The 72,089-nt window shown below is 35.3% G+C and overlaps 2 protein-coding genes across 6 annotated transcripts in view; one reads left to right on the top strand and one right to left on the bottom strand.

Annotated features, from left to right (window-relative positions):
* Nucleotides 1-546: 546 nt before the first annotated feature.
* On the bottom strand, nt 547-52,860 carry LOC136036067 (pyruvate dehydrogenase protein X component, mitochondrial-like). Of its 2 annotated transcripts, XM_065718022.1 has the most exons (9): nt 52,747-52,860; nt 35,552-35,727; nt 31,573-31,760; nt 29,911-30,059; nt 23,884-24,101; nt 15,097-15,273; nt 12,629-12,813; nt 7,754-7,854; nt 547-799 (listed from the first exon to the last, which is right to left on the bottom strand). In XM_065718022.1, exons 1-9 carry the CDS (start codon nt 52,814-52,816, stop codon nt 627-629), a joined length of 1,437 nt encoding a protein of 478 aa, XP_065574094.1. In that variant the 5' UTR covers nt 52,817-52,860; the 3' UTR covers nt 547-626. The 2 variants fall into 2 exon arrangements, with proteins under 2 accessions (XP_065574094.1, XP_065574095.1); XM_065718023.1 differs by lacking the exon at nt 35,552-35,727 and having other exon boundaries at nt 52,747-52,837.
* Nucleotides 52,861-59,793: 6,933 nt separating this feature from the next.
* The window catches only part of LOC136036068 (MFS-type transporter SLC18B1-like), a 60,467-nt gene continuing 48,171 nt past the window's right edge, over nt 59,794-72,089 (top strand). Inside the window, exons 1-3 of one of the 4 annotated variants that reach the window (XM_065718026.1) lie at nt 59,794-59,896; nt 63,659-64,127; nt 64,999-65,168. In XM_065718026.1, coding sequence (XP_065574098.1) covers nt 63,668-64,127; nt 64,999-65,168 — 630 coding nt within the window. In that variant the 5' untranslated portion in view covers nt 59,794-59,896; nt 63,659-63,667. Of the gene's footprint in view, nt 60,030-63,658; nt 64,128-64,998; nt 65,169-72,089 lie in introns of all 4 variants that reach the window. The other 3 variants (XM_065718024.1, XM_065718027.1, XM_065718028.1) reach the window with 3 other exon arrangements.

Consider the following 72,089-nt stretch of genomic DNA (forward strand, 5'->3'; position numbering starts at 1 on the left):
TTTCTTGGAGTCTATAATCGAGGTGAAATCGGAATCAGGGAAAATTCTGCCAATAACACAAAAATTCAACAAATAATAATTTTACAAGATAATACTTTTTATAAATGAGACAATACAAAAAAGATGGCGACGATATCATCTTGCTGATGGTAACTAAAAACTAATTATGTTCCTGGTTTGATTGGGTATTTAAGTTGGTTAATATTCTTAGGGAGAATATCATTAACATTATGCTGTGGCAGATACAGGTATTTAGGTATTTAAGTTGGTTAATATTCTTAGGGAGAATATCATTACCATTATGCTGTGGCAAATACAAAATTTATGAAATTACTTTAAAGGGTACCAGGTTTTGTGGCACCATCATCTGATTATATGCCGCTAGTCCTGGAAATTATGTTTTTTTTTAATATTACTGAAATCTTCTCTTAAAGTAGGTATTTTTTGGCGTTCTCACAATCGCCGTCATTCGTTCATCTAGAATTCGTTCAAATTCGTAATTTGTACATACATAGAAATAACTCGAAGGCATAAAATAACACCTAGTGCTTCAACAATAGTATTCTTACATTTGCGTCAAATAAACCAAAACATACATCACATATTAATAAGGAGAAAACTATATTCTAAATTGAAACAGCTTGTGATTTGGTCTTAAAACCTCCCAGCAACAGAAATGCAGGTTGAGACAAATAAGTTTTAAATGAATCCAAGAAATTGGCAGCACTATCCTCTGATATGGCTTCAGAATTATATGATAATGTGACGGAAACGACATTTATTGGTTTACCACTTGCATCTAAAATAAGATATTTATTTATTTAATATGCAATACAAATATGAAAACCAGTGGCGTCAATTAGGGTGGTGCTGCATTGGCGGATTCAGGGGAACCCTACTCCCCAAGATTTTTTCTGGTGCCCTCATTGCGTCTGTTTTTCACTCTTTTTTTAAAAATAAACTTGTGAATTTGATCAATTATTGGCACTCTTGTCACTTTGGTCCTCCCCGCCAAGATTTTGCTCTTGATCCGCCTTTGTGGGACCGTACCCCTAGATTTTCCCTATATTTTGAAAAATGCCAATTAAGGGGTATTTTCATTGAAAATTACTTTTTTGAGGTATTTTTATTGAAGAAGCTGTAAAAAACGAAAAAGTTACCTATCTTCCCCCCTGATATTGAAATTAGATTTTCATTCCTACCTCCTAAATTTTCATGAACGGACGCCACTAATGAGAACTCCGTCTAACGGCTTTTCCAAGAAGTAAACAAACTTACCCTATGATATTACAACAATAAACACGATAAAAACAAGATCGCCAATTCGGATTAAATTTGCCAATCAGCACCACAAACAATAAATCTTAATAATTTCATCAAACAATATTTATAATTATCTATAGTTTGTAATTATTATTATATTTCATTATTATTTATTATTACAGTATTTATTAATTGTTATTACTATACTGTTAAATTTATTATTATTATAACCCCCAACCACTCATCATTATTTACCCATTCCTAAATAAAAAGAACAACACATTACTTACTAAAAAAGGATTTCTTTAGTAATACTCTTAAACAATAATATTAATTACATCCTTAGCGACAAAATACTAATTTTAAAAGAGATTTGGACAACAAAACTGGAAATTGAAGAAAAAAGCCTCTGGGGCTAAATACAAGACTATTTGCTTTAAGTCTTTTTTTTCTACTCCACTATTTTCTACAGTTTTGTATAGTGAGCAAAAGATTATTATAATTCTTATTTAAAACCTAGAAACATCCACTCAGAAATTTCAATAAAAATTACGTTTCGACAACTTTGACTAAAACTTTTGTATCTTCATTTTTTTTTATATTGGTGATTATCTTTCTAGGGATCAACCGAAATCACTCATTTAGGCCTCTAAGATTTCATTTTATCTTTTTGTTACATTTTTATATTGTTGCTTTGGTCACATTCAAAACAAATCATTTTGCATCATCACTGATTTCCCATTTTACCTATAAATCGACAATCCAGCTTGATAATAAGATTGTTAACAAAACCCCATTTTCGATATATACACTCTCGATCTTGGGTTTTTACAGCTGCAACTTCCACCAAAAAGACAAGATACTTTACTTGCATCATCGCACTTAGTAGTTTCAGATTCATCAAGTCAATGAGCCGGTGGCGTCAACAGACTTTTTCGATATTGGGTTTTTACAGCTGCAACTTCCGCCAAAAAGACAAGATACTTTACTTGCATCATCGCACTTAGTAGTTTCAGATTCATCAAGTCAATGAGCCGGTGGCGTCAACAGACTTTTTCGATCTTGGGTTTTTACAGCTGCAACTTCCACCAAAAAGACAAGACACTTTACTTGCATCACCGCACTTAGTAGTTTCAGATTCATCAAGTCAATGAGCCGGTGGATTGAACAGACTTTTTCGATCTTGGGTTTTTACAGTTGCAACTTCCACCAAAAAGACAAGATACTTTACTTGCATCATCGCACTTAATAGTTTCAGATTCATCAAGTCAATGAGCCGGTGGCGTCAACAGGCTTTTTCGATCTTGGGTTTTTACAGCTGCAACTTCCACCAAAAAGACAAGATACTTTACTTGCATCATCGCACTTAGTAGTTTCAGATTCATCAAGTCAATGAACCGGTGGCGTCAACAGACTTTTTCGATCTTGGGTTTTTACAGTTGCAACTTCCACCAAAAAGACAAGATACTTTACTTGCATCATCGCACTTAATAGTTTCAGATTCATCAAGTCAATGAACCGGTGGAGTGAACAGACTTTTTCGATCTTGGGTTTTTACAGCTGCAACTTCCGCCAAAAAGACAAGATACTTTACTTGCATCATCGCACTTAGTGGTTTCAGATTCATCAAGTCAATGAGCCGGTGGCGTCAACAGACTTTTTCGATCTTGGGTTTTTACAGCTGCAACTTCCACCAAAAAGACAAGATACTTTACTTGCATCATCGCACTTAGTAGTTTCAGATTCATCAAGTCAATGAGCCGGTGGCGTCAACAGACTTTTTCGATCTTGGGTTTTTACAGCTGCAACTTCCGCCAAAAAGACAAGATACTTTACTTGCATCATCGCACTTAGTGGTTTCAGATTCATCAAGTCAATGAGCCGGTGGCGTCAACAGACTTTTTCGATCTTGGGTTTTTACAGCTGCAACTTCCACCAAAAAGACAAGATACTTTACTTGCATCATCGCACTTAGTAGTTTCAGATTCATCAAGTCAATGAGCCGGTGGCGTCAACAGACTTTTTCGATCTTGGGTTTTTACAGCTGCAACTTCCGCCAAAAAGACAAGATACTTTACTTGCATCATCGCACTTAGTAGTTTCGGATTCATCAAGTCAATGAGCCGGTGGCGTCAACAGACTTTTTCGATCTTGGGTTTTTACAGTTGCAACTTCCACCAAAAAGACAAGATACTTTACTTGCATCATCGCACTTAATAGTTTCAGATTCATCAAGTCAATGAACCGGTGGCGTGAACAGACTTTTTCGATCTTGGGTTTTTACAGTTGCAACTTCCACCAAAAAGACAAGATACTTTACTTGCATCATCGCACTTAGTAGTTTCAGATTCATCAAGTCAAAGAGCCGGTGGCGTCAACAGACTTTTTCGATCTTGGGTTTTTACAGCTGCAACTTCCACCAAAAAGACAAGATACTTTACTTGCATCATCGCACTTAGTAGTTTCAGATTCATCAAGTCAATGAACCGGTGGCGTCAACAGACTTTTTCGATCTTGGGTTTTTACAGTTGCAACTTCCACCAAAAAGACAAGATACTTTACTTGCATCATCGCACTTAATAGTTTCAGATTCATCAAGTCAATGAGCCGGTGGCGTCAACAGACTTTTTCGATCTTGGGTTTTTACAGCTGCAACTTCCGCCAAAAAGACAAGATACTTTACTTGCATCATCGCACTTAGTAGTTTCGGATTCATCAAGTCAATGAGCCGGTGGCGTCAACAGACTTTTTCGATCTTGGGTTTTTACAGCTGCAACTTCCACCAAAAAGACAAGATACTTTACTTGCATCATCGCACTTAGTAGTTTCAGATTCATCAAGTCAATGAGCCGGTGGCGTCAACAGATTTTTTCGATCTTGGGTTTTTACAGCTGCAACTTCCGCCAAAAAGACAAGATACTTTACTTGCATCATCGCACTTAGTGGTTTCAGATTCATCAAGTCAATGAGCCGGTGGCGTCAACAGACTTTTTCGATCTTGGGTTTTTACAGCTGCAACTTCCACCAAAAAGACAAGATACTTTACTTGCATCATCGCACTTAGTAGTTTCAGATTCATCAAGTCAATGAGCCGGTGGCGTCAACAGACTTTTTCGATCTTGGGTTTTTACAGCTGCAACTTCCGCCAAAAAGACAAGATACTTTACTTGCATCATCGCACTTAGTAGTTTCGGATTCATCAAGTCAATGAGCCGGTGGCGTCAACAGACTTTTTCGATCTTGGGTTTTTACAGTTGCAACTTCCACCAAAAAGACAAGATACTTTACTTGCATCATCGCACTTAGTAGTTTCAGATTCATCAAGTCAATGAACCGGTGGCGTCAACAGACTTTTTCGATCTTGGGTTTTTACAGTTGCAACTTCCACCAAAAAGACAAGATACTTTACTTGCATCATCGCACTTAGTAGTTTCAGATTCATCAAGTCAAAGAGCCGGTGGCGTCAACAGACTTTTTCGATCTTGGTTTTTTACAGTTGCAACTTCCACCAAAAAGACAAGATACTTTACTTGCATCATCGCACTTAGTAGTTTCAGATTCATCAAGTCAATGAGCCGGTGGCGTCAACAGACTTTTTCGATCTTGGGTTTTTACAGCTGCAACTTCCACCAAAACGAAAAGATACTTTACTTGTATCATCGGACTTAGTAGTTTCAGATTCATCAAGTCAATGAAACGGTGGCGTCAACAGACTTTTTCTTAGAGAATAATCTAAACTTGCTTAAAAATAGAATGTTTCCATTTTCATCTTTACCACATTGGAACATATCCACGGCGTCGTTTTTGATTTTTTGAGTGTTTTGTGATTTTTTTACTTTAGATTTTTTACGAAACGATTAAAAAACGATTTTCTTACTTTAGAAATAATACATTTTTATTAGGTAAAAAGTTCAAATTAGTGTCATCTCCATCTTTCTAAATAAAATAATTTTCGGCTATCTAAAGTAAAAGTATTATCTTAATGCTTATTCAAGGGATATAAATTATTTAATACTAAGATTTACCAAAAGTTAAAATGTAACGTGAATTTCAAACCAATACTCGGTATAAGGATAAAGTTTCAGCTATCGAACTATAAAAAAAAAATCTCATTCCATTGTCAAACATTAAAACCAGATGATTATAGAAAAATAGAAAAATAGAATAAATAGAAAAAATAGAATAAGAGAACAAATAGAAAAATAACACATCGAAAACTAGCACAGCGGATATATAATTTGATAATAAAAATACTACATTTTTTTCACCACAGAAAACATGTTGGTAAGACAGATAACACTTTAAAAATCTTTATACAATAAATTCTAATAAAATGTTCTTGATTTTTATCCTTTAAACCATGGGTCAGCAACCCGCAGGCCGCATGCGGCCTGGGAGGCATCTTGGTGTGGCCCGCAAGATCCTCGCCGCAAGGCAAATGACGGAATATTACACACCAACCAGTTCATAGCGGAGTGAAAGGAGGTGCCATCTAGCATTCTCGAAAAAACCATAAGCGTCATCTTGCATAGTTAGTTTGATATTCAACCATCCAGGCCAATTATTTTGGTATGCTATGATTTTTGAGTAAACCTACCTCAAAATTTGGGATATACCCCCGATAAAATGTTTTGCCTTTAGATTTTTTTTTTTAATTTAGTAAAGTTTAGTGCTCGTGGTACCAAATAGAAACCAAATTATCTGGTCATGTTATTTGGCCATTTTGTGGCGAAATATTCAGAAGAAAAAAAGTAACACTTGATTTTGTAGATGGGTTTCATATGGTATATAGTGGGACAGGAGAAAATGGTACCAACTGTGACATATCCCAGTATGTACCAAATGACACCCATCTTCAAAATCGAGGGTGATTTTTTCCTTCAAAAGGGTTTAATTACATCCAGATTGTTAAAGCATAGATACAATATCTCAGGAACAGAATAAGGTATTAACTATCAGGGGGTATTGCAGTGTATATTGAACGAAATCAAAATGCACTCTATGCATGCAGGTTGTCAAAAGGGTATATGAACAATATCTGATGAACAGCTGAAAGCAATAAATCGAACCTTTGAGGAGTACTACAACTACTACTTATGCAATTAGTACTACTATACTTGTGACTTTTTTAGACTCTGGCTGCTTTTAACTCTTTGAAGTTTTGACTACTTGCAACTGCAAATACTTGTGACTGTGACGGAATGCGACTACAACCCACTATTTGTAACTACAATAGCCAATGCATATGACTTTAATTTCATCAACTACCTTGCTATAGTAAACAACAAGACAATTCCTCAGAACTAGAGCAAAGTCAAAGAGGCAGGAATAGACTGGCTGGTAGGCTTTTGAGCTCGAAATCTAAACTGTCGCTATGCAAGCCTAAACCCACAAACTTAGGTCAAGTAACGAGATTTAACAGGGTCAACATTGGACAGTTCTTTACAAACATACGACGGTCGTAAGATATCAGGAGAAGACTCATTCCAAAGGATATTTACATTTCAAGTCTTTTTTTAAGTTACAAAAGAGCCACCATCATAGCAAAATGTCAAATCCAAGCATTTTTTTCTCTCTTAGTTTTTATTTCGTTCAGCGAAATTGCACTGCTGCCGAGGGCACCATCTTTACGGAATTTACATAATCGAATTGATCATGTCTGAGAGCCACGTAGCGGAGATTTCAAGTCCCTATCTGCCTAATACGAAATTTCGTACTTTTCTTACGAAGGATGGTCACGTATGTAGGTTTCAGGTCGGAGAAAGGAACTTTACAGCTTTGATCAAATAAAAAATTGTTGTAAAGCTGTGGTTTGGGCCATGCCCCACCTAGGCATTTCTAAAATCATGATTCCCACTCGTGATATTTAAATTTAACTATTCAAACTATTACGTACATTCACCTGAAGGAGGCTTAAAATTCCTTTAACTTGGTATCTTTTTTCGGGTCGTCCTCTAGGCATACTTTATGCTATTGGAAAATGTTTTCTGAATACGACACGTCTTATACAATGTATGCGGTCATTGCAATACTATTATGTATCTTTTTTGCTTTTTAAATGCATATGAATGTGACATCATTCACACGAAAAATATTTTTTCACAATTAATACTGTAATGTACAGTCAGCCGAAGAGTGAACGTCCTACCCATGACCCACCAAAATATTGCAATGCCCTCCCCCCTGGCGGAGCCTGTGCCCCACGTTGCGAATCGCGGTATTAAAATAGTAGCTAAATAGAACTTACATATGATCATTAAAAAAACAAAAACAAAAGCGATATTCGATTACTTAAAACAATGCGTTTTGTTTGGGGGAGGAGAGGGGGGGAATTACAGACATAAAATTTTGCTGTCGAAAAAAAAATTTTTTGTCAGAACGTATTTTAAGGATATTTTAGTACCACTCCCAATGGTTATTACGCTTCATTTACATAAAAATAAAAAATACTCTATAAAAATACAATATACTAAAAAGATTTGCAACTCACCCAATTTCAAACTACCTGATCCTATTGCAAGAATGGCACACTGTGGAGGATTAATAATTGCTGAAAATTCACTAATACCATACATTCCTAAATTTGAAATCCTAAAAACAAAAAAAAAGGAATTTTATTACTTTGCTGTGTCGTTTTCCTTCAGATTTGTCAAATCAGTATATATCCACTTAGCCTCCCTCGCCCCTGGATAATGAAGGATACCCAGAGGTAAGGGAGGCTAGGTGGATGATAACTCTCGATTGAAATACTCATTTTACAGAAAGTGGTGAAAACACGGAAAAAAACGCATTGGAGATTTACCTACATTGCATTCCAAACATTAGCAAATTACCATCAAGCTTGGCTGGATTTTTTTTTTCTGATTCTGCTGGTTAACGCTGCGCAGTCAATTGAGCTAGTAGCTTTTAGTTTCTATTTAATTATTAATATACTATATTAAACAAAATATAGTATTACATTATAATACAATATTATAATGTACAATTAGTTAAACATATAATATGTAATTATATATATAATATATAATTAAAAATCATTTTATAACTATAGAATGACTAATATATATATATAATAAGATTATAGTTAATATAATTCAGTATAATATTATATTCTTTAAATATATCATATTAAAAATATACTGATTATAAAAAATAAACTATTAGGGGTCTGTTGATTTCTGTTTCTATTTTTTTTCCATCAACCACGTTTCTTCTCATTCTAAAATTCCAAACTCTTTGGCTTTGTCAGGCAAGCGGCATCTCTTCACTGGCGTTCTCATTATCACTCGAAGCGAACTCTCTCCCGTCATGGAAGAAATAGTCGTTTTTACGGTCTAGTCTCCTAGCAGAAAAAAAAATGGCAGCCATAGGCGTAACTATTATGCTCCATTGACCACGTGATTTGACTAAAACCGAGATTAGTACTAATTTTAGCCAATTTGATTTTTCTGATTACTTTCTGATTCACTGAAAAGTTTTATTGGCTTAAGATAACACTATCTAAATCTTGGTATTAGTAATATGTCATTGTGAATGGGGCATTAGAAAATCATCAAAGAACTATAGATCTTTAATAGGACCAATTCGACAGAACGGTTTTGATTCTTTCTTTGAACTGCGACTCTTCTAGTAAGCACAAGTGTCCTTTAGAGAAGTAACTATGTTAGTAAATTCAATTTTGAATGACAAGAATTTCATTCATAAGGGCGTTATATGCGCTTGGAAACATTTGGTGGGGAGGTCGGGGGGAGAGATTGGATTTTGGCAATTCTGAGAAGTAGGTTTTCCTTAAGTATAAATAATATTGGAAAGTTCCTCCAGGTAGGTATGAGGTATCGTTCTTAAATAATTAGTTTTAGTGTCTTTTTAGTCTATGTTTTGTTACTGTATTTTTCACTTGTTTTGTGTATGCCACCATGGGTCAATCGGGCTCCGTGTTAATGAATTTATCTATCTATCTATGGCATTTTTTCCAAATTGAGACTGATAGCCTACTAGCCTATATTTTTAACATTAACATTAATAGTTCAATATTAAGTAATAATAGTTTAATATTTCAGAATTACTGAATATTAAAATAGTTGGTACATGTTCGCTAAACAAAACACGCTCAAGAATTACGCTAATTTATCAAATTATAATACAAAAAATAATATATATACATAGATATATATATATATATATATACATATATATATATATATATATATATATATATATATATATATATATATATATATATATATATATATATATATATATATATATATATATATATATATAAAATATAAATAGAGGTTATACCTCAGAAAACCAGTTTCATAGCAACAGAGACAAGTAACAGGTGATAGAATACAAAATAGGGGTGGGGCATGGGGTTTAGGTTAGGTTATGTTATGGGCGCTGTCCCCCCCCCCCTAATGTGTAAATATATAGCCCAAAATATATTAGTCTATAAACTAAAGGTTATATGAGGGTTATGTTTCATTAGGATTAACCTAACTCACTTCTTCGGTGTGTTTCGTTTAATTAACAAGTAGCAAATAGTTTAATAGTTATCAATATTAATAGATTATATGTGAATTAAAACAAGGTAAAATTTAATTCTCACAAATTATGCTTTTCTGAGATGTGGAATGCTTCTGGCCCTAGTTGCGCCAAATAAAACGGTGATTAACGAAAATAGGGTTTGAAAATTAGAGCTCCAGAATGTGGTTTAATCTATTTAATTAATTTTTGTTAATTTGTCTCTTCCACCGAAAACGTTTTTGTTCACAGGCACCGACTCTAAATTCACAAGAAAATCCATTTATTTCAAAGATGTAGAAAAAAACAACAATTGACTTGAAAAAACTTTCAGTTCGATTTCAGTAAAGTGCAACTGGCATTCTAGTCCTCTGAAGTGGGGGGCGGGTCAGATCATTCGTTAATTCATGTTCACCTTAAGCTTGATATTATTTATATATAATTTTTGTTAATTTGTCTCTCCCACTGAAAACGTTTTTGTTCACAGGCACCAACTCTAGATTCACAAGAAAATCCATTTATTTCAAAGATGTAGAAAGAAAAACAATTGACTTGAAAAAACTTTAAATTCGATTTCAGTAAAGTGCAACTGGCATTCTAGTCCTCTGAAGTGGGGGGCGGGTCAGATCATTCGCTAATTCATGTTCACCTTAAGGTTGATTTTATTTACTATTTATTAGAATGTCTGTTCCTTTTAGATTTCATTTTTCTTTTATAATACTTTTCTTTATTTTAAGCTTGAATACTTACATTAGTTAATTTCTGCCCATTGGACGTCATAAATTTGCTCTTTACTTTTTGCTAAACAACTTAATTATTTAACTTAAAATTTGATAAAGATACCCAAGTAAGGACTTCTTTCAACAAAAACAATAAGGTGGTCACGTTGAGCACTCTTTAAACTAGATACTACTTTAAATTAGAGTCAGTATCACTTTTTTCATCAAAGTTAGAGTCGGAGAAAGAAGATTTTTCAAGAGACCCCAGGGTAGGTATTTTTGAAGACCACACTGCCTTTCTATGACAATAAATAACAGTTCAAATAAATCCTTTTAAGATAATAAAAAATAAAGGATGTTTCGATCAAGTATACATATACATATATATATATATATATATATAAATATATATATATATATATATATATATTTATATTTATATATATATATATATATATATATATATATATATATAAAATATATATATACCTTCCTTTGGCCATGCATGGTGAATTTTCGTTCAGTGCACCGCAAGGTCCATGTATCATATTTTTTACAATAATATCATGTAACCCCTTATCGACATTTTCATCAGGTATTTCAGCGTCACCGTCAAAGCAAAAATGACGACAACTAATTTCATGACGTCAGACAACACAGAAACATGACGTCACCTGATCCACAGAAAGACACACAGACAGACAACTTATTTTTATATATATAGATATTTATATATATATATATATTTATATATATATATATATATATATATATATATATATATATATATATATATATATATATATATATATATATATATATATATATATATATATATATATATATATATATATATATATATATATATATATATATATATATATATATATATATATATATATATATATATTTATTGATGAATAAATATATGAATTGATTGAATTGATTCAACCAAAAATGAATTGATTGAAAAAGTATTTCCGAATATTCTAAAAAATTATAAAAATAATAAATGGCTAAGTGAAAGAGCGATTCTCGCACCCAAAAATATAGACGTCCACGAAATCAACAATATTGTTTTGACCAAGATTCGAGACCAGGCAGTCCTTTACAAGTCAGTCGACACAGTTTTGGAACCAAATGAAGCGGTTAATTATCCATCTGAATTTTTAAATTCCATAGATCTTTCAGGGTTTCCACCACACGTGCTACAACTAAAAATAGGCGTACCAATAATACTTTTAAGAAATATAAACCCACCAAAGCTTTGCAATGGCACTCGACTTGCCGTAAAAAAAACAATGGAAAACCTAATAGAGGCCACAATCTTGACAGGGCCTTTTGAGGGTGAGGCTGTTCTTATTCCTCGCATTCCTATGATTCCAACGGATCTGCCTTTTCAATTTAAAAGATTGCAATTCCCAATTCGATTAGCATTTACAATCACCATTAACAAAGCTCAAGGTCAATCATTAGGAAAATGTGGTATAGATCTTAATACTGATTGTTTTTCCCATGGACAATTGTACGTTGCATGTTCGAGGGTCGGTAAACCTGACAATCTATTTATATGCAGCGACAATTGGACAGCGAAGAATGTTGTATATTCGCAAGTTTTACGCAGTTAATTTGTATTTTGGAACCAAATGAAGCGGTTAATTATCCATCTGAATTTTTAAATTCCATAGATCCTTCAGGGTTTCCACCACACGTGCTACAACTAAAAATAGGCGTACCAATAATACTTTTAAGAAATATCAACCCACCAAAGCTACCCCAACAGCTAGTATATATATATATATATATATATATATATATATATATATATATATATATATATATATATATATATATATATATATATATATATATATATATATATATATATGTATATGCATATCACATATCGTCATTAGCAGTATGCTCAAAAGCATCAACAGCATATCTGCTGATGACGGTCACTGTATATGTGATCGAAATATCCAGTATTTTTTTTATTGTTTTTTCACTCTCTAGTAAAAGCATTTATCCCTATTTGAACTTTTATTTAGAGACTCCACAGCATTAGTAAAAATAAATAATATAAATAAAATAAATAAACAAAAATAAATAATACTTACGAAAAGCTACCGCCCTGAAATTCATGTGGTTTTAATTTATTTGCTCTCGCTCGAGTAGCGAGCTCTTTGACTGTTGCTGATATTGCTTGTATTCCAAGTCCGGCAGCACCCTTTACAATAGGGGTTATTAGGCCATTATCAGTTGCAACAGCTATGGAAATATCCACACTAGACTCATGGCGAACCTATAAGAAAAACAAATCAAATCAGGTATATTTTACAAAGCAAATGTTTTCAAAATTGCTTGTTGCCTATTTCCAGGTTGTATGTTTCTAAATATTTCTTTACTGTTAATAATATCCTTGCCTCTTGTAACTAAAAAAAACTGGACACTAAGAATACTGGAATACCCAAGCTGATTCTTTAGATTTAAGAAGTCAGTTTTTATTCTTATTTTCTTTCTTAATTTCAAAATCAGAAAAATTTTGATTAGAAAGTTGTCGATTAGAAACACATTTTTTAGAAAAAAACGAACAAATTTTTGGCTGATGTGCAATTTATTCATATAAAAAATTTTGAAAGAAAATTCAAAATTGAAAATTTTCGGTTAGAAAAATCTTTTACAAAAACTATGAAGCAATTTTTGGCTTCTGTAAATTTTTATTCATGGGAAAAAATGTTTGATTTTTTTGTCGATATTAGAAACAAATTTCTTAGAAGAATCGTGAACAAATTTTTGATTTCTGAGAGTTTTTATTCTTAGTCTGTTTGTTTTTACACATATTACGTATTGTCGTTCACATAGAGTGGGCGTTATGGAGTCCTCCGGGATGCGGCCTTAATCCGATGAAGTTTGGCGTGTCTTATCTCGGGCTTTCATCAGCATTTGACATAGAACTTAAAAGATGAATAAAACTACAAAAATTTTTGTAAATTATTATTCAAGCTAGTTCTAATTGAATTAGTTTAAGTCGGTATGATTTTTGACACTAGTAGTTTTTTAATTTCTATGACTATCTATTTCAAAAGACTAAAGACAGGATGCTCTAGAATTCCCTACATTCTTGTCTATAAAAAATATTCCACAGGGATGTGATCTAAATGTTGATTTGACGAAACTTATTATGGGGATGATTTTTAAGTTCAACCTTAGAATTGAATAAATTAGGCAATCTTGCCCAAGCGACAATTTATAACCTTTCTGGCCGCCATCAGGCTTGTTTGTATTTGAATCTTATATAAGCATGTTAGCTGACTATATAAGTACGCTGACTGGTAAGTCAACACAGCTCCCAGCGAGCAATAAAACTAAGAGAAAATATATTATGATATACAACAGGCACCTGAAACATCTCCAATGTGTCAGGTTTCCTACCGTCCCAAAAGAGCACGAGTTACTTTTTTTCTTCTTTTTTTCATGCCCGAGACCTGAATGCAAGCTAGTGCTTTTCGCTACAAGCGTTGGATACAGTCAGTAGGTTTCATTAACTGGTGACAAATTTTAAACACAGTTAGTTGAGTATACCATATTTTGTCCCACAGATGGGGGATCGAGTAGAAACTTTTCAAAAGTTTTTTTTTGAGGGAGAGAGGGGTGAGGATTGGTTAAGGTGGCTTAGAATTTTGTGTTTGGCGGAAAGGGGTGAAATACTTTTTCTGCAGTTTTCATGAAAACGCATGCGGTACGATTTTTCTTTTTATTTCGTCTAATGAGCTCTTTGGCTAGCAATAAAGTAATTCCAGTGAGTAAGAAGTATAGTAAGCAGAACATAATAAGAAGTAGAGACAGACGTAAAAAAGAATAGCATAGAAAGTATGGTAGAAGTACATTAAGTATAGAAAGTAGAAAGGTTATAGTAAGAAGTAGAATATATTTAGGCATAGTGGGTATATTTTTTTTACCTATACAAACTTTGCTTCAGGTCTTGTATTTTATTACTTGTAAACAAAACATTTTTTCTTTTAAAAAGGACAAAAAAGAATCAGATGAATAATAAGTATAGTAAGAAGCATAGTATATCAAGAATAGTAAGTAAGAAGAGTATCACAAGAAGAGTAGAGCATGTAAAAAATGTATGTTTTTTTCTCTCTTCTTTCTGCCAGTTTCGCTGTTTGATGTTGCATTAATAAACAAGCAAATGTTTATTTTTCTTCCCTTATAATAAAGACTTCCAAGCCTTTTAGGGGATAATGGGTTAGTTTGTCACTTTGTATCATTTAACACTGTTGGAAACAGATTTATCCAATGGCCAAACAATTTCTTTGGGCCTCATGTTTGATATTCCAAAAAGTGTTTTGGCTTTGTTTAGTTTTAGTTCATAATTTTGGAAATTCAGTGGACTCAATAGGGGTGAAAGGATGGGGACTTCATCCTAAATTTTCATGAATTGACCCCGCTGAGGAAATGGCTCTTCAGAAAAGCTTTATTAAAGGCGTTATCGGTAGAATTTAATAAAATGTAAAAAGCGGACTCAATCCATATGTCATCTAAGACCTAATCATCACTCAGAATTTCCTAAATAACTTACTTGACCTTGCACCATCGTAACATTAACTTCCGGGACCGATTCCAATGCACACGCTGAAGCCTTGATGATGAAATCATTCACTGATACAGCAATACCATCTTTTTTTAAAGATTTTCGTAACTCAAGAACTTCATCCAATGGACACTGGATAACACTATAAGCATGTGGTATAGTTCCCTGCAAAGAAATAGCGACCGCGTTTACTGTATAGTAGTAAAAGTCACGCCAGGTGACAGGCATACAAACTCTAGCGTAGCGTATACCTTTTGTAATGACTTACAAAAAAGAAAGTTCGCCAGCTTTTCCAAAATACAAGAATTCAAGTGCCCCTTCCAAAAAATTCCCCTGAAAGTTCCACTTCGATGCCCCCAACCGTGGAAAACAACATGATACATTTACTAAACTACGCCTAAAATTCATCAGCATTTAATGAACCCCACTAATTGTATGCATTCCTAATGAAATATTCTTGCTAGCTTTTAGGTTTCAAGCATAAAGAAGAAAAAAAGCATACTCTCTTGTTAGCATCAGAAAACGAACTGACTCTGTTTTAAAGGTAGTCTACTCCGAAGAAACTGTTACTGTTGTATAGCATCAAATGACTGTTTCATATTAGAGATTGGTTAGTTGTTACGGACACTTACCAATTATACAAAGACCGATTAAAAAACTTCTATAGCTAAAACTACCCAAGAACAGGAAGATTTACTCCTATATACTCAACCCAATACCATCTACTATCAATCGATAGACATGGCACAATGAATGAATCATTTTCCGTTTTAAATGTACCTAAAAAACGAAGTCCTATACCTGGAAGTATCAAAAAGTAGGATGACATGCTCCTCTTTGTCTGAGACGGCTCCTCTAAGCCAATAGTACAAAATATGGCACAATGCCAATTCGTTAACTGCACCATATTTTAGCACTCTTGATATCTTGATCGATATCATGTAATCTTGCATATATAAGAATAAAAAGACATGCAGTCATAATTAAGAAGTAGAATAGGAATAGGCAGAATGGCAAAAAGCTAACGACTCAAAAAAGAGAGAAAAAAAGTAAAAAGAAAGTAAAAGCCTGAAAATAAATTTACTACCCCGGCTGAAGAAAAAGATGAAATATAACTCCTAGTGGAACTAACATCCAAAATCCCTGAAACTAGGCCAAAATTAGAAAAGTTCGTACATTTAATTAATTTTTTTAATTAGATTGATCAAATTGGAGTTTTAGATTCCAGCTAAGTTTCCAATTTAGTTACTCTTCCGTCAAACAGGTTTAATTAACGAAAAAAAAAATCTGGTATTTTTGTTTTTTAGTTCAAGTTCAATTTTGTTGGATATTTTTTTATTATTTTTTATTTATTTATTATTATTTTTTATCCCGTTGAACGGCTGTATGCTGTATCTGAAATGCCTCTGAAAAAAAAAAACAATAACCAATGCGGTGTTGGGTCATAAAATGGCCCATAAATTAACATGGTATTCACGTGATGTAAGACAGCAAACCTTATTGATTATGTTATGGTAAACCGAAGACTGGCAGGATCAATACAAGATACTAGGGTATATTGGAGTACTGTAATTGATGTTAAAAGTAAAGATCACCATAAGATAGTGTCTAGGTTTAATTTAAAGTTGACATTTCGGAAGGGTAACTACCTCCCGGAAGTTATGATGTTAGTAGATTACAGGATGAGAATTTGAGAGAAACTTTTCAGGAACAGTTGAATACTAAACTGAAAAATTTAAAATTTGATAACGTGGAAGATGGATGGAATAATTCTGTGAAGTTGCATATGGTGTCTTAGGCAAGAGAGTTAGGACTGCAGAAAAGAATAATAGCAAAAAAGCTTTATGTTTAATGGAGAGAAGGGGCTTGTAAAAGAATTATCTGAGTGACAGATCATATGAAAACAAAAGAAATGTAAAGAGAGCGGAGAAAATATTAAAATATGAACTGAGGAGGTGTGAAGTGGAGGCCATTGCCGAGGATATGGAAGATGCAGCCACGGCATAATAGTAAAATATTGTACTGGAATGTTAATCGATTGAGAGGGAGTGGTCAATCAGGACTAGTTTTTAAAGATATGAACGGGGCCACAATTAATGATAAGAAATAATAAAGGAAGATGGACAGAACATTTTGAGAATGTTCTAGACCGAGATACAGTTGCAGGAAAAAATATTGAGGAAAATGAAAAAGTTTGTGATACCTTGAATGTGAAGGAAGATTTGTTTTGTGAGGAAGAATTAGCGACAGTACAAAAAGGATTAAAAAATAATAAGGCTCAAGGTGCTGATAGCATGATAAATGAGTTTCTTAGATATGGTAACTTTGAGGTTATAAATAAGTTAGTGAAAATTATGAATGTGATTTTTGAAAAAGGGGAAGTACCTAGCGATTTTAAGAAACCCTTAATTAAGCTACTGTATAAGAAAGATGAAAGACTGAGTGTGGTAATTATCGAGGCACTTGTCTGGTCTCTGTAGGTAGCATATTAGTTAGTAATATGATACTTCTTAGACTGAGAGATGCTGTAGACAAAGTTTTAAGAGAAGAACAGAGCGGTTTTAGAAAAGGTAGAGGATTTGTCGACCGAATTTACTACTCTCAGATTAATAATTGAGAAGTGCCTAAGTTATCAAACACCTTTGGTCCTCAGTTTTATAGATTATGAGCAAGCGTTCGATTATGTTGATAGAAGAGCTTTAATAAAGGTTTTATCCTTGTATGGTATACCAGACAAATACATTAAAATGCCTAGTGGTATGTACGAGAATACTACTGCTCCGGTTAAGGTAGGAACTGAGGTTAGCAGCTGATTTCGTATTAAATTAGGAGTTAAACAAGGTTGTGTTCTATGCCCATTTGTATGGATCATTTTGATGGATTTTGTCTTAAGAAGAACAGGTAGGCAACGGGAGACCATGGAATCAAAAGGAGAGGAAAACATCTGAACTAAGAATATGCTGATAATTTAAATATTCAAGATGAAGTGTGAGCAAAATGAAAGAGCTTTTAGAGGTTTTGCGAGTTGAGGGTGCTAGAATAGACTTGAAAAAAAGCTAGGTATAAGTGAAGATGAAAAAGTGACGTTGGGTAACAAAACGATTGATATGGTGGACAGCTCTACTTACCTTAATAGAATTATTAGTAAAGACGTTGCGAGTAGTGAAGTTGTTAAAAATAGAATAGCCTCAGGGTGTTTTTTCAAAGTTAAAAAAAAGTTTGGAAGAATAGGAAGATAAGTCTGCAAATCAAGATTAAAATATTGGAAGCTACAATGACGACAGTGGTGAAATATGGCTCTGAAGCATGGGCGCTCCGAAAAGTGGATGAAGATTTGCTAGATGTTTTACCGATAAATTGCCTACGGATTGTTCTGGGCACCCGGCGGACTGATCTTATTTCAAACAGTAAGCTATGCGAAAAGCGTGGTTAAATCGCATTTTCTAGGGCTATGATGAGCGAAAGTTTGAGATTGCTAGGGCACGTTCTGCGAATGAAGGATGACAGATTGCCAAATATTTTCCTCTTCGTCCAACCGTTTAGGGCTAAACGTAAAGCATGTCGTCCATGGTTGGGGTGGGAGGATGTCATAAAGAAGGATTTAAAGGAAGCGGGAACTTCCTGGGAGGATGTAAAGAGGGAGGCTTTGAATAGATTGGGATGGAGAAGGAACGTGCGTATCTATACTGGCCTCAGGCGGCTTGGTGCTGCGGTGAGTTGTTAGTAGTAATAGCAGTAGTAGAAAGTTAGAGATACCTAACATTTTTGAACCTAGCATGCCCCCCCACCCTTTATTTTCTGTGAAGTAAATGGTCGTCTCTGATAACGCGACAAATAGAATACTACACAGATCTAATTTTAAGAGGATGTATCTAAACTTACTTTTAAACCACCAGAAATTCATATACTGTTCTTATTCTTTTTTTAAATTAATTACTGATGTTTGTGAATTCAGATCAATATGTAGAAAAAAAAATTGTCATAATGCGAATTATGCTTCTTTTTTAATCAGTTACGTTATGGAATCGAGTAATTCAACTCTACACTGAGTTTGATTGCTTTGTGGAGCGAAAAGAATCAACTCTTATGCGGGGCTCCCACAGCGTCCATAAAGTTAATAAACCGTTTTCCTCGCATGACTTTGTTGACTTTATTGCTGTCAGAAAAAAATTGAGTTTTATTTAACTTTTTCAGGGAAAGTCCGCAAGCTTCAGCCAATAGCAGAGGACTTGTAGAAAATTTCAAATAAACCACACAACAAATAAGTGTCTACATATATTATAGTGTATACATGTTTAAATATTTTGCCTGGTAAAAGAATAAGGGCTAGACAAAAAATATTTTTATCTAAGCCTTACTTATTAGAAGGGAAAAAATGCTTAAGAAAACGGTTTCCTCAGCTCCAAGTCGGATTAATTCAGTTATTTGCTATGAAAAATTGCTGCTAAGACAAAAAGATGAAATCCTTGTGCGGGCGGAACAATCTTTATGGTGGGCAATTTCACGAAAAACTTAATTAACTTTGACGCCAACGTGATAGCCCTGCTTTGTATGCATTATATACATTTTATTTAATTTAATATATTTATGTTACTACATATATTGAACAAGGGTAACTCTATAGTATGTCTTCCATTTAAATTTTAGGTTTTCATCTTCTCGATTTGCTTTATTGAACGTTAAGATAAACCGTCTTCTAATGAACTGCACATTTAATCCAAGATAAACAAAAGTCTAAGGTTTTTCAAAAAGTCTTAGAAGCAAAACTGATGAGTTCTATCTAGCATTATTGTTTTACGTTAAGTTTAATCTTGAAATAAGATGACGATAGCATGCCAGTATACCCAAAATTGGAAAAAGGGATCCATAACCCCTATCCCCAAAAAAGAAGCCGCCTATGATTTTACTGGTCTGCATCCTATTACAATAATCCCTATTTTTAGCGAGATGTATGAAAGTTTCATCACTGGATGACTGAAAACCTTTATTCTGGATAAAATTGACCCTCACCAATTTGGAACACTCCCAAAAGTTCGAGAGCCATTATTTAATAAGTTTACTTGATAAGATTTTAAACGCTCGCGACTGATCTAAAGAAAGCATTCGACTTGACCTGCCATAGTACTTTTACCAGCAAGCAATTGAAAAATTCTTACCTTTGATGCATATTTGAAAAGAATATTTGGAATTTTTTTCAGGCAGAAGTAAAACAAAAACTAAGTACAAATCCATCTCTTCTCACCCCCAGGCAATCTAATGTAGAATTCCAAATAAAAATATTTGCCAACTCTAATTTTGCTAACTCTAACTTTGCCAACTTTAATCGTTGATGGTTTATCCGAGCGGGAGGTGGGCAAAAAGAGTGTTTCAAGCGAGGTAGATAGAATCATGGCGGGTTTATCACGCCAAGATGAGGAGGGCAAAATGGTCGCCAATCACGAAAAATCACTAATATTAGCTTTTTACTGAGGGACGGCACATCTGTTGCTTTACAGAATTGGTCTTACAATTAAGTTTCACGTATATCAAACTTTTAGGAATTTATCTTAGAGATGTCCTGAAGTGGGAAAAACAGACACAGGAAATGATCAAACAGGCAACCCTGGGTGTCCTGTCTTTAAAACTCCTTACTCGTCATAGTGTCCCAACCCTCCACTTACTGCGTATTTTCCTTCCATTTATCTGACCGCTGGTAGAATATGTTAGTCCCGTTTGGCCTACGGCCTGCCTTCGGACCAAACAGACCACCTGGAAAGGATCCACTACCGAGCTCTTCTACTACTACTACTACTACTAATAACTCACAGCAGCACCAAGCCGCCTGAGGCCAACACAGCCACGCACGCTCCTCCTCCAACCTAATTTATTTAAAGCCTCCCTCTTTACACCCTCCCAAGAAGTTCCCATTTCCTTTAAATCTTTATTTATGACATCCTCCCAACCCAGACAAGGACGACCTGCTTTCCGTGTAGCCCTAGACGGTTGGCCAAAAAGGACAATCTTCGGTAATCTGTCATCCTTCATCCGTAGAACGTGGCCTAGCCATCTCAACCTTTCTTTCATTATAGCCCCAGAAAGCGGGATTGAACCACACTTTTCGTACAACCTACTGTTTGAAATACGGTCAGTCATGTCAGTTTTTCGGACTCCGGTCAGTTTTCGGAGTGCCCATGCTTCAGAGCCATATTTGACCACTGTCATCACTGTAGCTCCCAATATTCTAATCTTGGTATGTAGACTTATCTTTCTATTCTTCCGAACTTTTTTTTAACTGTGAAAAAAAAAACCTGAGCTTTAGCTATTCTACTTTTAACATCTTCACTGTTCCCACAATCTTTACTAATAATACTACCAAAGTAACTGAAGCTCCCAACCTGATCAATCTTTTCGTTACCTAATGTCACCTGTTCATCTTCACTTATTCCTAGCCTTAGTGACTTAGTCTTCTTAACATTAATTTTCAAGCCTATTTTAGCACCCTGAACTCGTAAAAACCTCTAAAAATTCATTCATTTTCATCTTCTGGTAGTTACTAAATCTTCCAAAGTCCCTTATTGCTCCCTTTTAAAACAATTTTCTCCTGCAACTTTTTCGACACATCGTGATGAATTGTATTTCATATTTGGTGTTGGTATTTTGGCTAATCCGCGGCTTTGCAAAATCCTTCCCCCTGAGCATCTCCTTCCCGCCAACTGCTGCCGCGATAAGCAGCTGAACCGGTACCAGCACGACATATGCGTTACGTAAATAGTTTCGTTCCCTCGTTTGTCAAGGTTTTTAATACTTCTCTCAATCATCAATAATTGTACATACTTATTTGTTTTAGTTCATCATTTTTTTTCTTCATTGCTGATTTTATAGGTTTCTTCTTTAATTTGAACTTGAATTTTTTTCAGAAAGTTGGATATTCAATAGTCTTAGGTTTTAGTTCGACTTTGTTTGTGATATTTCGAGTTGGAATTTAAATTTGTGTGACGATGGCTATTGCTGCGATTTTTTTGGTGCCTTATCTTTTATTGTGACAAGAACTGCCACTGATCGGCATGAACGTGCAATGCGTTTGACAATAAAATCGTTCGAGTTTTTTTTTATTTAGTTTCATTTCGATATGTTAGGGGCGACTTTGTTTTCTGTTCAGTGCATTCAAAGCTTTGAGTGTTGAAAAAATATTCAATTTTGTTTTTCGTTTAGTGTATAGTTTCTACACTTAGATTTGTCACAGGACATGTACGCCGCAAAGATGAGTGTATACATTTATTGCAAATAAAACTGTCTACTCTACTCTTTTACTTCATCTTCTTCTTTCTCTGAGGTTGACGGCGTCTCTTTGATTATACACACAAAATATCAACGGTGTATTTCTCTTCTGTAGATTCTACTTGTCTTGGATGTATTTTCTTATTGGCATGGCTGTTGCGAAAATTTTTCACCGCTTGCTACTGTCATGGCTTATTTCTTTAAAATTTGTCGTGGCTTACTTTTGTCATGAATTACTTCTTTAAAATTTGTCACTGCTTACAACTGTTATGGCTTATTTCTTAAAAATTTGTCGTGGCTTTCTGCTGTCACAGCTTGTTTCTTTAAAATTTTTCATGGTTAAATACTGTCGATGCTTATTTGTTCAAAATTTGTCATGACTGGCAAGTTCGATCTAAGATATTTTATTAGTATACCTAACATCCATATGTTTGCTCAAAGTAATTCAATACATTTTGAATTAAAGAGACAATTTGCGAAGGGAAAGTAAATTTAGCAGTCGAAAATATTCCTCAGAAAGAAGAGAAATATTAATTTGCTTTAATTATTTTTTCAAATATAAATAGGCTCCCCTCAGATGCCTGAGGCCAATAGTCTGATTTCTAATAGTAAAAGTCATAACACAATTACGTAAAGCAACCTGAGTGAAAGGAAAATAAAATTTTTAAATATAAAAAGACGGGGTAGATACAAAATAAAACTGGAAAAGTCTCAAAATACATTTCAATTTTAATAAATTTAGGCAGTAAAAGAGAAACTTTCAATTCCCTAATTTGGGATAAACTAATAAGATTGATTGAGTATTCGGACTAAGCGGAGACAAAACACGTCATGCAATAGCCAGAACTAAAGATGAGAATAGCCTACCTTATTGAGAAGAAGAAGATCCTGAAACAAAAATTTTCAAAACAACGAAATGAGCAACAAAACAACGAATAAAACTGGATGTCTACAATATAGACTACAATCAACGGCCGTTCAAATGGGGCTGCCCAGGACAAGGCACCCCTGGCTTTGTGGCTTGCGCCGCGGCTGGGGCTTTATTCCATCATATTTAAGTCGTGAGGGGGCGTAGTTTGTTTTGCCCCGGACCCCACCTGCTGTAGGAACGGTCCTGTCCGTCAATAGCAGCAGATGAAAAAATTGAAAAATAAATGAGAAAAAAATGACATAAGTTACAAGAGCTTTCATTTTTGTCAAGATTACTGCATTTTTCACAACTAAAGATTTTTTTATGCCAAAAATGAAAAATTTGAAAAAAAAATGAGAAAAGAAATCTTAATATCAGGCAAAAGCGCTTTCATTTACGTCAATATTAATGTATTTTTGGCATTTTTTGTATTACCTTAATTTGTTTGACAATTCAAGCTCGGCAATGCTTGCTAGTGGAATTCATTTTTTAAGCAAAACTTAAGCTTTATCTGGTAGAAAGAATTTGCTTTACCAAATCTTTAGCTGATGATCTTTTCACCCCCTATAGCACATAAAGGCAGTAGTTTTGTCAAGAATAATACTCACCTTAGATTCAGTAAGTCTCTTGGCAATGACTTTCCTGACATTGGTAAGCTCTAGATCAACAAAGTCTGAGACAAGTCCGGGTTTGTAAGGCGACTGTTGCTTTTTCATGGCTTTAGCTTGAGACTCCACCTCTTTTCTTGACACTGGTGCCATTACAAACTTATTTGGCATTACTGACACTTTAGGCTGTTGTTGTTCTGATTCTACAGGTCCTTTATCTGAAAAAAGTATTTCTTTAATCTTAGGGATTTTACCTTCGAAATTGATTAATTGGCAACTGAACCTTTATAATCATGTATACATGATTATATACTATAATATACTTATAAACATGTATCTAAACAGTATTAATAAATACATTCATTTTAAATAAATAAATGAATTATATTAATAAATAATTTAATTTTAACTAAATGTTAATTATTAACAAAACCAATCCATTTATATGGATCATTTTGATGAGACTATGTCTCTTGGAGCATTGGAGTGGCAATGGGAGAGCACGTAATCAAATGGGGAAGTAAAACTTTCTCTGACTTAGATAATGCTGATGATTTAAGCATCCTAGATGAAAGTGTAAGCAAAATGAATGAAATTTTAGAGGTTCTATGAGCTCAGGGTGCTAGAATATGTCCGAAAATTAATGTTAAGAAGACTAAGTTTCTAAGGCTATAAATAAGTGAAATAAAAAGGGGACACTGGGTAACATAAAGATCGATCAAGTGGACAGCTTCACTTACCTTGGTATTATTATTAACAAAGACGGTGGGTGCACTGAAGATATAAAAAGTAGAATAGCCAAGGCCCCAGGTGTTTTTTCACAGTTGAAAATTTTTTTGAAGAATAAGAAGATAAACCTACAGACCAAGATTAGAATATTAGCAGATAAATCTACAAACCAAGATTAGAATATTAGAAGCTACAGTGATAACAGTGTTATAAATATGGTTCTGAAGCATGAGCGCTTAGAAAAACGGAGGAAATCTGCTAGATGTTTTCCATTTTTTTTGAGTACCCGACTGACTGACCGTATTTCAAAAAGTATGCTGTACAAAAAGTGTGGTTCAATCCCGCTTTCTAGGGCTTTAATGAGAGAAAGGATAAGATGGCTAGGGCAGGTTGTGTGGATGAAGGATGACAGATTGACAAAGATTGTCTTTTTCGGCCAACAGTCTATGGCTAAACGGAAAACAGGTCGTCCTCGGTTGAGGTGGGAGAATGTCGCAAGAAATTTAAGGGAAATGGGAACTTGCTGGGAGGGTGTAAAGATGGGAGCTTTGAATTAATTGAGATGGAGGAGGAGCGTGCGTAGCTGTGTTGGTCTAAGGCAGCTAGGTTCTGCGGTGAGTTGTTAGTATTAGTAATAATCAAATATTAGCTAATATTAATATTACTAAACATTAACTACTACTAATGAATGCAATGAATACCGCTAATGCTAACAGTCTAAACTAAAAGAATAAAGAAGATAATTCAACGATAAATTGTAAAGACAGTGAATTGCAGAAGAAAACTAATTGAATACGGTACTTAGCTATACATTTAATAGCCAACCTCAGCAAAACAAAAAAAGCAGAATGCAGAATTCAACTAGAAAAAGCAAGAAAAATAAAAAACTGAAAAACAAAAAGAAAATTAGCTGAACTTGCATAAAGTTTTATTGCAACTTTTATTGATGGTTTTATTTTTAATTTTCTCGTTTTTATCGTGATTCAAATCTCCTCTTTATTCTACATTTTGTTTTGCCGAGAACACCTACCAGATTTTGCTGAAATATTTTATTAGTTTGTTTCTGCAATTCAATGTCTTTAAAATTTCTTCATCACATTATATCTCTTTGCTGTCTGTTTAAAGGAAAAGCAATGTGGTCTTCGTCGTTATTTACAGACCAAGCTGGCACGCTCACCACAAATGGTAAGTCTAAACTCTTTTGCTTTCGGTATCCTATTTTATACACCCAATCTTACACCTGAATAGCGTGCCGAATTAAAAATAATCTGGAGCTAATATACAAATAAGGGATAGGGTTAAGAATTACTTTCTCAACAAATTTTCGGTGATATTTTAAAGAAAGTACTCAAGCAGGTGAATGGAATTTCCAAGGATCAGTTCAATCAGGGCCGTATCTAGGATTTTTGTTCAGGGGAGTACTTTTGTTTAGGGTGAGAGTTACCAATAAAAATTTATAAAAGCATCAAAAATATGTTTAAATGTATTTTTGTTACTTTTACACGAGTAAGAAAAAATTGAAAGGCAGGGGAGGGGGGGATCAAAAAGGGTAGCCCTCCAGGATACTTGAGCTGCTGAAGTATCAAATCCCAAAAATCTCTAAAAGTTTAATTCACCCAGCTCAACTACTCACCTTCAAAATACGGAAGGAATCCGTCTAGAAAGCAAGTGCTTACACTATTTTGACAGGGAGCGGCATAGAGTCCCAGTACATTAGTCCTTACCAAAATTCTGGTTCCTCGTCATGCCTATCTACGCCTATCAGGCTATCCCTATGTTATTCCTATCTACGCCTATTCCTATCAGCAAAGTAAACCGAATATACCGAAAGCAAAGCTAAGATTCCTCGTCATGCCTATCTACGCTTCAGGACATGGGGAAAAGCAGAAGAGGAGCTTTCAGCAGGTAGTATTTGAAATCTTAATATTGTCATGCCTATCTACGCTTCAGGACATGGGGAAAAGTAGAAGCGGCATACACTCCTAGTACAATAGTCTTTACCAAAGCTATGATTTCTCGTCATGCCTATCTACGCTTCAGGACATGGGGAAAAGCAGAAGAGGAGCTTTCAGCAGGTAGTATTTGAATCTTAATATTGTCATGCCTATCTACGCTTCAGGACATGGGGAAAAGCAGAAGCGGCATAGAGTCCTAGTACAATAGTCCTTACCAAAGCTATGATTCCTCGTCATGCCTATCTACGCTTCAGGACATGAGGAAAAGCAGAAGAGGAGGTTTCAGCAGGTAGTATTTGAAATCTTAATATTGTAATGCCTATCTACGCTTCAGGACATGGGGAAAAGCAGAAGCGGCATACAGTCCTAGTACAATAGTCTTTACCAAAGCTATGATTCCTCGTCATGCCTATCTACGCTTCAAGACATGGGGAAAAGCAGAAGAGGAGCTTTCAGCAGGTAGTATTTGAAATCTTAATATTGTCATGCCTATCTACGCTTCAGGACATGGGGAAAAGCAGAAGCGGCATAGAGTCCTAGTACAATAGATCTTACCAAAGCTATGATTCCTCGTCATGCCTATCTACGCTTCAGAACATGGGGAAAAGCAGAAGAGGAGCTTTCAGCAGGTAGTATTTGAAATCTTAATATTGTCAGCGGCATAGAGTCCTAGTACAATAGTCCTTACCAAAGCTATGATTCCTCGTCATGCCCATCTACGCTTCAGGACATGAGGAAAAGCAGAAGAGGAGGTTTCAGCAGGTAGTATTTGAATCTTAATATTGTAATACCTATCTACGCTTCAGGACATGGGGAAAAGCAGAAGCGGCATACAGTCCTAGTACAATAGTCTTTACCAAAGCTATGATTCCTCGTCATGCCTATCTACGCTTCAGGACATGGGGAAAATCAGAAGAGGAGCTTTCAGCAGGTAGTATTTAAAATCTTAATATTATCATGCCTATCTACGCTTCAGGACATGGGGAAAAGCAGAAGCGGCATAGAGTCCTAGTACAATAGATCTTACCAAAGCTATGATTCCTCGTCATGCCTATCTACGCTTCAGAACATGGGGAAAAGCAGAAGAGGAGCTTTCAGCAGGTAGTATTTGAAATCTTAATATTGTCATGTCTATCTACGCTTCAGGACATGGGGAAAAGCAGAAGCGGCATAGAGTCCTAGTACAATAGTCCTTACCAAAGCTATGATTCCTCGTCATGCCCATCTACGCTTCAGGACATGGGGAAAAGCAAAAGAGGAGCTTCCAGCACGTAGTATTTGAGAACTTAATAATGTACTCTTATGTCCAACTTCTTAACTTCGGAGGAATAAAGGGCTTTCAGACCAATGTTAGAGCGGTACACTTACACCAACCTCCCATATGCAAGTAGAGCCAAAGCAAGAGTCACTAGATTCTTTCGCTAATTTTTCTTTAGGGACGATGGTATGAATTTTCAGTTTTTTGGCTGCTAAAGTTATAATTAGTAAATATAAAAAATTAATAATATAAATATTAATATAATATAAAATGTAATGTGTAAATGTAAATATAAAATATAAAAAATGTCCATTTGCTAATTATAAAACAAACCAGCAATGTGGATTCCTTTTTTCCTTTGTGTTTATCGAGATTAAAAATTTTTATTTTTTTATCTACATTTCACTGTTTATCTTGTTATTTTTTTTATCTGTTTATCTGTATTTCAGATCCCCAGCAGATTGTTTATCATAGCCGATTTGTAACATTGGCTTTCAATTTTAACACACGCAATTCAATGTCTTTTCATACTGTCTTTTCAAAGATATTAGAGTATTGAAGCTAGTCCGATTTCTAACAACGATATGTACTAAGCTTAAAACTTTTGGGTTTCTTTTTAAGGTTTTTGAATTGTTGTAATTCCTTGTCAAAATAAAGAATCATCATTTGTAATAATTGCATATTTTCGTTTTTTTTTAGCCTTCCTACTGAGATTTTATAACTGGTTGCATTAAAAAATAGTTTTCTTTTTTAAGATTTTTGATTTGGTTGTAATTCCTGGTTAAAATATTTTTACAATTACCAATTTTTTACTTTTCACGCAATTTAATGTCTTTTCATATTGAAGTCTTTTCAAAAATTTTAACTGTTGAAGCTTCCCCGATTTCTAATAACGATATGTATTAAGATTGAAACTTTTGGATTTCTTTTTTAAAGTTTTTGAATTATTGTAATCCCTTGTCAAAATACCAAATCATCATGTGTAATAATTGTAAATTATCGTTTTTTGAGCCTTCCTACTGACATTATATAACTGGTTGCGTTTCAACCTGTAAGCTTAATCACGTAGCGAGTGGATTTTATCTAACAAAAAAACAAACTAATTTTAAAATTTTCAGGTATTTTTCTAGTTTGAATTAAAACATTAAAATTATTGCTCAGGCATTGTAAATATTTTTGCACTCCATTCATTTACAGTTAGAACATATCTGCACCCAGACAGAAAGGTAAAGAGGAGGGATGAAGCACCTATTTAGAAGTTTTAAATACTGATATTAAATAGATCCTCCAATAGCCTTTATATAGATATATAGAAGTTATCTACAACTATACAGATTAGAATTTACATATAACTCAATAACTATATAGAAGTCATATACACATTCATTATATAGAAGTGGCAATATGAACCATAGCTTATCAAGTCATTTTAATTCAAGACGAATAAAACCTTAGTTATAGTATTTATATAATTTCTGTTCCTATATCAAAAAATTACGAACTCTTGTTAGCACTCAAATGATTTACAAATTCAAAACAATGGGCTACTCATATACAATATTTCTATGCAAGCCCCTGTGCCCTTGTGATTGAGAAAAAATAATTCTTGAAAGATTCTACAACTTTTATAGATGCAAAACGTAGATTTTTGTATGTGACAATGACAAACACGACTCGTGTTTGTCATTGTCACATACAAAAACGACTCGTGTATTTTCATGACGATTTCATTATCTAATTTAAGCTTTTCCTTTCCCCTCCTATATCCAGGAAATGGCAGTCCTTGGTGATCCAGGTTCCAGGCACAAGTGTTTAAATTAAATTCTAAATTTTTAACAAACGTTCAGCAACGTTAACGTTTGTTAGATATTTAAGATTTAACGACTTGAATTCTTAACAACGTTTTCGGTAAATTCTAAAAACAAAAAAGTAATAAAAATAAAAACATTTAGGCAACGCAAAATCCGGCTACTGCAAAGAAATTCAACTCCTGTTATTAACTAGCCTAAAACATTACCAAAAGCCATTTAAAATAAAAGCTTAAATATGTGTTCTCTAATCAAAAACAGACACAGTCCATCATACCAGTTAAGACAACAGGTTTTAATCCCTTCTCCTTGACATACTTCAAAATGTCTCCTTTAAGCAGTAGACTCTTGGGACCAGTTGGCCTGACTTCATTAGCATTAATATTATATTGTTCAAGCAAACCTCTGACAGCGGGTCCGATGAGCCTGAAAGAAACAAACCACTGAGATTACTGTTGCATTATTTATATTTAAACGACTAAATTACTGAAGGAAAAATGAAGAAGATTACAAGAAATAATAAATAAGAACTCAAACAGGTTAAAATAAAATTGTGTGTATAATATGTTTATATTTTATCATTGGTGGGGGTGTTTTATGTTGCAATACCCAGATAGCGTAAAAACATATATAAAATAGCGCAGTTGACCTTGTAGTACACTGTATCAGTCTACTTTTCTGTAGGTAGCTTTTCCAGAAATTAAAGAGAAAGTTAATTAGAGCATGTATTTACATATTTATTGGTTCATTAAAAAATATAATCTAATGTTTTATAAGTACAGATCTTATACTCTTTGACCTTTGTAAAGACGACAATATAATTTTGAGGTCGTTTGTATCAAAAGTGATTTCTCCTATTTTTTCAAGTTTTGAGCAAATAGCAAAATGTTTATGAATTATGTAAATTTCAACCCATTTTTTTTAGGCTAAGTATTCGATGATATTGCGAGCTTTCCATCTTCATACCCATGTTAGCACGCAATACAGAGAGATATTCCTCCAGAGATTGACCCAAACACAAAACTTGTACATCAGAACTGAGAAGGAACGATTCGGATAAGGGACAAAGAAAAATCCATTATAAAAGGAACATTAGAATACTTACTGACAAATCTGGATAAAATATTAATTCTACTGGTATTATACTACATAATACATACAAAAATTCCACTGTAATAGCAAAAAGAACTAATAAATGGTTAGCTTTTGCTAAAGTGCTGTGAAAAAAAGGCAACATCAAAAACAGATTATCTATCCAAATACACTACTGTTCATAGCAACAGTACTTTTTAATACAAATTTTTAATAAAGTTCTTTACCTAGACTGAGTAGAAAGGTAAATTTTATACCTAAAGGTAATTTTTATACCTAAAAGGTAATTAATTTGAGTGAACACTAGCTGAAGGAGCAAACAGTAAATATTAACAAACTACTAATAAAATTACAGAACCTAGTTATAATCACAGACAATTTGTAATGCACTAATCTATGATTATAACTAGGTTCTGTAATTTTTTTAGTAGTTTGTTAATATTTACTGTTAGCTCCTTCAGTAAGTCTTCACTCAAATTAGCTTGTTATTCTAGTTTAAGCACAAGTCAAGCTTTTTTGAAACTCTGTGCTTATGAGTAAAGCCATTTTCAGGGGGAGGAGGATAATCAGTCAGTCCCCCCTCCCCCATGGAGCAGATAGATTAGTTGTTTTTTATGGAGTATGCTCTGTATTTATACCCATTAAAGAAAAGAGCCCAAGTAAAAGAAATTTACACAGTTCAGGCCCTAAACCCACTAAAGACCATTAATATAGTCCACTAGAAAATATTCTCTTCCTCCCCCGGCATAAAATACCCCCTTCTAAATAAAAAAATCTTAAATCATCCTCCTTATGAGTCTTATTGGAGCCAATAAAAAAATCAAGAAAAGCCAACTTAATAGCTTACGTTGGTGTAGCTCCTAGATGCCTTACACTGCTAAATTCTGCTGCTGCTTCATCCTTTAAAGGTTTTTCGTCTGTCACAGCTGACCCTGATTCAAGAACAGGTCCACTTATACTCTTCCAATCTTCTCCTTCTTCAGCGATCATTGCTATTGGAGTTCCAATTTTTACGTCGGTGGAATTAGCAGGAGCCTGAAACATACATGGTACCAACGCTTAAAGGAAGAAATAATAACCAAAACTATTGAAAGTAGGAGTCAGAAAATCCGCACATCTATTTTGAAACATGAGGTAAATACAAAGAGTGCTTAGGCTATGCCTGGGAAACAGCAGGGAGTTATGGGCTAGACCTACTCTAAGTCCTACTCAGGATCAAGATACTTTTCTTGGTGAAACACCTATTCCTATTATAGCTTCCGATAAAAATAAATGCAAGTTATTTGGACTTGCTGATTTATATACACTTAAATGTCAAAAAGGAAGAGGAGCGTGTGAAGCTATGTTGGCTTCAGAAGGCTTGGTGCTGCCGTGAGTTGTTGGTAGTAGAAAATGTCAAAAAGGAAGAGGAGCGTGTGTAGCTATGTTGGCTACAGAAGGCTTGGTGCTGCCGTGAGTTGTTAGAAGTAGAAAATGTCAAAAAGTGTCAGAAAAGCGCAAATGTTTCTGGAAGATTTCAGGGTTTAAAATAAAGTATAAAAACAATATATAAAACAGTATACAACAATATAAAAGGTTCTCCAGAAGTCATGCAAGATATTTTGTTTAATAAAACAAAATATCTAAGACTTTCCACGCGCTTTTTTTTTTAAATAATCATAATACCTATTAAAATTGTACATAGATTGAAACAAATGTCCACAATAGGTGCATTGAGAAGCATCAATTCAGACTTTTGAAAATCCCATTATTTTTAAGACGGAATTGCAATTCGATTATTGTTCATTAGGCCATTAATTATTTTTCCCCTAACTTAGGGGACCAAGGTAGGCAAAGTGCTTATTTCTTTGATGAAAAAAAAGGTTTTGAAAGCTTTGAGTGCTTAATGCACTTCTGACACACGAAATTTTACTGGTTTTTGTTCTAGTATGGATCAAACAACCCCTACCTGTTGACATGCCAATGACAAGAATTCAAAAATATGCTAGCCCAACATTATACAATCGCTAAAAAGCTTACTTTTGGGGCTAGGGCAGTTTTGTTCTTGTTTTGATCTATTTAGTATACAATGATTTTTTTTTCTCTGAAAATTACACGAAACTTTCAAAGCTTCAGAAATTTCCTTGCCAATTCACCCTCTCCAAATAATTAAATAAAAAAGAATGTCGTTGTATTTCATTTCTAAAACTAAATTACCATTCAGACAAGCAAAACGGAAGGATTAGCTCAGCTATGCAAAATCAAAGGATATTAAGTAAATATTTCCTAGTTTGGAGCATAAAAGTGAAAGAAATTAAATTTGAATTTTTGTTTATATTAAAATAGTAAAATGCCAATAAATTATGTTTCAGTGATATAGCAGAAAATTGCAGGTAACAATTGGGGTAGTGGAAACAGGCCTTTATAAAAGCTGTGTATCCCACTAATGATGGTGAAAAAATGGAGAGTTATAGGAATAATCCCTAAAGCAGCAAAAAACTGGAATGCAGCCAAATTATCCATGCAAATGAAAAAGGACTATTTAACATTTTGTAAATCTTAAATACATAGCTGATTCTCAAGCTAAGGAGGTTATCAATCGGTCTAATCTATTTACTACAATATTATTTGGTTATCAAGATTTATAGAAATATGGTTAATTCAAAACAAATTTCAACTTATTCTAAATGGCTAAAGAAGATCAAACAAGGAGCAGTAGCATAATTACATTATGTCAATACTGTTGAATTCGACTGTTCCAAAAGCACCTAAACATGATAAATAATGTATTGCCAATATATACTTAAAGAGACAGTAGTCTAATAATATAATCTACGTAGTGTGCAAGACGTAAGTTACCACACGGTAAGTTACCACAGGGTAACTTACCCTATTATGGTAAGTTTCAGGTCAAACTTACTGGTAAATTTCATAAGTGGCAAGTTTAAAATGTTCTCAATTGAAACAAATCCATCCCTAAGAGAGGTGCCACTTCACTAAAATCTATCATAACAAAATTTTCATTCATCAGATTCAATGCCTGAGTCATACCCTTTTGAGCTTATGCTAATATCACTCCCTCTTTGTCATTTCTTGCCTGAGTAAAAAAGGGGGGGGGGGTATGCAATGAGTCAGTCAGTCTGAATAAATATGACATTCATAGCAGAGGCCAATTTAATTTTACTGAGTTTTGACTATTGACTCGAATTTTTTTACAGGCTATCTTTGACTATCAAATAAATAATCAGCCAATTATATATTTAGCTATAATGCGGGTAGGAAGACCTATTAATAAAAAAATATTCCTGCCCAATCACTTCTAGTCTAGCATTGCAATGGTGACACAGCAGCAACTAGTGCCCAAACATAAATCTTTCCCATCATCCCACAAGATTCTTGATTATTTCTGGATGAAGCATCATTATAAGGAGGTTTCCACAAAATCAAATTGAATCTTTTCTTTGTAATCTTGGTTTTTCAGATGGATACATGTGCTGGCTTTTGCCATTGTTTTGGCTTTTGAAGCCTGCTTCAATATCTTTAGTTGTTTTCCATGCTCTCTATCCGTCCATCACTGCATATGTTTATCAAATACTTTTCATGATTTATTGCATTCGTTAGTATTGAAAAAAAACAACGCACAATTGACTTTAATTTGTTAAACTGCTATTGTTACCAGCTTTTATTCTGCTCAGTACAAGGTAGCCTAATATTTTTATATTTTTTTATTACATAAATTTTTATTCTATAAATGCTAGGCAATTGAGGTATAAAAAAGGAAGGTTTGGTATATATGATTTCATAAATGAAAAAATTACAGCAGCTTTTCTTAAAGGTAAGATTACGTGATGGGTAAAACCATATGGTTTCGAATAAATTGCACAGTTTAGAGCATGGATTCGAGCCAGAAAAATCTAGCAATGCGCAAAACGTAACGCTTTTGGGTGTGTTTACGGATGCAATAAGTTGACTCTGAGCTGGAAGGATGGTGATTCATTTAACGACAGATCTAAAGCTGACTTTGTTGGTGTCTTGAACACAAAACTATGTATCTACACCTCCAAAAGTGGCCCAATTTCCAAATCATTGTACTTTGAGACTGTAAAAGCTGTCGAATCAGCAGCTTGTTGGTGGGCTGTTTTTTTACGAAGTTGGTGCTTACGGGAGTGGCTATTAAAATCTAAACAATTTGTGTTACTGTAGCCTCCAGTGACAGACTCTGGTCAGGTTATGGACTAGTGCAGACCCGCCATAGAAACTACACCAAGCATAAAACAGTGAAATAAATTCTAATGGTCCATCAGTCACTCAATAGCAAAAAAAAAAAGACCATCGCCGTACAGCTTCAAAAATGCCTGGAAATCAACGCGGAAGGCTGGAAGGGATGTTGACACTGCCATCATATCTTTCTATCAAAAGTTCACTACCACATGATAGTGGAGATGGTCTAGGGGGAGATGATCTGCCAGAGCTAGCGTTTGAAGATGCACCAGATGAAGAAGAGGAGCAGCAGCTGCTCCAGCTCTAGCTTATCTATTATTATCGCTTTTAAATTATCATCTGAAGCCTAAAGTGCAATTTCTTATAATTTTTCCCCCATGTAAACGAAGTAGGAAGCAAACAAATAATATGATGCAAAAATAATATTTTTTCCTATTTTCTGTCAGAGAAGATAGAATATTTTCTTTTAAATTCATGAGTGTTTGAAACTTACCACTTATGCGGTAGCTAACCAAAGTTACTGGTAACTTAGTCAGTAAGAGTATCTTTCAAAACTTACCGCTAAATCTTAAATACCACAATACCACAATTAAATACCACAAACTTAAATACCACAAAAAACTTACTAGAATTTTTGCTAGTATCCCTTCTTCATCAACCTCAAGCGGAAGGACTGCTTTGTCTGTCTGAATTTCACACAGAACATCACCAGCTGCTACTTCATCACCTTCTGATTTTGACCACGATATTATTGTTCCTTCTGTCATAGTAGGCGACAGGGCAGGCATCTTGATTTCAATTGCTATAATTATGAGTTTATTAATCACAATCTTGCCTGCCCTTAGCTAGTCACTGGATGCTGTCTTGGTTTTTGGCTGTTTTTCCTTGATGTTTGGCAAGTGCATAAAAGTACACCAAAAGAGCATGGGAAACTGATAAGAGCCAACTTTTTTGCTTTAACATGATACTTGGCAAGTGCATGAAAGAACAAGAGCCAACTTTACCGCTTTAACATGATACTTTCTAAGTGCATAGAACTACACTCAAAGAGTATGGGAAACTGATAAGAGCCAACTTTAATGCTTTAAGAGGATACTCTGCAAGTGCACAAGAGAACAAGAGCCGAATTTACTGCTTTAACAAGGGCCAACTTTACTTCTATAACATGATACTTTGCAAGTACATAAGTACACTCAAAGAGATTCGGAAACTAATAAAAGCAAACTTTAATGTTTAATCAGGATACTTTGCAAGTGCATAAGAGAACAAGGGACAACTGAAATGCTTTAACATGATACTTTGCAAGAGCATAAAATTTCACTCAAAGAGTATGGAAAACTGATAAGAGCCAACTGTAATGCATTAACAGCATACTTTGCAAAGGCCAACTTCACTGCTGTAACATGATACTTTGCAAGTGCATAAAAGTACCGTCAAGGAGTATGGGATACTGATAAGACCCAACTTTAATGCTTTAACAGGATACTTTGCAAGGACACAAGAGAACAAGGGCATCTTTACTAGCAAGCGACTTTACTGCTTTAACATAATAATTTGCAAGTGCATAGCAGTACACTCAAAGAGTATGGGAAACTGATAACAGCCAACTTTAATGCTTGAACAGGTTACCTTGCAAGGGCCAACTTTGCTGCTATAACATGATACTTTGCAAATGCATAAACGTACACTCAAAGAGTATGGGAAACTGATAAGACCCAGCTTTAATGATTTAACAGGATACTTTGCAAGGACACAAGAGAACAATGGCATCTTTACTAGCAAAAGACTTTACTGCTTTAACATAATACTTTGCAAGTGCATAGCAGTATACTCAAAGAGTATGGGAAAGTGATAAGAGCCAACTTTAATGTTTGAACAGGAAACTTTGCAAGGGCCAACTTTGCTGCTATAACATGATACTTTGCAAGTGCATAAACGTACACTCAAAGAGTATGGGAAACTGATAAGAGACAACTTTAATGCTTGAACAGGATACTTTGCAAGGGCCAACTTTGCTGCTATAACATGATACTTTGCAAGTGCATAAACGTACACTCAAAGAGTATGGGAAACTGATAAGAGCCAACTTTAATTCTTGAACAGGATACTTTGCAAGGGCCAACTTTGCTGCTATAACATGATACTTTGCAAGTGCATAAACGTACACTCAAAGAGTATGGGAAACTGATAAAAGCCAACTTCAATGCTTGAAGAGGATACTTTGCAAGGGCCAACTTTGATGCTATAACATGATACTTTGTAAGTGCATAAACGTACACTCAAAGAGTATGAGAATCTGATAAGAACCAACTTTAATGCTTGAACAGGATACTTTGCAAGGGCCAACTTTGCTGCTATAACATGATAATTTGCAAGTGCATAACGTACACTCAAAGAGTATGGGAAACGGATAAAAGCCAACTTTAATGCTTGAACAGGATACTTTGCAAGAACCAACTTTGCTGCTATAACATGATACTTTGCAAGTGCATAAACGTACACTCAAAGAGTATGGGAAACTGATAAGAGCCAACTTTAATGCTTGAAGAGGATACTTTGCAAGGGCCAACTTTGATGCTATAACATGATACTTTGTAAGTGCATAAACGTAAACTCAAAGAGTATGGGAAACTGATAAGAGCAAACTTTAATGCTTGAACAGGATACTTTGCAAGGGCCCACTTTGCTGCTATAATATGATACTTTGCAAGTGCATAACGTACACTCAAAGAGTATGGGAAACTGATAAGAGCCAACTTTAATGCTTGAACAGGATACTTTGCAAGAGCCAACTTTGCTGCTATAACATGATACTTTGCAAGTGCATAAACGTACACTCAAAGAGTATGGGAAACTGATAACAGACAACTTTAATGCTTGAACAGGATACTTTGCAAGGGCCAACTTTGCTGCTATAACATGATACTTTGCAAGTGCATAAACGTACAATCAAAGAGTATGGGAAACTGATAAGAGCCAACTTTAATGCTTGAACAGGATACTTTGCAAGGGCCAACTTTGCTGCTATAACATGATACTTTGCAAGTGCATAAACGTACACTCAAAGAGTATGGGAAACTGATAAGAGCCAACTTTAATGCTTGAACAGGATACTTTGCAAGGGCCAACTTTGCTGCTATAACATGATACTTTGCAAGTGCATAAACGTACACTCAAAGAGTATGGGAAACTGATAAGAGCCAACATTAATCCTTGAACAGGATACTTTGCAAGGGCCAACTTTGCTGCTATAACATGATACTTTGCAAGTGCATAAACGTACACTCAAAGAGTATGGGAAACTGATAAGAGCCAACTTTAATGCTTGAACAGGATACTTTGCAAGGGCCAACTTTGATGCTATAACATGATACTTTGTAAGTGCATAAACGTAAACTCAAAGAGTATGGGAAACTGATAAGAGCAAACTTTAATGCTTGAACAGGATACTTTGCAAGGGCCAACTTTGCTGCTATAACATGATACTTTGCAAGGGCCAACTTTGCTGCTATAACATGATAGTTTGCAAGTGCATAAACGTACACTCAAAGAGTATGGGAAACTGATAAGAGCCAACTTTAATGCTTGAACAGGATACTTTGCAAGGGCCAACTTTGCAGCTATAACATGATACTTTGCAAGTGCATAAACGTACACTCAAAGAGTATGGCAAACTGATAACAGACAAATTTAATGCTTGAACAGGATACTTTGCAAGGGCCAACTTTGCTGCTATAACATGATACTTTGAAAGTGCATAAACGTACACTCAAAGAGTATGGCAAACTGACAAGAGCCAACCTTAATGCTTGAACAGGATACTTTATAAGGGCCAACTTTGCTGCTATAATATGATACTTTGCAAGTGCATAAACGTACACTCAAAGAGTATGGGAAACTGATAAGAGCCAACTTTAATGCTTGAACAGGATACTTTGCAAGGGCCAACTTTGCTGCTATAACATGATACTTTGCAAGTGCATAAACGTACACTCAAAGAGTATGGGAAACTGACAAGAGCCAACTTTAATGCTTGTACAGGATACTTTGCAAGGGCCAACTTTGCTGCTAAAACATGATACTTTGCAAGCGCATAAACTTACACTCAAAGAGTATGGTAAATTGATAAGAGCCAAGTTTAATGCTTGAGCAGGATACTTTGCAAGGGCCAACTTTGCTGCTATAACATGATACTTTGCTAGTGCATAAACGTACACTCAAAGAGCATGGGAAACTGATAAGAGCCAACTTTAATGCTTGAACATGATACTTTGCAAGGGCCAACTTTGCTGCTATAACATGATACTTTGCAAGTGCATAAACATACACTCAAAGAGTATGGTAAACTGATAAGAGCCAACTTTAATGCTTGAACAGGATACTTTGCAAGGGCCAAAGTATAGCAGTATACTCAAAGAGTATGGGAAAGTGATAAGAGCCAACTTTAATGCTTTAACAGGATACTTTGCAAGGACACAAGAGAGCAAGGGCATCTTTACTAGCAAGAGACTTTACTGCTTTAACATAATACTTTGCAAGTGCATAGCAGTATACTCAAAGAGTATGGGAAAGTGATAAGAGCCAACTTTAATGTTTAAACAGGATACTTTGCAAGGGCCAACTTTGCTGCTATAACATGATACTTTGCAAGTGCATAAACGTACACTCAAAGAGTATAGGAAACTGATAAGAGACAACTTTAATGCTTGAAAAGGATACTTTGCAAGGGTCAACTTTGCTGCTATAACATGATACTTTGCAAGTGCATAAACGTACACTCAAAGAGTATGGGAAACTGATAAGAGCCAACTTTAATGCTTGAAAAGGATACTTTGCAAGGGCCAACTTTGCTGCTATAACATGATACTTTGCAAGTGTATAAACGTACACTCAAAGAGTATGGGAAACTGATAAGAGCCAACTTTAATGCTTGAACAGGATACTTTGCAAGGGCCAACTTTGCTGCTATAACATGATACTTTGCAAGTGCATAAACGTACACTCAAAGAGTATGGGATGCTGATAAGAGACAACTTTAATGCTTGAACAGGATACTTTGCAAGGGCCAACTTTGCTGCTGTAACATGATACTTTGCAAGTGCATAAACGTACACTCAAAGAGTATGGGAAACTGATAAGAACCAACTTTAATGCTTGAAGAGGATACTTTGCAAGGGCCAACTTTGATGCTATAACAGGATACTTTGTAAGTGCATAAACGTACACTCAAAGAGTATGAAAAACTGATAAGAGCCAACTTTAATGCTTGAACAGGATACTTTGCAAGGGCCAACTTTGCTGCTATAACATGATACTTTGCAAGTGCATAAACGTCCACTCAAAGAGTATGGGATGCTGATAAGAGACAACTTTAATGCTTGATCAGGATACTTTGCAAGGGCCAACTTTGCTGCTATAACATGATACTTTGCAAGTGCATAAACGTACACTCAAAGAGTATGGGAAACTGATAAAAGCCAACTTTAATGCTTGAACAGGATACTTTGCAAGGGCCAACTTTGCTGCTATAACATGATACTTTGCAAGTGCATAAACGTACACTCAAAGAGTATGTAAACTGATAAGAGCCAACTTTAATGCTTGAACAGGATACTTTGCAAGGGTCAACTTTGCTGCTATAACATGATAATTTGCAAGTGCACAAACGTACACTCAAAGATTGTGGGAAACTGATAAGAGCCAACTTTAATGCTTGAAGAGGATACTTTGCAAGGGCCAACTTTGCTGCATTACCATGATACTTTGCAAGTGCATAAACGTACACTCAAAGAGTATGAAAAACTGATAAGAGCCAACTTTAATGCTTGGACAGGATACTTTGCAAGAGCCAACTTTGCTGCTATATCATGATACTTTGCAAGTGCATAAACGTACACTCAAAGAGTATGGAAAACTGGTAAGAGCCAACTTTTATGCTTGAAAAGGATACTTTGCAAGGGCCAACTTTGCTGCTATAACATGATACTTTGCAAGTGCATAACGTACACTCAAAGAGTATGGGAAACTGATAAAAGCCAACTTTAATGCTTGAACAGGATACTTTGCAAGGGCCAACTTTGCTGCTATAACATGATACTTTGCAAGTGCATAAACGTACACTCAAAGAGTATGGTAAACTGATAAGAGCCAACTTTAATGCTTGAACAGGATACTTTGCAAGGGTCAACTTTGCTGCTATAACATGATAATTTGCAAGTGCACAAACGTACACTCAAAGATTGTGGGAAACTGATAAGAGCCAACTTTAATGCTTGAAAAGGATACTTTGCAAGGGCCAACTTTGCTGCATTACCATGATACTTTGCAAGTGCATAAACGTACACTCAAAGAGTATGAAAAACTGATAAGAGCCAACTTTAATGCTTGGACAGGATACTTTGCAAGAGCCAACTTTGCTGCTATATCATGATACTTTGCAAGTGCATAAACGTACACTCAAAGAGTATGGAAAACTGGTAAGAGCCAACTTTTATGCTTGAAAAGGATACTTTGCAAGGGCCAACTTTGCTGCTATAACATGATACTTTGCAAGTGCATAAACGTACACTCAAAGAGTATGGGAAACTGATAAGACCTCACTTTAATGCTTGAACATGATACTTTGCAAGTGCATAAACGTACACTCAAAGAGTATGGGAAACTGATAAGAGCCAACTTTAATGCTTGAACAGGATACTTTGCAAGGGCCAACTTTGCTGCTATAACATGATACTTTGCAAGTGCATAAACGTACACTCAAAGAGTATGGGAAACTGACAAGAGCCAACTTTAATGCTTGAACAGAATACTTTGCAAGGGCCAACTTTGCTGCTATAACATGATACTTTGCAAGTGCATAAATGTACACTCAAAGAGTATGGGAAACTGATAAGAGCCAACTTTAATGCTTGAACAGGATACTTTGCAAGGGCCAACTTTGCTGCTATAACATGATACTTTGCAAGTGCATAAACGTACACTCAAAGAGTATGGGAAACTGATAAAAGCCAACTTTAATGCTTGAACAGGATACTTTGCAAGGGCCAACTTTGCTGCTGTAACATGACACTTTGCAAGTGCATAAACGTACACTCAAAGAGTATGGGAAACTGATAACAGACAACTTTAATGCTTGAGCAGGATACTTTGCAAGGGCCTACTTTGCTGCTATAACAAAATACTTTGCAAGTGCATAAACGTACACTCAAAGAGTATGGGAAACTGATAAGAGCCAACTTTAATGCTTGAACAGGATACTTTGCAAGGGCCAACTTTGCTACTATAACACGATACTTTGCAAGTGCATAAACGTACACTCAAAGAGTATGGGAAACTGATAAGAGCCAACTTTAATACTTGAACAGGATACTTTGCAAGGGCCAACTTTGCTGCTATAACATGATACTTTGCAAGTGCATAAACGTACACTCAAAGAGTATGGTAAACTGATAAGAGCCAACTTTAATGCCTGAACAGGATACTTTACAAGGGCCAACTTTGCTGCTATAACATGATAATTTGCAAGTGCATAAACGTACACTCAAAGAGTATGGAAAACTGATAGGAGCCAACTTTAATGCTTGAACAGGATATTTTGCAAGAGCCAACTTTGCTGCTATAGCATGATACTTTGCAAGTGCATAAACGTACACTCAAAGAGTATGGGAAACTGATAAGAGCTAACTTTAATGCTTTAACGGGATACTTTGCAAGGACACAAGAGAAGAAGGGCATCTTTACTAGTAAGTGACTTTAATGCTTTAACATAATACTTTGTAAGTGCATAGCAGTACACTCAAAGAGTATGGGAAACTGATAAGAGCCAACTTTAATGCTTGAACAGAATACTTGGCAAGGGCCAATTTTGCTGCTATAACATGATACTTTGCAAGTGCATAAACGTACACTCAAAGAGTTTGGGAAACTGATAAGAGCCAACTTTATTGCTTGAACAGGAAACTTTGCAAGGGCCAACTTTTCTGCTATAACATGATACTTTGCAAGTGCATAAACGTACACACAAAAAAAGTATAGGAAACTGAGAAGAGCCAACTTTAATGCTTGAACAGGATACTTTGCAAGGGCCAACTTTTCTACTATAACATGATACTTTGCAAGTGCATAAACGTACACTCAAAGAGTATGGGAAACTGATAAGAGCCAACTTTAATGCTTTAACAGGATGCTTTGCAAAGACACAAGAGAACAAGGGCATCTTTACTAGCAAGCGACTTTACTGCTTTAACATAATACTTTGCAAGTGCATAGCAGTACACTCAAAGAGTATGGGAAACTGATAAGAGCCAACTTTAATGCTTGAACAGAATACTTTGCAAGGGCCAACTTTGCTGCTATAACATGATAATATGAAAAAAACTTCGTTTTCTTAAAGAGTTAAAGAGGCTGCGTCCCAAAGTCGAACCTTAAAACGTACAGGAATTAGGAGAGCCAGTAGGGGGGCTGCCGCCCCCCAAACCCCCCGCTTTTAAAGACTCTTTTGTACAGGTTTTTTGTTGTGGGGGGACTTCATTGTTACTAATTACTAGTTTCGGCGCAATGGTTCTCCTGTCCTCTTGTGTTTAACATTTTTCGAAGTTATTCCATTATTCATTCATTTCAATTTTTTGTTAATTAAAAGAGGGCCTTTCCGAAGCCAAGAGCGGGGGGTTAGGGGGCGGTAGCCCCCAACAACAAAAAACCTTTACAAAAGAGACTTTAAAAGCGGGGGGTTTGGGGGGCTGCAGCCCCTCTACTGCCTCTCCTAATTCCTGTACGTTTTAAGGTTCGACTTTGGGACGCAGCCTCTTTAACTCTTTAAGAAAACGAAGTTTTTTTCATATTATTTCTGTACGTTTTTCTACAATCCATGGTGGATGTAATTTAATAATTCCTGTACTCCTCGTACAGGAATTAGGACTGCCTCTCCTAATTTCTGTACGTTTTAAGGTTCGACTTTGGGACGCAGCCTCTTTAACTCTTTAAGAAAACGAAGTTTTTTTCATATTTTGTGAAAAAAAAACACCCAATAAGGGACTTGAACCCTTGACCTTAGGATTAAAAGTCTAACCGGGTATGTTTGAAGTCGAAATACCTGCATGGGTATAAATATAACTTTTAAATAACTTTTAAGAATTTCAAAAATTAACATGGGGAAATGGGTTTTTCTAAGCTAGAAAATCGGGGGGTTAAGATTTTCCGACGAAACTTTCCAGGAAAATTACTCGGAGAATTCCGCGTCGAATGAGTCTTCGTACACCCAGATCCGATGTCGGCTGTGACCTGTAGGCGTGGCAGAAAAAAAAAACAAAAGAAGAACATGAACATTAAGTGGCTATGCATGGTTTCTGGAAAACAGGGAAGGAGTTATCGGATCGAGCTGAAATTTCGCGGATAAGCTCCTGGGCCCCAGGGAACCTTAACTTGTGAATTTCAGCCCGATCGGACAACGTTAAAGGGGGGCTGGGGTTGGGGGGTCGAAACTTTCGGCCAGATTTTCCCCATGAAGGAAAAGTCGGAGGGGGATGAAATTTGGCAGGTTTCTTAGTTGGAGCTCGGGCTACAAAATGCATCCCTCCCCATCCATCTGCGACCACTGGAACCAAAGATCGCTTAACATTGTCGTGGTTCGCCTCTTTAAAGAAGCATGAGTGTGCCTCTTGATACTTTGCAAGTGCATAAACGTACACTCAAAGAGTATGGGAAACTGATAAGACCCAACTTTAATACTTTAACAGGATACTTTGCAAGGACACAAGAGAACAAGGGCATCTTTAGTAGCAAGCGACTTTACTGCTTTAACATAATACTTTGCAAGTGCATAGCAGTACACTCAAAGAGTATGGGAAACTGATAAGAGCCAACTTTAATACTTGAACAGGATACTTTGCAAGGGCCAACTTTGCCCCTATAACATGATACTTTGCAAGTGCATAAACGTACACTCAAAGAGTGGGAAACTGATAAGACCCAACTTTAATACTTTAACAGGATACTTTGCAAGGACACAAGAGAACAAGGGCATCTTTACAAGCAAGCGACTTTACTGCTTTAACAAAATACTTTGCAAGTGCATAGCAGTACACTCAAAGAGTATGGGAAACTGATAAGAGCCAACTTTAATGCTTGAACAGGATACTTTGCAAGGGCCAACTTTGCTGCTATAACATGATACTTTACAAGTGCATAAACGTACACTCAAAGAGTATGGTAAACTGATAAGAGCCAACTTTAATGCTTGAACAGGATAATTTGCAAGGGTCATCTTTGCTGCTACAAAATGATACTTTTCAAGTGCATAAACGTCCACTCAAAGTGTATGGACAACTGATAAGAGCCAACTTTAATGCTTTAACAGAATACTTTGCAAGCGCACAAGAGAACAAGAGCCAACTTTACTACTCTAACATGATACTTTGCAAATGCATAAAGGTACACCCAAAGAGTATGGAAAACAAAAAAGAGCCAACTTTAATATGATACTTGGCAAGTAGCCTACATAAAAAAAACAAGAGCCAAATTTACTGCACTGATAAGAGCCAACTTTAATATGATATTTGGCAAGTACATAAAAGAAAAAAAGCCAACTTTACTGCTTTAATATGATATTTTGCCCCCCCCCCAAAGAGCATAAGTACCCCCAAAGAGCATAAGACACTGACAAGAACAAATTTACTACTTTAACAAGGGTTTGATACTAATTAAAAATTGCTGACAAAACTGGCAGTGCTGCATTACCCATCTGAATTAGAAGAAAGAAAAACATGTGGAATTCAACTTCATTTAATTTAGTACTTCATTTAGCTTAAGTTTATTTGGACCCAACATATTATGTTCTGAAACAAAGTTTGTGAAGCAGGTTTTTTGCAACAAAGAGAGTTGATAAACCAGCTCTAGCCATTGGAGCTCACCACAAGATTTCCTGGAGAAAAGGGTCTGGTGCTTCAAAGAGCATATTTTTAGGCCAAAACTTTTCTGACTGAGGTCTTATAGTGTCAAATCCAGTATTTGGGAAAATGGATAGTTTTAGTGATGTTGCTTTTATTTTATTTTTCCAACTGAAGTTCTTTGAAATAACTTTTATTGTTCTGGTTGCATTATATTTTACATACTTACACACGGAACTTTTCGATCACAATGTGATTGGTCCTGAAGAAACTTATCAAACCTTTTTTCATTGAATTGAATTCATTATGATGTCTTTAGTTTTTCTTATTTCTGCAGATTTTTTTTTAAGAAAAAAAAAAGACGAAAAAAAGTATACTTGTTAATAATTCTGAAACGTTCTACCTCATGACAGACAAAAATTTTGCAGTAATAAAAGGACATTCAAAGACAAAACGTAACTCCACGCTGGTACATAATCCTCCATATTATATTTGAAACAACATACATCAGAAACTACACAACAAGAAACTGCATTCTTAAATACTTTTACCTAAATGTGGGCAAAAATCAGCGTTTTGGATATTATCAGCCAATTTGGTATAACTATAAGATCACAAATAGACAGAGTTGCACCACTTCTGATGGCTTGTTAAATCCACAAGCTAATATAAGTATAAGTTGCTTAATATTGTCCAGAAACTTTTGCTCATTAAAAAAAAAAAAAAAAAAAAAAAAAAACTCATACAAAACAAACAACTGACAGATGGGACACAAACTCCAATCAATATTGCACAGGCTGAAATCACTCCCAAAATTAACAATCTGTGACTAAGAGCAGCAAGAGCAGAAAAGCATCTTAGAACATCAGTATAATTGACTGAATCCTATATTTAAACTATCTATAGAACTGTGATCAAATGCATCTACTAAGACAAGACAGTATTTTAAGACATTAAAAAAAAATGAAATAAAGAGAATCATCAAAACTTAAAACAGACATAAATTATGTAAATAAGGGGGGCTGTCCCCTCCTCAACCTCCCTCACTTTACACTAAAATTTCACAGTTTTATGCTAAAAAGATTTACACAATGATTACCACTAATGATTATGCCACATTGACTATGCAACTGATCACTTTTTAGAACATTTGAACTTAAAAATCCACTTTTTAGAGCAAATGCATATCAATGAGCTCTTTCATTCTTGAAATATTATGAAAAATATTTTTTGTCTCTATGTAGCCTAAAAATATATTTAAATCTTTATAATTTTGTTTCTTAAACCAAGAGTCAATGAAAAGCAGACCTTACCTTGGGTCTTTTTCGTGTTGCATAACCATTTCTAAAAGCATGCTTTGTTAACACAAAGTTTGCTTAAGTTCAGCAAAGGGCAGTGCCCTTTAGGGACACTGGAGTAAAAACTGCAATAGAGCTTCCCATAAGATAACAAGGCTAACACTGAATTAAGTTTTATTAGTACAAATGTCTAAGTCTATGAGTCGAATCAATTGCCTTGCCTGACATTTGTTGTGGATGGACCCAATTTGACTTTAGATGCTTGTTTGCCTGTCATTCCATGCAAATTAACAGTCCTGTGTCTATTCTAAATTCTTGGTTCAAACTGCCTAAGACCATTGGTAGGCATGCCTTGTTTACCTTTGATTCCAGGTAATATAATGGTCCTATATCAATTTTGAATTCTTGGTCAACCTGCCTGAGACTCTAGGCAGGTGTGCCTTTCTAAAAGATAACAAACAAGTATTGATCCAATAAGAGAGTCATACTTACTCCCGCCGTTTACCTGTTTAGTCTGTTGATTTTGAATTAAGATCGAACAGTTGTGGGCCTCAGGCCATGGCTAATTGTAGAAAGAGCCAATTGAGTGAGAGGCAAATCTGGCATTAACCCCCCTAATTAGGATTGTATAAAAATCATGTTAGTTCATCTATTATTCATACATGCGTCATTCCTAAGGCAGAAGAACTAAGATAGATAGTCATAGAACTAATATAGTCATAGAACCTATAGTTTTCCAAGTGTTTGGTTAAATGGCATGGGTAAACAGCGGGAGTAAGTATGTCTCTAATATTGGACCAATATGTGTTTGTTATCTTTTAGAAAGGCATGCCCACCTAGAGTCTCAGGTCATTGATGGAAATTTCCTTTGCTTAAGTCAACCACTTTCCAAGACAGCAAAAGTCTACCATCTAAAATTTCATCGAAAAAGGCAAATGACCTAATTCCTAACTTTTATAATAAACCTATTTGATACAACCTCAAAAGTGCTTGATATCAGACTATGTTCAGTTGGTTAAACTTAGTTTAAAACTCGACTTGTTTCTTGTAGTGCTTTTTTTTTATTTTTTTGCTTTTAAATTTAGTGCACAAAATTTCTATGCTATTTAAAGAAAGACAAGTTATGTATGGAAAATATGAAAACTTTAAAATACTTTGTTATAATAGATTAAAGACTCATAATAAGTTAAAAGTATCTACAAAAAAATAACAAAGCGATGTGGGGATCACTTTAGTACTCCTGCTCTTCATTAAAAAATGCTAAAAACTACTTTAAGACATGTGAAAATACTTATATCATTACTATATGTTAATCATTTTCAATAGCACAAATCTTTTCTTCCTGTTGCTTGTTTAGCGTTGCCATAAAATTAATAATTGATAACAGAAAGTATGGGTCTTTTATGTAATATTATAGTATAGAAGTAGGAATTAGTAAAGATAGGTAAATGAAAACAATTTCTTAGGGCATAATTTGTTTAATTTATAGTTACCAAAAGAAGAAATGCTGGTCCATTTTACAAAAGTGATATACAGCTGATTGAAGGAGTACAAAGGAGGGCAACCAAATGTATCTCTAGACTTGGCAAACAAACACATAATAATAGGCTATCTAACCTAAAGCTGTCATCTTTGATTTTCAGATACAGGCCCTACAACATATTACTGACATACAAATATGATAACCAATCTTGAACAAGCTCTTTAAACTGCTAGCCAATCAAAACAAATACAAGTTCACTCCAAGAAGCTTCATATGCCCTTGTTGACTACAAAATCAAAAAAGATTTTTTAGACAGGTGGTTACCAATTATAGGAACAGTATAATTAAGGAGATTGTGTCTTTGGCATCAGTCAAGGTTTGAAAAGGAAATTTGATAAAGAACCCTCAAGATATAATTGGAACTGCCCATCACTCGTATCTTATGCATAGTGATTAATATATACTAATTGCCTTAATTTTAAACTTCAGAGCAAATTAAGATACATCCTAATTTGAATTGCTCCATGCTTGATGATGTGAATGATTAAACATCAAATGCATCTTGCTGGTACTTCCAGGGAACACCATTCCATTCAATACCTAATAGCTTCTTGAAAACTTCATCATTGGATGCTAAACTGTTGTAATTGAGAGACTATTCTAGTGGTTTACTACATGGCAGGAGAAAAACTGTTGTCAGTGTTGAGTTTTGACAGGTGGCTTGAACAGCTTCTTTGAATGTGCCCTCCTGTCAGTACCAATATTTTACGAAATTGACAAATGAATTTGGGGGGAGGTCTTGTGAAGTAAGCTTATATGTCATAAGCATATCAGCTCTTTGTTGGTAAACCAGTGTAGATAATTTTCAGCCCCTTCACATGCTCATCATAAGGCTTGTCTCTCTTCTTTGTTACTGCTAACTCGTTACTTGTTACTACTAACAGTGATGTTATGCACATTCCAAAATCAAGCACTGGCCTCACAAGTGCTGTGTACAACCACACAAAAACATAGGAAAACTTACTGGATATAATTTTTTCATAAGTGCTAGAACAGAGTTTGCATACAGTTTGAATGGAATTTACACTGGTTGTCTAAAGCAATTCCAAGATCCCTTTCTTCATCAACACTTTGCAGCTCTTGAATGTTGTTTACAGCTGGATTGACCATAGTATACTCAAAACACGGGTTGGACTTGCCAAAATGAATAACACTACATTTGTCAATATTGAAGCTCATGTGCCATGCTGTTGCCCAGTTCTGAATATGGTCAAGATCTGCTTGTAGTGACTCATGATTGACTGCACCAAACAACTTCGACTTCTCAGCATAGAGAGTTAGGTGATTTGTAGTTAATTAAAAAACATCATCTATATAGATATTGAATAAAATAGGTCCTAAGACACTACCCTGAAGGACACCACTGGTGACTCCATATCTCTCAGAGAGGATTGATTCTCCTTCATTAGTAAAATGCCTCACTTCCTGTGTTCTATCTCTAAGAAAAACTGAGGCACACAAGGTCTGAATTAATTCCACACAAGATGAGTTTTATTTCAAGTGTAGATGCGGAACTTTGTCAAATTATTTTCCAAGGTCAAGCAGCAAGACATCCACAAGTAGGCCCTGTTCAATAGGTCTGCTATATCATCATAAGTTTGCAGCAGATTTGTTTCTACTGACTTTCCTGGTTGAAAACCACGTTGGCTGGGCAACAGAATCCCATTAAAATTTGAAATGCTTCACAACAGAGTCATTTACCACTCTTTCCAGGATTTTGGCCACAGCAGAAGTTATAATTATCTTTTAGAATATGTGGATGTAACCTATGGCCCAAATGATTTGTTAACATCTAGCAATTCAAGTTGTTTGAGGATATTTGAACTATGAATCTCAATAGGCTCCATTGGATAGTGGATTTGTGTGGGTTCAACATGGATATGTCTGTATTGATGTGCTACTAAAAACAGACAGAAACTGGCAGTTTAATTCATCTGCAGTTTCTTTGACATTTATTTTTTCATTTATTTTTTCACCTCCTGAAGCAGTTAATTTAGATATTGATCACTGACTTGGACTTTTACACAATACATATTACCAAAATTTCTTTGGATTATACTTGCATTCTTTGGCATCATAGTACTGGCAAAGTTTCCTGGTTGAGTTTCTCAACTTATCTCTTGCTCTTTTGAACTTCTTGTACTTGTCTGAACTCTCAGTTGCTTTGTATTTTTCCCAAAATCTCTTTTTTTTTTATTGAGCTGCTTCTTAATTTCCTTGGTCATGTAGGAAAGAGTCTTTGGCTTTCTCCTGTAAGATACAGTAGTGTTGGTGCCTTAGGATTCTAAGTAAAGTTTACTTGAATTTTTACCATTGCTCCTCTACTGATCTCTGTAAAATTTCACTCCAGTTCACTATTTTCAGTTCTCTCCAGCTAGAATTGTAATCTGTGAAGACTCTTCTAACAAATCTATTAGTCACAGTCTTTAGACAGAGCTGTATTTCTATAGCTATGTGATCACTCTTATAAATGGGGCATAACCTCTCAATATGTTCCAAAAGATCTATAATCCTAGTTAATATATTTTTCAGTGGGAGAACCTTTATCTTCACTTCTTTCACTATTGTATAATTTTTTCACAAAATTCTTTAAAACAAACATAGATTTGACTGCATTTATCCATTTTCAAATAGTCTACATATGAAAATTAAACACCATTGCTGCTATCTCCCAAAAATATATTAATAGGCAAATACTGATAAATTAGGTTGTGTTTGGTTAGATTAGCTAGATGGTGCTTGTGTTTGTTTATAAATGATTTCCAATACTTGGAGAATAGACGTAAATATTGAAAAATGTGATAGAAGAACTGCAAAATACAAAGGAAATAAGTGAAGATAAAGGTTCCCCCACTGCAAAATATGCTAACTAGGATTATTTTGCACATTATGAAGTAGGAATTGTTTTCTTAACTTTTCCTTATGTGGTCAACTGCTCATACATTTAAAACATAAATTGCATCTACCCAGCACTCTCCTAGTTGGGAGGCATGTCACTGGCACATAGAACACAATGACAACCTACTTTCTTATTTGTGTAGAATGTAAAAATAGCTGTTATCCCAACAACAGAGTGAAACAATGATCCATCATTGAACCATATTTTGCTCTGAAGAGCTAAATAAGATAATATGTTTAATTTTTAAGTGAGCAACCTTTCTAAATAGGGTAAAATTATAGTTTAGTGACTTTTGGCTATCTTGGAAAGGGATTAGGTTAAAAAAATGAAACTTTTGGGATAGGTCTACAGGCTAAAGTATGTCACAGGAAGGTATTTTGAAGTACCTACCTCTACTCCCTCCCCCTCTAGAGGGTTTTGACCTTTGATGACCTTTAAAAATATGTGTGTTATACAAGTGAAGACCTTGCAAAATAGATCTTCTCCTTGAATGAAGTACAACAAAATTGTTTTCAGCTTCACAGCTTTGCTTGATCCCAATTTATAAGTTTTAAAGATATGCCAATACATTTCCTAAATTTTGAAAAAAAACTTGATATGGCTCAGAATTCTACTCAAATAACAGGAATTGCATTTTCAGAACTAAAGGCAGAGAAAAAGCAACTGGTAACTGAAAATTAAGGTAAAATGCTGTTTTGTCAAAATTTCAATAGGTATAGAGACCTGTCATGTAGGCAAATTTCAGGGGCCTCTAGAGGGAGAAGGAGTGTAGGTAGGTACTTCAAACTAGGCTACCTTCTCAGAATATACTTTAGCCTGTAGACACATTAACAAAAATTTCATTTTCCTAACCTAACCCCTTTCCTGAGATAGCCTAAAAGTTACTAAACTAGAATTTTACCCTAAATAGGCCTATAGCAATCACTGGTTTTGCAATTAGACTCCAGCCCCCCCCCCCCCTAAAATGAGCCCAGATAAAATCCAAGGGAACACGGAAACGTTTGCTGATTTAGTAAATTTATATTAGCCTATTTTAGATCAATTAGAACCTGGGGACAGCATAAGCTAAAAGCCAAATCTACAAAATTTCAGAGCAAGGCTAACATTTAACAGGCAGGACAAAGGTGCATTATTCTTCCATCGCCTTATCTTTCATATAAGCAAAGCTATTCAGGATTTACAAAGCAATTACTCATACCATTCCTCAGGCATGATCCACTGAAGTTTCTAGATAAAATCTTAGCTGTTTTAAAATTTCGACCCAGCATTTTTGATATTTGAAAAAAAGCAAAAAATTCGTTTTCGAAGTATTTATTTTTCTGGCGTCCAAACAAAATTGTTAGCAATTTCCCAGCAATGATGTGTCCATTGTCCCAGCAAAAAGTGTTTGCTGGAAAACAGTAGTAACCAACAGTATAGGGGCATAATTTTCTATTGGGTGGAGAAACTGCCCTCTCCAGACCCAATTTGCCCCCAGACATCAGTTTACACACCCAGCTGAAATTTAGTTTCAGCAAAAAATCTTGTCAAAATTAAGATAATCACGCATAATTCAAGTATCCAGAGAAACAGGTCAGTTTTCTTTATTGTATCTATGTCTTTATTGTAATATATGACTTATTTTTCATTTTTCGTTGTCATTTTCAATTTATATGGGAAAATTAGCTCCAACTTTACCCCCCCCCCCAGGATTTTGACGAAATTACGCCACTATACAGTATATAACCTACTGCACAAAAATTTTCTAGCCGTGTCGTTCGAACTTCAAGAATGCAGAAGATTTCAGAAGAAATTGTAATTAAATTTGTTTGACTTTGTTTATTATTTACAACTAGGTAGCAATAGATCACCATTTTGAATGACAATAAGAGTGCTCATTACTGGCAAACTAAGAACTTCAGTTTGAAGCTAAAATGTCAAGGATAAGGTAGTTTTTGTCTTATTAAAGCTGTTACTCTGAGTCGAAAAATGCTTCTTCCCTGAATCCTATCTTCTGATAATTTATGGCTGTTACTTATGCAAGAAATAAATATAACAGTGTGTATTTCATATCTGTACCCCACTGGCAAGAACCACATTTTTTAATATTTTTTTTTCGAGACCTTAGAATATTTAAATGTTTTTTTATTAGTTAATTTGAAAACACAAATGTATTTGCACAAGAAAATTATAAAAAATCTCAATTGCTTATGAAGGTTTTTATATATTGCAAAATAATTTTCATCGTGCCCAAAACAGGGTGTCATCGGCTTAACTGAGATTTATCAATTTAATAAAAAAAGTAAGTCCATTTGCTTAGATATAATTCAACTAATAGTGCCTTAATTTAGGAGTTTTGCCAGAATATTTCCTGGCGTTATTGGGCAGTGCGATGAAGATTTTTGTCCTATAAATCACTATTTCAATGGGAATATTTTTATTTTTTATTTTTTAAACTATCAGTGTTTAATTGTTCCTAAATATTTAAACCTGTAAATGTTTTGATTTTTTTAAATTTTTGACGTATAACATTTTAAATATGTGAAAAACATTCCATGTTTAAAATGTTGAAGTTTTTAAATGGTTTTATATTCTACTGTGGCAATTGGTACCATCCCTCTGCCGGTGCCCTTGACTCAGTTTGAATGTGACTGATGAGTTTGACAGCACTTAAAAATAAGTATATGCTTTGTATCTAAATCAGTGTTACAAATTTAATTCTCTTACTTGACTTGGCTTAAGTCAAGTCCGTCCTTGAAGGTCGGCTTGAGGCTTCTTTATTGAAATGGTGTGGATTTGCCTTCTGCATATGTCACAATCTTCTGTTAGATGAAAACTTCCTGAAAGGCAGTGACGTACGAAGTTTTCTTTCACCTTTTTTGAGGGTGACCATGAGGGCAAAAACCATGAATTTATCTTTTGAAGATAATTTTGAGCTGACTTATTTGTCAGACGTGGCCAAGCCACCTGGGGTTTTTTACGGTCTTCACGACGGTAAGAAACCCAATGAAGAGCCACAGATAGGGTACTTTCAGAGTTCAAAGTGCAAACATTTCAAATTGGATATCTTATGAACATTATCAAATCAGTGAGTCTTTCAAGTAAACTGATTTATCATTTCGCAACAACTGGCTTTCAATAAAAAAAAGTGCCGAAGACAATAGTAACGAAATGTTGCAGGTACTTGAACCTTGAGAGCAACGTAACGTTGAGCTGCAAATCTTTGGGATAGTTGAACCTGATGAATTCCCTATCTGTCCTGGGGAGATAACAGTGGCAATCACCGGAAAAGCTACAGAGGTTTGTAATAAGCTAGACAATTTCATGAATAAAGACCCTCCCGTCCCCTCGATTGTTCCTACAATTACTGAAACAAATCCCTCATTTGCAGTGGTACTCAATAATCTGCCTGAATACTGGCAAATGAAAGTGAACGGAAGAATTAGCTGGAAAAAAATGGTGATCAGTGCGTAATTGAAACTAAAAAGCGAAACTAGTTTGCAAGAATTTTTTACGTGCATAATGTAACCATGGAAGAAGATGCAATCGGCTTCTGACAGGCTCTTGCAATAAGATTTCGTACTCGTTTGACCAATTTTCAATTTATTCCGTTTTTATGTCGGGTAGTTGCCTCGGTTGTGACAAGTATCACGTTTTTACCCCAATGTCTTTTAGAAGGTTATTCTCTAAGCCACAAGCTAAACCATCGCATGGGTACGATGGTAGTGCTAAGAATTTGACAAAAAACGGGGATGGATTTTGGAGGGAGGCCCTACTATTTCCGAGCATTTCTTCAGTTCACAGCCCTCTGTACCAAGATCATTAGAACTCGGTTCCTCTGAAGCTCTCTCGGACACGTCCGACTTCTCCCGCGTACCAAAGGCCAAAGTTTTACATACCCTTCCAAATTCCCTCGCAAACATTTTCTTTCCCCCCTCAGTGTGTACCCAACCCACTTCCACCACCTCTGTCTCACCTACAGCACCAGACCGCACGCCCACTGAACAGCAGCAACTCACAGCAGCCTTTTCAGTCACATGCCCTGTTCGGAACCCTTTGCTACATTTATCCTGGATGAATACATGAATAGGAGCCTGAAGTAAGTTCGACAACAGAACCTCTCACTGAAACTGTTAAGGTAAACTGTAGGACAAAGCTGAAAGAGTATTGTTCAGATTATTTCTTTATAATCTTTATAATCCCAAATTTTCTTTACAGTAAAGTAGAAAGTTTGAGTATGGAAAAAGTGTGTGAGTTAGAGAGTTTGAATAATATAGATAAGGCTTCAATTGTAGTTGTTACTAAAGTGCACCGACATGATCCTGAATTACTAGAAATTGTAGATTATAATAGTTTTGTTTAGCTTTGCCCGGATGACCATCCTCTGGGGGAAAAGGGAGGCGGGATCATGATTTATTCACATAATAAAATTAAAGCAAGATTAATTGAAGTCCCGGGTTTAAATAAGTATGATGGGTTGATTTGGTTTTTCTGCAGCCTAAACGGCTTCAACGCAAATTCACTGGATTTGCTGTGTGTGCATATTATTATTATTCTTCGGGCCGGAATGCGAAGGACCAAAAGTTTTTTCTAGAAAAAATGCATTTAAGTGCTGATTATGTAATTGGTAAATACCCTAATTGCGGAATATTTATGCTTGGTGGTGCATATTAACTAAAACTTGAGTAAATCAACAGAGCACTTGGTCTTAAACAACTGGTCAAAAAGCCAACCTCTAAAGGGGATGCTGTGTTAGACCTTATTTCTTCTAGTTTGCATGAGTTCTACATGGAACTTGTACCTGGCGCACCGTTGGGTGGGAGTCACCACCTTACTCTAGAGCTTGATCCTCTCCACAAAATTCGGATTGAGTACAAAACTACAATGGTGACCAGCACACCAATAAGTGACGAAGGCCTTATAAAATTTGTTAATTGGATTAGTCCTGTTAGCTGGGATGAGATTTATAAAGCAGAAGGTAAACATTCAAAAGCATGTCAGCTACAAGAAAAGACACAGTGTGTATATAAGTCTTGTTTTCCCGAAAAAACTTCAAAACATAATTCTGCGGATTGTGCTTACATCACTAAGAATATAAAGACGCTCATTCTAGAAAAAAGGTAGCTTTTCCACGGAAGAAAACGTGAACAAGCAAATAAACTAAAAAAACAAAACTCGGAAAAAGACAAGAAATGCGGCCCATGAATACACCGAAAGAAAAGTGCATAATTCGTTTAAGTCAAAGCGAACCCAGTGGTATAAAGAAATTAAAAATATAGCGGAAAAAAAGAGAAAGGAGCGGATTTTAATTTAGATGAAAAAGAATTTGAAACTGCAAATAAGCTGAATGCCCACCTGGTTAATATTGTCTAGTCAATCCCTCCTCTACCAAAGATGAAATACCGAGTCCTCCACTTAATTTTTGCTAATTTTATATTATATCGCAAAATGAAGTAAAACAAAAGTTAAGTGTTTTGAAAAGAACTAATGTAACACCGGTTGTTATCCCTGCAGATTTGATTAAAGTGTTCTCTGAAAGATTATGTTTCCCTTTGGCCCATATTTTTAATCTAATAATAAAATCTGATGATTACGCATCCATCTTGGAAAATAGATATGTTACACTAATCCCGAAAAAAAATGCACCAAATGATTTTTCTAGAGTTAGACCAATTGCAATGACCCCTGTGTTTTGCAAAGTTTATGAGAGTTTTTTGGCTACTTGGTTAAAGAAGCAGGTAATTAAGCTTATTGATCCTAAAGAGTTTGGAAACATACCCAGAACATCCATTGCGCATTATCTGGTAAGTCTGTTGGATAAAATTCTCAAAGTTCTGGGTGAGCCTGAACACTGGATTAATCTAATAGCAATTGACATAAAGAAAGCTTTTGACCTAATTTATCATAGTACACTAATAAAGAAGCTCCTCTCTAAGTTTAATGTTCACCCTTTATTAGCACGAATTATAGCTAATATCCTTGCAAATAGAACAAACCACACCAAGTACAAATCAACTTTTTCTGTTGAAATGCCTATATTTTGTGGACTGCCTCAGGGCACAATACTGGGTCCTCTTCTTTTTCTAATCATGATAAACGAGCTGGCAATAAGCATTCCAGATCGCTAGAAATATGTTGATGATTTATCTATTGCAGAACTGTGCTACAGAAATATTCAAAGCAGTGCAGCTACCATCATGGCGGATATATCGGATGTTACTGCTGCAGACAGTATGACTGTTATAGTCTAGAAATCTGTTGTGCTGACTTTCTCGTTTCTTAAATATAACCTAGATTCTTCCCCACCCCTTTCTCCTTCCAGCCGTGTAACTTAACTTAAACTGCTTGGTGTGTATCTAACTGCTGATTTAATGCGGGAGAAACAGACGGAAATTATGCTCCGGAGCGTTAATGCAGGTATTAGCTCCCTGAAGCTGCTGTCCCGACAAGGAATGCCTTCAAATTACCTTTTGCGAGTTTATACCTCTTTTATAGGGTCCTGCCTTGAATACTGTTCCCCCATTTGGCATTACGGCCTAAGGCAGAAGCAGTCGAACGCGATTGAGAGAGTTCAATTTCGGGCATTATTGGTAATTTCAAGAGTGCCCAAATTTCCATACTGTGCCGTCCTTGAGCAGTTTGGCCTAGATACCCTTGCTAGCCTTCCACAAAAACTATTGCTTGCTTTTGTTAAAGGGGCGTTGAAGAGCCCATCCCTACGGTTCAAACTGTCCCCTGGTTTCAAACCACATCGAGAAAGACCCTCAAGAGCAGTGGCAGAAGTTGTACCTCGCATACAGCCAATCAATGTGTCTCGAAACAGATATTTGAAAAGCTTTGTTCCCTCATTTGTGAAGTTTTTAATGGTACTGTTAGTAAGCAAGAATCGCTACAGCTTTAGTTTGTTACTTATATTATATTTTGACTAGTCAGTTATTGTGTACTGACTTTAAGTGGACGATTGGATTATATGTGAATAATGTTAAGTTTTATTTTTCGGGTCAACTTGAGGCGCTATAAAACTAAATTAAAAATACTGTTTGTGTCAGGATTAAAATTGCTGAAAATGTTTCTCCAACATGCAAATAGCAACCGATACTATGGATTCTCATAGAAAAACACTGAAAAGATATACAATATTATTTTTTCCATGAAAAAGACTATGTCAATTAAAAACAAACAGAAATTAAATAAAAAGAACTTTTTCCACATGACAAGGTTTTCAAAGAAAAGTAGAATGAGGAAAAATGCGTTTGAAATGTTTTCATCTTTCTTACTTTCATAAATAAAAAAATAATCAAAACTGTAGGAAGAAACGTTAGTGTATGTCAGTTAAACTGACAGTCCACGGTCATTTGTTTGCTGTTTTTTTTCAGTAAAGCGAATATTACAAAGATTACTTCAACTGATTGAACTAAAGAACAAGTTCGTTTGCTAAGAAGATGACTGTCGTAAGGGTGGACTTCTCCTAAGTATTCATATCGACAATAACTACCGTAAATTTGATGCAGCCTCTTACTAGCAAATTATCCGGATCAATGAAGGGAGCTACTTCGCTTCCCAAAATTTTATAATTCTCAGTCAAATATTGAGATTCAACACTTCACTATTTTGACATCGCTTACTTTTGAATGCTGAAGACAATCCACTTATTTATAATACTGAAATCTACGTGTCTTTCAATTTCACTTAGGACTTCGTCAATTCTGAGGTTTTGCCATTAAATTCGAGGTTTGCCATCAATTATTGTTAGCTAGGCTGATAATTTAAATCTAGAATAAGATCTTTTTACTCTTTTTCTTATTTGATTTTATTCCTTGTTCTAACTTTTTTCTGCCAGGAATGCGTCATTACATTTATTTTTTAACCTCTCATTTCACTAACCTTTCCACAGAATTTTATTTTCTTATGACTGCCTTTGTCTGTTCAAGTTTAGAAATAATTTAGTCTTCCGTGCTCACCCAGCTCATCATAAGTTTTGTGCACCTTAAAGTTAAAGTAATGAGAGTTCAAACAAAGTTACTATCTTAGCAGTTTATAGTATGGTTGTTTGGGTTTTTCCAAAACACTTTCACAAAAGCTTGGGGTGATTTGTAGCACAAAGAGTGGGATGTGGAGGGGATGGTAGCCCATATCAATTGAAAGAGAATTTCTGTTGGTTTTAAGTTTTATCGATGCTCTTTACTTTCATCTGAAAAAAATTGCTTTTTTATTTTATTGTTTTTATGGCTCATAAGGATCGGCTGAAAACGAAAGACGATAATCTTAATATAGAACGCAAATATTTCAAATCCAACGAATGCGGTGTTGTATAGCCGGAAAATCTACATGAAGTAGCTTAGCCTACTGTTTGTTTTTCAAATCTGACTGTAAAGACTACATTTCTAAAATAAGTTGGGACGTTTTAATTAGCTCAGAATTTGTAACCCTGCTTATACAGTGGGGATTAGAATCCTGACAAGTTCCAGTCCTATCCTGAATCAGTGGTAGGCTAGTTCAGGGGTAATTCTGAAAATACTTTTTGAAATTTTGTCATTATATAGGATTGCTTATTTACTTGGTGATTAGGTTTTGAAGGTGGTATATTTGTACACATTTTAATGTGGAACATTTTAGGAAGAGTAATGGACCCCTGTTTTTCATGTTTTTTATATTAAAATTGATGGTGGATTAAATAAAAAAAAGTCTGCTCAAGGTAAAGAAAAATCAGAACTTAAAACAAGTACTAATTTTAAAGCTACATAAAATTTTTTATCCAAATTATTAGGGGGGCAACTGCCTCCCCCCTAAACAATACCACTGGCTATATACCAATATAGCATATATGCTACTATGTATATATGCTGTACAACAATATTAGAATGCAAGATTGAGCTGTTATAAACAATTTGGTACTTTCAAGTTGGGGCATCATCATAAGTGTATTCCAACACAAATTACAGTATTCAAATTAGAAATCCCAGATTTTGTGGTAAAATTCTAGTTAATTGACTTCTTTGCTATCTCAGAAAGAGTTTAGGTTAGGAAAATGAAACTTTCAGGGATAAATCTACAGATTAAAGTATGTCCTGAGAAGGTATTTTGAAGCAGGTACCCTCCACTCCTTCTCCCTCTGAAGGGGCCCTGACATTTAATGACCTTTAAAAATATGTGTGTTATAAAAGTGAAACCTTGCAAAATAGATGTTCTGCTTAATTGAAGTACAACTAAATTGTTTTCAGCTTCATAACTTTGCTCAGTTCCATTTTATGAGGTTTTAAAGATATGCAAATACATTTCCTAAATTCTGAAAAAAAACATTGATATGGCTCAAAATTCTATTCAAATAACAGGAAGTGCATGTTCAGAACTAAAGGCAGAGAAAAAGCAACTGGTAACTGAAGATTAAGGTAAAATGTTGTTTTGTCAAAATTTCTATAGGTATAGACCCATCATTTAGGCAAATTTCATGGCCATCTAGAGGGAGAAGGGGTGGAGATAGGTATTTTAAAATACCTTCCTAGGACATACGTTAGCCTGCAGACCCATCCCTGAATATTTCATGTTCATAACCTAAACCCTTTCTGAGATAGCAAGAAGTCAATTAACTAGAATTTTACCAATTTTGTAAATCATAGAGTATACACTAAGCTATGGAACATAAAAATGAAGTCTCAAAGGATATTTTAAGTCTTTAAATTGCAAAACATTTATACTGGTAGATTCTAATTTGATCTATTACAGAAACGTGTATGAATTCATTTCATGTTTTGTGTGATTCTTTTAAGACTAGTTTTGAACAAAATGTACATTGAGGACAACTGTATTTGATTAATGATGCTTTTTGACTACTAGGTTCCTTGCATTGGCCCTGCAGTATGTTGCTATTAAGGGTCTGCAGTAGGTTCAAACCCTGGACCTGTATTACCAAGCTCAGATCAATGCTACTGCACCACCATAGGATTATTGATTACAACTTTTGTATTGGTACCACCATTTTGAAACATGGCAACCAATTATCAGTTTTTATTGAATGTTATGGGATTTTGGGTGTTTACAATCTAGTTTTGCTCTGATTCAATTCAATTTATTTTTAAAATGGGCAGCAGACAAGCTGAATGTTCATTTAGCTGTCAAAATATAAATATAAATAAAATCTATGTCAAAACTTACAAAAAAATTTAAAATAATTCTAGTCATCCATTTAAAATCAGTACACAATAACTGACTAGTCAAAACATAATAAAATATAACTAACAAACCAACACAGCAGACAAGCCAAATATTTTTGTTCTAGTCATCAAAACACAAATACATGTACAATCCATAGTCAACACTTATGAGATAATTTAAAATAAATCCAATTGTCCACCTAAAATCAGTATGCTATAATCAGTACATCCACTTAAAATCAGTAAAATATAATATAACTAATGAACTAAAGCTGTATCTATTCTTGCTTACTAGCAGTAACATTAAAAAACTTTACAAACAAGGAAACAAAGCTTTTCAAATATCTGTTTTGAGACACATTGATTGGCTGTATACAAGGTACAGCTTCTGCCACTACTCTTGCTGGTCTTTCTTGATGTGGTTTGAAATCAGGGGGCAGTATGAATTGATGGGATGTGCTGTTCAACACCCCTGTATCAAAAGCAAGTGACAGTTTTTGTTGATGGCCAGCAAGGGAATCTAGGCCAAACTCTTCAAGGAGGACATGCCCAAAATTGAACTCTCTCAATTATGTCTGACTGCTCTTGCATTAGGAAAAAGTTTTTTTTAGTTAATTTCTTTTTTTAGTTAATTTCTGTTCGTTTTTAATTGACATAGTCTTTTTCATGGAAAAATAATATTGTATATCTTTTCAGTATTTTTCTATGAGAATCCATAGTATTGGTTGCTATTTGCATGTTGGAGAAACATTTTCAGCAATTTTTAATCCTGACACAAACAGAATTTTTAATTTAGTTTTATAGCTTCTCAAGTTGACCCAAAAAATAAAACTTAACATTATTCACATATAATCCAGTTGTCCACTTAAAGTCAGTACACAATAACTGACTAGTCAAAATATAATATAAGTAACAAACTAAAGCTGTAGCGATTCTTGCTTACTAACAGTACCATTAAAAACTTCACAAATGAGGGAACAAAGCTTTTCAAATATCTGTTTCGAGAAACATTGATTGGCTGTATGCGGGGTACAACTTCTGCCACTGCTCTTGAGGGTCTTTCTTGATGTGGTTTGAAACCAGGGGACAGTTTGAACCGTTGGGATGGGCTCTTCAACGCCCCTGTAACAAAAGCAAGCAATAGTTTTTGTCAAAGGCTAGCAAGGGAATCTAAGCCAAACTGCTCAAGGAGGGCACAGTATGGAAATTTGGGCACTCTTGAAATTACCAATAATGCCCGAAATTGAATTCTCTCAATTGCGTTTGACTGCTCCTTATTTAGGCCATAATGCCAAATGGGGGAACAGTATTCAAGGCAAGACCATATAAAAGATGTATAAACTTGCAAAAGGTGATCTGAAGGATTTCCATGTTGAGACAGCAGCTCCAGGGAGCTAATTCCAAACTGATTCATTTGAAGTAAATATTTTAATTAGCTGTTATCTAGGTGCTAATAAATAGTCTAGGCATTAGGCACTAAGGAGGTGGCCAGAACTAAAATAAATTTAGAGAACATCTTTAAATGGTGATATGCAAAGATAGCCTGCTTTTTCTGTAAGTCACAAGGTAATTTAATTAACTTTGATTTTGGTAGACCATGCCTCAGTTATGCCAACAAGAATTTATCTTGGTTAGGGGAAAGGGGTTGTAATAGGGAATAAAAGAAAAAAAAGGCAATTTATGAAAAATACAGAAAACTAACAAAGAATTGCAAAAGTTTTTAGGTTTCATTCCTGCCTATTTACCTGTTAAAGTCAGCTCTGTATTAATGTCATCTTAATATTTAATTTAATTTAAGAATTAACGACGCTTCTTGACTACTAAGGTCCCTGCGTCAGCCCTGCAGTGCATTCCTGCAGCTTGATTTGATCTCTGGGTCCCGTATTACCAAGCTAAGGTCAAATCCACTGAGCCACCACAGGAGTTCATCTTAATAATTCTTCTTTTACTTCTTGATTTTGAATGTATTCATTGTTCTAGGAATTTGTGATGTTAGATCAAAGTGGTAGATTTGCAACCAGTGGCTATGGAAGCCTTAAAGCCAATAGAATGCTGGTCCCAGCTTCTCTGGAAAAAACTCCTGCAAGGTCTTTATCAGAAGCTGATTTGTCTTCAGTGAGAGAAGAAGTGACAGAAGAGGACTATCAGAAAATACATGATGAGCTTAGACTTATTCCCTCAAAATTTTCAGTGTTCAGACATACAACTAGAAAGCAAAAGACTGCATTATTGGTTTTGTGCTTTTGTAACTTTTTTGCATTTTCAAATATGTCAGTTATTGCTCCATTCTTTCCCCAGGAAGCATTGAAAAAAGGAATGAGCATAACCAATTCTGGATTTGTTTTTAGCTTCTTTGCCATGGTGGTTTTTATTGTGTCACCCTTTGTTGGGAAAGTCATCCCAACTATTGGAGCTAAATTCACGTTTTTGATTGGGTTATTTATTGCAGGTAAACTGTTTTGATCCTTGTTTTCTATAAGTTTTCAACGAATTATTATATCTTTTCTATTCAATAAAAGAATATGTATATATATATATATATATATATATATATATATATATATATATATATATATATATATATATATATATATATATATATATATATATAGTTATAATATATAATATTATAGCAATGAGAAGGATTGTGAATTGAAGAAATCCTCCTGAAAATCAGTGAGAAAAATTGACTTGGATGATATCATATAAGCTTCAAAGGACTGAGCATCACCCTAGCAAAGCAAATATCATTTGCAAGGATTGAAGGTGCAAGCTACCAAGCAGGGGTATCAATTCGAGGCAATTTAAGGAGGGAGGGGGGGCAAAAATCATTTTTTCAATATCTTGGGAGGAGGCCACAAATTTGAGTTTTTTTTTAGTCTATTCAATTAAAACACCAGAAAAGGCACTTTTCAATAGAAATACCTAAAAAAAAGTTAGTTTTTTAAAGAAGGGGAAGGGGTATAAACTCTCCTCCTTCAGTTAAAGCCTCTGCTACTAAGTATAGCAAGCAGAGAATCACAATTCCTTTTTTTGTTTGTATTTATTTTGCTGAATCAGTTTTTCTGCAGAAACTCATAATTTACTCTTTGTAGGCTTTGAGATTCTTTGAAGCAAATTATCAAACTGAACTGCTTATCATATGTTTAAATAAAAAGTAACACTTTAAGCAAAACATGTAAGTATTTTTTCTCTTTACCTTTTAGTCCTTTCTAATATTGTACTAACAAGTTAAAGCTCAACTTTCTGGGTAATTTTTACAACTTTCCTGACGCCTGTAAATTTTAAGACATTCTTTGAATTAGCTCTTTCTATTTTAGGCTCCTGTAGTATCCTATTTGGGCAACTTGTTAAAGTAGAAGACTTGTACTCATTTACAATATTGAGCTATGCTATAAGAGGACTTGAAGCGTTTGGTGCTGCTTGCTTTTCAACTGCCAGCTGTACCTTCATTTCAGACTTATTTCCTAACCATGTCAGTTCAGTTATGGTAAGTCTCTTTTCGAGGTCATGGTAAGTTCAGTTATGGCAAGTATTCTTTTCCATCTCTATCTAGTTTGCTAAGTAGACTTTAAATGATAATGGGGATATGTTTTCAAAAAAGCAAACATGGTCCAAAGACAAATTGTCCATTTGTCATGTCATTTGTCCAAAGACAAATTGACCAACAATTACCAATTTGCCACTGCAAACAGTCACATCATGCTGGTTTAGTTGCTGGTCTAGTATTAATCAAAGCCAGACTAAATTTAAAAATACTTTTACTATTTTAAAGTGTAGAACACAGATATTATAGTTACAATGGTAAGGTATGTAGCAACTTACTTGGTACTCTGTACCTGGTAAGGTAGCCAGTAGTTAGTCAAGGCTTGCGTTTCAAGGCAAGTAGAGTGTAGTTGTGAGGCGAAGAATATATTCATTGAAAAGGGAGAAATATTGTTTCTGGCTGTTGATTATTTTTTTAATTTATAAGTTGGAAAAGGCGTTTGCCCATGTATGCATAAATATGCTGAGACAAACTCTAACTCAGCACTTTAAAATGTTGCGTTTTTTAAGATTTCTCCCAGTTTTTTTATTTTTTTTTTTCTAATTTTTCAGTGACTATTTGCTATTTTTGCAAGATAAAATGATGGTGTTAAGATTTACCTGTAGTACACTCATTTATTGCTAGAGCACAATTATATTCTCATGTATATTCGCAAGTTTTTTTTTTAATGTAAGTGGAACATCAGAAGGCAGTCAAAAACGCGAAAGTTACCCCCTCCCCAAATATCCCCCCCACATATACACACGAAAAAATCTTGGTAAAAATATTACTGTTAGTTTAACTTCCTTGCGGTTTTTATTTGAGAATTAAATAAAAAAAAACAAGTTTTTTCAACTGAAAGTAAGGAGTGACATCAAAACTTAAAACGCACAGAAATTACTTCGTATATGAAAGAGGCTGCTTCCTCATCAACGCCCCGCTCTTTACGCTAAAGTTAGACTCTTTCTCTCAATTCTTCTTTCTAAAACAGTAAAAAACTTTAGCGTAAAGAGCGGGGTGTTGATGAGGAAGCAGCCTCTTTCATATACGAAGTAATTTCTGTGCGTTTTAAGTTTTGATGTCACTCCTTACTTTCAGTTGAAAAAACTTGTTTTTTTTATTTAATTTCTGAACGTTTTTGAATCAATGCATGTTTTGATTTTGGCTCTCCGCAGAGGAATAATCAAAACGAAATTTGCATATTTTTTTTTCGGCTCAATGGCTTTCTCATAATTTTGATCGAATGATTTTGAGAAAAAAAGAGCGGGGGACGAAGCCTAGTTGCCCCCCGATTTTTTGGTTAATTAAAAAGGCAACTAGAACTTTTAATTTTTTACGAATCTTTTTATTGGTAAAAGATTTACGTAACTTATAAATTAGCTTACGTAAAGAACTTTTGTATTCTCATGTTTTTATTACATATATGAGGGGATTCGCCCCATCGTCAGTACCTCGCTCTTTACACTAAAGCTTAAATTTTATCCCAATTCATTAAGAATGACCCCCTGAATCACAAAAGCCGTAGAATAAGTAGTTGAAATTACCGAAAATACTTTAGCGTAAAGAGCGAGGTATTAGAAGGAGGTGAGCCCCTCATATGGGTAATAATTTCTGTTTGTTTTAAGTTTTATTGCTGTTCCTTACTTCCAGCTGAAAAAGCTTTTTCACTTTTATTTTTTAATTGTTTTTTTTTTAAATAATGCTAGTAAATCCTGCTCTCCCTTCATGGAAATTTTCTTCTCCCATTACAAATTCTCGAAGGAAAGTTCCCCCAGCATATCCCCTCTTCTCAACCCCTCCCCCAAACCAAAAAAATCCTCCTGAAAACGCCTGTATACTTCCCAATAACCATTACTATATGTAAGCACGGGTCAAAGTTTGTAACTTGTTGCCCCTCCCACGGGGACTGTGGGGGAGTAAGTCGTCCCCAAAGACATAGTTATAAGGTTTTTCGACTACGCTGAATAAAATGGCTATCTCAGAATTTTGATCCGTTGACTTTGGGAAAATAATTAGCGTGGGAGGGGGCCTAGGTGCCCTCCAATTTTTTTGGTCACTTAAAAAGGGCACTAGAACTTTTTATTTCCGTTAGAATGAGCCCTCTTGCAACATTCTAGGACAACTGGGTCGATACGATCACCCCTGGGGAAAAAAAACAAAAAAACAAAAAAACAAATAAACACGCATCCGTGATCTGCCTTCTGGCAAAAAATGCAAAATTCCACATTTTTGTAGATAGGAGCTCGAAACTTCTACAGTAGGGTTCTCTGATACGCTGAATCTGATGGTGTGATTTTCGTTAAGATTCTATGACTTTTAGGGGGCGTTTCCCCCTATTTTCTAAAATAGCGCAAATTTTCTCAGGCTCGTAACTTTTGATGGGTAAGACTAAACTTGATGAAACTTATATATTTAAAACCAGCATTAAAATGCGATTCTTTTGATGTAGCTATTGGTATCAAAATTCCATTTTTTAGAGTTTTGGTTACTATTGAGCCGGGTCGCTCCTTACTACAGTTCGTTACCACGAACTGTTTGATATTTTTTAGATTGTGTTGGCAAGGAAGATTGTGTTCCCCATTGTCCACATGCAGTACTTGTTATGGGAAATATACGAAAATTTTCTGCGTGGTTGTTCTCCACGGAGACAATTCTCTGTCGAGATGAAAGTTTTCGGGGTAATTTTCAAGGTGCATTTTACACAGGGGAGGGGAAGGGGAATTTTCTGGCATTATTTGAAAAACTGTTAAAAATTAAATTAAAAACTAAATTTTTGAAACTGGAAAAAAGGAGCAATATAAAGCTTAAAACGAACAGAAATTATTCCTTATTTAAGGGAGACTGCCTCTTCCTTGGCCCTCTCTCTTGACGCTAATGTTTGACTTTTTGTCACAATTCTTTAAGAAGTTTTTTTCAGCTGGAAATAAGGGGCAATATAAAGCTTAAAAGGAACATAAATTATTCCTTATAAAAGGGGGACTGCTCTTCCTCAGCCCTCCCTCTTGACGCTAAAGTTTGGCTTTTTGTCACAATTCTTTAAGAAAGACTGTTTAATCCCAAGGGCATTGGATGATATGTGTTTTTAAATAACTTTAAGAGTTTAGTGTCAAGAGTGAGACTCAAAAAAGTGTCAGCTCCCCTCTTATATGGAATAGTTTCTATTTGTTTTAAGTTTTAAAGTTGCTCCTTACTTCCAGTTGAAAAATCTCGGTTTAAAAAAATTTAATTTGTAATAAAATATCTAAAGCCCAGTTGCTTTTGTGTGTTCATAAATGCATCTCACAGAATGTATTTTCTCTACGCTATTTGTATATTTTCTGTATATTGATTTGATTGTTTTATCTTTGTTTTTGATTTTGTCCCTTTTCTCTGGTTGGTGTCGTTTCTTTTCTTTCTACTGGCCTAAGACCCTGTGTTTTGTAGTAGTTGTGGTAGTAGACATGTTCAATAGCAAAAACTTGACAGCTATCGCTGATTTGTGTTTCTTTACAACATATACAAAATCAAACTACACTTGTAAATATAAATCAAACTATAAATATTAACTCTTATTATACATTTTGACGAAAACCGGGACGAAAGAATTACCATATCGGTTTGTTCTTGCTTTAACAGGAACTAACTTATCTTGCTTTCTCGTTCTTGATGGTAGAGGCTGATCAGGTAGAATGTCACGGTGCTGAGATTTAGAAAGCAAGAACTTTCCAAAACTCATTATCAGAGTTTCGTACCGGTTTTGGAGTGATAGCAGTCCTAGCACTTCCAGAGCCTTTTCGTAGGGGATGTCACGGCGGCCCAAGATGATCGATACCGCTCGCTTCTGAACTAATTCAAGCTCCTGACAAAGATGCACTGTTCTAAGTGCTGAGGGCATCCAATTAGGGCACGCATATTCCAGAATGGGGCGGACATACGCTATGTATGTATACTTAATACTCTCTGTGTTTGCACTGAACCTACGCATACCTTTAACCACGTTTTCAATATGTGCGGCAAAGCTGAAGTCATTGGAGAAAGTAACTCCAAGGATCTAGATACTGTTTGATAGAAGGAATGGAACATTTGGCTCCATAACATCACTTTTTAGCGGGTTAAAGCGCACTATCTTCGACTTGTTCACATTAATCTCAAGATTTAGCTCCACGCACTCTTTTGTGAAAACACTGAAAAAATTTGAACTGAATTGTGGTGTCACATCTCCGTTTTGTACTAAATATTTCAGGATAAATGACAGTTCATCCACGAACTTGTAGCGGTCGTCATAGTCAGCTATGAGGAAGTTTATTACAGACAAGAATACAATAGCTGCAAGCTTAGTGCCCTGAGGGGCTCCATAGGTGGATGAGGACCATTCGGAATTACTATCACCTTCGTAGAGAGCAAACACACGATGCATCCTGTGTCTGAGAAAGTCCAACACCAGCGTAAGAGTCTTTTTCTTAGCCCCCATTAGCTTGAGATTAAGGGCAGCTACAATGTGATTGATTAAATCAAATTCCTTTCGGAAATCTATGGCACCAAGATCTACAAAACTGTGACCTTTTTTGACCCACTTGAGGAGACTATCGTACATCCGCACTAGGTACACTGAGGTATTACAGTCTTTCAGTCCGCCGTATTGTCTCTGGTCGATAGATCCCTTGATTTGATCAAGTAAGACCCTCATGATAAAGGTCTCGGCCACTTTTGCCAGGCATGGTGTTTGCGAAATAGGTCGAAGTTCGTCACAGCTCTTAGGGTTGGTAACCTTCGGAATTATTATAACGTAAGCTTTCTTCCAAACTGCTGGAAAGATCCCTATACGAAAGCAAAGGTATATCAGCACTGAGAGTGGTTTCGCAATGAAAGGGGCGTATTCTTGAATCAACTTGGGTGGAAGTTCGTCTGAATAAGCTGAACAGTTTACTTTCACCTTCATCAGGGTCTTATAGGTTGTCATCTCATCGAAAACAACTTCACCTTCATCTGCGCAGGAGTCCAGTATTTCAGACTTCTGGGCTTGTGTGGAAGAAGGAAAGAAGTGTGGGGTGAGGTCCAGATGCGGGTGAAATATTGATTAACCTCATCAGCAGTTTTGTAAGTTCCGTCAGGGTGGCTCATTTTTATGCTATTATGAATGGACTTGCCAGTGATTTACTTGACCGCTCTGTGCCATTTCCTGGGATTAGTGTGCCTAAGACTGTCCGAAAATTTCTCACGCCCTTAATCTTTCTTCGCACTTCTCGTGAGAGAGGTAATGTGATTTCACAATTTTTTCGCATTTTGCAAATCTCCTTCTTGGAAAAGCTTGCACTTTTTTCGGCTTAGTTTCTTGATTTGGGGGTTATACAGGGTTTATCACTTTCACATCTAGTGAAAGTCTTTTCAGGAAAAAACTCGAGGTATTTGGCATGGAGAACTTCGTTGAACAGTTGGCATTTTTTATCGAGGCTTTCGTCTCCATAGACTTCTGGAAAAGGGTAAGTAGCTATCCATCGACCATACGTGCAAATTGCTGAATCAGTAAGCGGACGGTACTTGACACGCTTAATTTTAAGCTTGGATATTGAAGCGGCAGCTGACCAGTGCACAACGTTATGATCAGAACAGGCAAGTGGCCCAAGGGATTCAGGGGTTTGGTAATATGTCTCACAGTTGGTCAGGATTAAATCAAGTATTCTGCCGGATTCATGTGTTGGGAAATGTACAACCTGCTTGAGGGAAAGGCATGATGCTAGCCAGCTTTTCTTGGATTGGTTAAAGTCCCCAGTTAGAACAATAGCAGGGTTTCCATAAAAAGCACGAAGGTGGTCGACAGTCTTTTGGAGGTATGTGACAAGATCACAGCGGTTTTTAGCACTTTCAGGGTAGTAGATTGAAGCAAAGATGATGCATGAGTAAACACGTGGCATGGCTGATGGTTTGCACCAAACCCACACAGCCTCATGTTCAGTTCTTTCGAGTTCACGTAGCTCCTTCATTGGGATATCTTCACGTACGTAAAGGGCTACTCCACCGCCTAGTCCCTGGTCACCAAGAGCTTGTCTTGTTCTGAGATATAGGGCATAACCGGTGAGTTTTCCTGTCACTTCAGTCAGGTTCTAAGTTTCTGTTATGGCTGCGACAGAAACAATGTTCTGCCGTAATACTACATCGATCTCATCTATCTTATTGCAAAGAGAACGTGCGTTACAAAGCAGGAATGTGGGAAAACGCTTCTTTGCATTGTATGCGACGGGAGACAGAGTTGATTGGGGTAGCCTAGAGCTTTCAGGGCGTGGGTCTGCGTCATATCTTGAGAGGGAGGGTAGAGGTTTCTGGTTCGAAATTTTTACTTCTATGTAGAACCTGTCTTTTTGTTGTCGGTAATTTGGTGTTCTGGCAGAGACAATTGTCTCAATCGCTTTACTGGGGTGCTCTCTTTGTCTAGTTTTAACTCATATTCCAGTTTTTTTCCCACGCCGCCTTCTTCTTTTCTGTCCGTACAGAGTAATGCGTCCTGGCGGAGCCTTCAGCAGTCCAAGTCCGTTTAAATGGATGAAGGTGGATGGCGCTAGTGGTGAAAATGGATAGGGTCTAATTTTAATGAGCGTTTTCATTAAACTGCTGATACCTGCTTAGTTGGTCATCACACCAATTACTAGTCTGTGAGCAACTGCATTCAGCAGTATATGAATTTTTTAGGGTGTTTGATTTTGATCTTACACATTTATACGACTAAACTTTCCAGATGGTCTACACCACGAGCACCATCTAGGTTAATGTATGGATGTTGCATATAGATGGCGCCATTACCTAGCAAGGTGAATAAAGCTCAAATAAAGATATCTTCTCATATTTAATTTGTATGAAAATATCACTAAGTAAGGTCAGGAACACTAAGTCTTCGTCACTTACACCATCACT

This window comes from Artemia franciscana, chromosome 15 (assembly GCF_032884065.1).
Source record: "Artemia franciscana chromosome 15, ASM3288406v1, whole genome shotgun sequence".
NCBI lineage: Eukaryota > Metazoa > Arthropoda > Branchiopoda > Anostraca > Artemiidae > Artemia > Artemia franciscana.

What these genes read in the sequence shown, in the direction of transcription:
- LOC136036067 (XM_065718022.1), bottom strand. Translation starts at nt 52,816, where the DNA reads ATGCTGGGTCGAAATTTTAAAACAGCTAAGATTTTATCTAGAAACTTC. An exon ending in AGAGACTTACTGAATCTAAG is followed by an intron (nt 15,274 to 23,883) that starts GTGAGTATTATT and finishes ATTTCTTTGCAG; the next exon opens with GGAACTATACCACATGCTTA. An exon ending in TTACGATGGTGCAAGGTCAA is followed by an intron (nt 12,814 to 15,096) that starts GTAAGTTATTTA and finishes TTTTTCTTATAG; the next exon opens with GTTCGCCATGAGTCTAGTGT.